Source organism: Lycium ferocissimum, chromosome 7 (assembly GCF_029784015.1).
Source record: "Lycium ferocissimum isolate CSIRO_LF1 chromosome 7, AGI_CSIRO_Lferr_CH_V1, whole genome shotgun sequence".
Lineage (NCBI taxonomy): Eukaryota > Viridiplantae > Streptophyta > Magnoliopsida > Solanales > Solanaceae > Lycium > Lycium ferocissimum.
In genome coordinates this window covers 37,450,739-37,522,349 of record NC_081348.1, presented here as the reverse complement: position 1 = coordinate 37,522,349, position 71,611 = coordinate 37,450,739, and the positions used below count along the sequence as shown (strand labels likewise).

Below are 71,611 nucleotides of genomic sequence, written 5' to 3'. Positions count from 1 at the left end.
CTAACAAAGATGTCTAACATGTAAGCATACCACGTTCCAATTCTTTGATCCGAGCACGCAAAGATGCATTATCGTTGTCCATGGCTGAAAAAATAAAGCAACTATTTATAATTCATACTCCTACTATAATAATTATGTTGTGATAAACAATTTTCTCATAAATTTTAAACAAAGGATAAAGAAAACTGGATTTTGATGAAGAAGAATGAATTAATTAACAACCCTAGAAAGCCAAGAACTGATGCTTCGCCTTTTTTGATTTCCCTCTTTTCTTGCAGGTTGGAGACAGGACATATATATAAACTTATGATTACTTCATTAAAATAATAGTAATACTCTTATCTTTCTGGTTTCTTTCCGTGGTTATTCTATCATTTATTTATTATTGAATTCTTTTTATTACATAAAGAACGTGCTACTGTGCTAGCATTATTTGGAAACAATCTGTCATTAACTTGTAGTTTTGCGGAAAATATGCTTGTACCAAAGTTTAAATATAGATGGCAAAACATAATTGAAATTCGTATGATAAAAAATTTACCGCTAGATTTGTGTATTCGTTTTTTTTCTTTTTTTTATGTGCATGACTTTTGGATCCACTTATTTATCCCCCATATTATACCATTACGAATTACTCCATTATATTGTCTTTATTGATAACTTAGAGCTTGCAAAGATTTAAATCTCTTAAAACATTTTTCATCATAATTTTCTAGTCGAAGTTATGCATGCTTATCGTTACGTTAAGATAAAAAATACTTTTGATTTAGATTTTGTCTTCCTTTTCTAACCTATACATATGAAAGATTTACTTCCCTTTATAATTTATTTCCAAAAACTCACTCCGTAATTATTACCCCCATAGAGTTAAGTCGTACACGTACACAAGCTGGTTCGAATACTATGTTATAACAAAAAAAATCCATGACGCGTACATGTAGTTACAGCATGTTCTGTCAAGCTTCTAAAATCAATTTATTTTAAAAAGTACCTTTTTCAGAAGTACTTTTGGCGAAAACTAATTTGTGTTTGGCCAATTAATTTAGAAACACTTTTAATCAGTAATTAATTTTAGCCAAACTTTTAAAAAATGCTTGTAAGTCTATTTTTCTCAAAAATACTTTTCAAAAAAGTGTTTTTAGACAAAAGCTATTATTTTTAATTTCTGGAAAACTACTTATGCTATTCCCCAAAAACACTTATTTTCTCCAAAAGCTTGATCAAACACCTCATTAGTCTATACTTCCTCTCTCCGCAAAACATTCTCCTCTTACGCGAACCTCCAAAACATAGTTATTTTGCTGAATCGTAATTTGCATATACACTTACCAAATACTGCTTCTGATTGGGATGCTGATTTAATTTTAAAACATGGTTAAAATCTAGCAAAATGATCCAAAACTAAACAGGCCAGCTCAATTGGGATCGTGGAAACTTATTTATTCAGAATTCAGCCTTCTTGACTCACTGGAATGGAAAGTCATATCGTCAATTCTTTGTTTCATCAGTTCAAATCTTGTGCAAGGACCTAAGACTAGAAATACAACTACTTAGGTGAATCCCTGTTTGCATTTACAAGTACATTTCACAAGTCTGGAACTCTCTATTCCCCCCTTGAAGGTGCCCATGTTCGGCTGGTGAAGAGGGACATGAATATGAAACTTTTTGAAAGGCTTTACCATCACAAACACTGCATTATACATTTCCATTACTTTTTACCATATTTACAAGCCAACAAGTGAGTTGGCTAAAGATTTGGATATAAACAAACTGGAAGAAAATCCAGCAAAGCTCTAAGTGGCATATTTAGGGATGGCAGTGGTGCGGTGCGGTGCGGGTGCGGTGCGGGTTCTGTCTAAACCCACAAAATTATAACCCGCCCCGCCCCGCCCCGCATTGCCTCTAAACCCACGAAAACCCGCCCCGCACCCACACCCACATAAAACCGCCCCGCCCCGCCCCGCGTTCTTGTTTAAATTTTTTTTTTTTTTTTTTTTTTTGAAAATTACAACCGGTAAAATTTGAAAGATACCAGGAGACAAATTTACAATTCCACATATACTCTTCTGAAATATTCTTTGATAGCATAAGCCGAATGGTGATTTAAAAGCAAGTGAAACTTTTAGATCCCTTATATAGCTCATTAAACCATAGAACTATGGAATGATAGCTTTTTATCCATATCAATCATATCATTTCTTCAATTTGAAACTCAAAAGCAGAGGACAAAATTAATTTTTAAAAATTAAAAAGAGTTGTTTAATAGTTACAACGAAAAAAGAGTCAAAAGATTCTTAATTAGAAATTTCAATCAAATGGATCGATCGAGTTGTCAATTCGTTCACCTAAAAGCTCTAGGAAGTAACTTTAATTTTATTTGATAGAACTAAATATCGAGTAGCTCAACTTTTGGTATATGTGGTTTATTAATAATTAATTATGTCGACAAGCTAGAACTTATTCTGATCAATGGACTAATATATTTAATTTCAATTATTACATATCACGTTTCTTCCGAATCTACAGCTTTCCTCAAAAGCAGTTGAGGACAAAATTATATTTGTTTAAAGTTTCTCTACTTTAAAAAATTTTAGTCCCTAACCCACACCCGCACCCGCCCCGCACAAAATTAATTTTTAAAAATTTAGACCCGCACCGCCCCGCACTCCCGCGCATACCCGCACCCGCGCATACCCACAGTTGCCTAAACCCGCCCCGCCCCGCACCCGCACCGCCCCATTGCCATCCCTAGGCATATTGAGCCTCAACTCTGGAAAGTTCCATCTGCGCATTTACAGAGAAAGTAACAGTAAGAAAAGGAATAGGGAATCAGCTTTGCCCTAACTTATTAGAAAGAATATAACATTTACTGCACTGGTTATGTTGTTGTATAACATTTACTGCACAGCGACAAACTGCAAACTAGATAGGTAGTACCTAGCTGCCTAATCAGCCAAAAAGACTCGTGATATCAAATTTCCATTCACAAGAACATGCATTGCAGAGGAACGACATAAACATACATAAAGATGCTTGTGAGTCTGTTTATTGTTGAAATGGGGAGAACTTTGAACCATCAACCGATATGTTATTAAGTCATTCCAGCTCTCCAATTAATAAACCTATAACAGAAATGGATCAACAAAAATTTTAATAGAGAGAATTCGGTAGCAACATCTATCCAAAATTAGAGAAATGTCATCTGAAGTAAATCTGAAGAGAAACCAAGAATACAAAAAGGTAAAACAAGTCCATTGAGGGGTCTTGAGTCCTAGGACATTGACTAAAAAACACCAAAGGATAAAGGAAAAGTTGTCTCACTTACAAGGAAAAGAAAGAAAAGAGAAGGGGACTGGGGGAATGGTACAATCAAGAAAAACCAAGTAACTGATCTGATATTATACAAATATCTTACCGTCCTTGGGGTGCTTCTCCCTCGTAGTGCCTTCATTGCAGCTTCTGCAAAGGCTTGTGCAGCTTCGGCTTCAGCCTCAGCAACATCAGCCACTCTAGAAGCATCCTCAGCTTCTGCTATGGCTACTTCTGCTTCTGCAACAGCTTGTGCAGCAGCAGCTGCTGCCTCTTGAGGTATCATACTCATCTTAGTTAATTCCAAATCTACTTGAGCCTTAGTGAGCATGTTTATATCATCCTCATCAACCCTAGAGGAGATCCTCTGCCTGCTTTCCAAGAGAGGAACGGAAGGGATTCTTCTTCTGTCAGACAATACTGGCATTGGTGCTATTCTATACTTTCGCTTCATCTACAAAAGAAAAAGACATCCTTAATATTATAATCAGCATGAATCTAACTACTGACCATCATTCATGAATTTGAATCTGCCAGTTCATATTGGCTTCACACTCTAAGTTAAGGGCAAGATAAGCAACACATGAAGTATGAATTGCAAAACTGAATATCACCTTAATAAGTCTCCCAGTTGCAGTTAAATACTTAAGTTTCGCTGAAAGTAGCCTTTTAAAGTTTGGAGGTGCCCAGTATTGATCCTACAAGAAATAAAAAGTATTGAATATAATAGACTGACAGATGTAGCCATAATTTACAACTTTTTCTAGGGATTAAATTTTTATGAATGTTGACCTTTATGCATTATCAAAAGTTATGACATGGTGCCTCACTTTTGAGGCCATCTCTTAATGTTACAATCATAGAAGGTAACATTCAGTTCACACTGAACAGGATGCTAAACCAGGACCCATCTATACTTAAAAAGTATTTGACAAAATTAGACTTGTACAATTCTAGATACAGTTGATCTACTGCTGTGCACACCAATAGTCAGATGCTTAAAGAACTTGTGTCTCTAGGCACATAAAGATAAATGACTGCACACGCAAAGAACTAAACAACAACAACACCAAGCCCAAAGATAATCCCACTATGTGGGGTCTGGGGACACAAAGAACTAAAGCTATATGTAATAAATGAGTTTCAGAAAAGCTCATACTTGAATTAGCAAGAAGCACCAATACCAAACACCATTCAGAATGTTATTGATGGCACGACAAGCAAGACTTAAAATTCCAAAACATGTGAGAGGCCCTAAGAAAGAATATTGTGCAATATAACTAAGCAATACTGCTCTAAATTGTCCTACTTTTCGCACATTAAGCTCAACAAGAAGATGAGTACCTCTATGTATGTAGCTATAGTAGTCTTGTTGGAACCACCCAGCTCCTTCAAGTTGCTTATAGCCTCCATTATAAGATTATCCAATCTATAATAGTAGCAAAGCAGCACCACTTAGAGATAGTCGTCCTTCCAGCAAGAAAAGTAAGACCAAGAAATGGAACTTAACAAACTGATGATGAGGCTAGGACAACTTTTAGCCATCTACCACCGTCAGAATGCTAAACACTAAACAAGAATTATTACTTGGACATAACATGCGTAGAATGTGAAAATAATTAATACAACAAAAGTCTGAAATCATGCAGAAGCCAGCATTTAACTAAATCCGTGAGCACAAGCAAATGTAGAAGGCTACAACTTGAGTCATTCTGTAACATGTAATGAGCAAGGTTTGACCTTATGATAGATCTTTTTGACCCACCAATCTGTGGAGTACCACTAGAAGTAGTAGCTAGTCTTGCTTCAGCAATTTCCTCATCACTATGAGCCTCAGTGGTAACAGCTAAAGAACTCTCCTCCTGTTTATGGGCTTGATTCATTCTTTTGAGAGCCAACCTTGCTTTCTCTCTAGAACCCCAGCCATTTGCCATCACGCTCATGTTCCTCCACTTGTCCTGAACATCAACTAAGACAAATTAACATAGCATGCATAGATGCATAGCTGAAGAGAAAAAAATAAGCTATGTAACCTTCATTGACTCAAATGACACCAAAGCATCCTCTCAGCAAAAGAGAATTTTATCCTAAAAGAAAAGGGAAATTCTACCTTCAGATCTACATTTGAACGCGAGTTCAACACTCCACTAAATTCTGGGTCCTTGAGGATTGTCCGCCATTTGCCTGGTCCATGCTTACGCACCCCAGCTTTAAGAGCAGCTTCTTCGTCTGGAGTCCACTTCTGTTTAGGTGCACCCATCCAAGTATTAAAAAATTAGCCTTCGAACAACCTAATCAGAAAACCATAAAAATGTGTCAACAACACCGAAGAAGATGTTTGGAAACAAATAAGATGCAGACTAAGAATTATGAATCTGGACGAGTAACATAACCTCACATAATCAACACAAACCTATTCATTCGAATGACAGTGGATAGTACAACATATGGAAACTGCCCCAAAAGCAATATGTAATTCATGCTTCTTATAACATCTTTGCACTCGACTCACCCAACACCATGCACAGAGCTATTGTTCAAGAGTCATGACCTCTACCAACAGACACGGGCAATAAACATTCAGTGAAGGTGTTAATACATAATAAAATTCCAATTCTGTTTCTCAATATCTGGAATTTGTTTTTTCAGTTTCAATAAAATATAATAAATAGAGAAGCAGAATTCAAGGAACAAATATCTTGTCTTCTAAAAGTCCTCCAAGTGCTTTGTCCACGTAAATCTTTCATCTTCTGTTTGTGCATTGCTCTCGATACCTCAAGCTAATTCCTTTTGCATAGGCTTAACAAATCCTAGAATAGCTTTAAAATAAAGGCAATCAATCAAACAAATAGACATTGCCTGTAAATTTAAGAACCATTCCAATAGAGATTTCTTTAGCTAAACTAAGCATCCTCTTAATCACACTGCAGTCCTCTATGCTTTCCTAACTTTCAACATACAAGCTTTAATCCTAAGGTCTTGATCACAAAAAACAAATTCAAACAAATTTCAACAAATCAAGTGATGCAGAAATAGGTGCCCCAGTGCGGAGGTTGGCTATGGACGGTTTTAGGAGAGGTAGAGGAAGGCCAAAGAAATATTGGGGAGAGGTGATTAGGCAGGACATGGCGCAGTTTCAGATTACCGAGGACATGACCTTAGATAGGAGGTTGTGGAGGGCTCAGATTAGGATAGAAGGCTAGTAGGTAGTCTCGCTTTTCTGTCGCACTAGTAGGCGTAGTTTTGCTCTACTTTTTATTGCCCTTTGTTTCCTGCTTTTATGTGTTGGGTCTTGTCTCTCCATCATGACTTCTTTGCCCTTGTTATTTCTCAGTTTCGCATTGCTTTGATTTGCTTGTCGGTATCTGACTTTTTTCCCCTTGTTTTCTTTTGAGCCGAGGGACTCTCGGAAACAGCCTCCCTACCTTCCAAAGTGAGGGTAAGGTCTGAGTACATTTAACCCTCCCCAGACCCCACACTGTGGGATTCAACTGGGTATGTTGTTGTTGTGTTGCAAGTGATGCAGAAATACAAAAGAACACTAGTAATCATAAAAAGATCATCTTTAAGCCAAATTATGGGAAATCACAAACATAGAAGTCGATCAATTTTCATAAATATATCATCTTTTAGTTGAATTATGGAAATCAAGGAGATGATAAATTTTCATAAACAAATTATGTGAAAGCTGAATAATGTAAAATATCACAAATCGAAACCCTAGTTTTATCCAATAAATTAAAGAATTGTTATAAAAAAAATTGCAATTCAATTAGAAAAAATGATGGAAAGAGAGGAAATGGAAGAAGAGAAGGAGATCGAGAATTACCAAAGAGATCTGCCGAAAGAACGATTAAAGCTTAAGAATTTGAATTCCCCTTTTTATATAGTTTCTGTCATAAATTTCTGGTACAAGGAATGCTTTTCTTTTTTTAAAGGTTGTAGCTTATTTGGTCACTCAGTGTTTAGTAAATTCTGATTTGACACTTCTGAATTTAGGGGTGTTGACACCCAATTTTATCCCTCGTTTATTCCGATTTAGTTTCATGGGCTTCTAATTTTATTGATGATCTAAATACTTTTTACTCATTATTATGTTATTACTATTGCTGCTATTATTTGCAGGTAACGCTACTTTATTATAATTAGTATTTTAATATTACCCTTACATTACTACTTATTTATCACTCGTTAATCATAAAGTTAAGCTAGATAATATTTCTTACGCTATTATTACATTATCTATATATTTATAGTTTGTTATTATTAATAAATTTGTAACATGGAATTATATCCTTAATACCATCAATTACTAATTATGTGATTATTACATATACTTCCAAGTCATAAGTTCCCATGAGGAAGCATGAGAATTGGAAAAAGACCAACAAAGCAGCCCAATTAATCTCCATCGCTCAGCCAAACAAATGGCCCAATTTTTCGGCCAAATTTAATCAGCCCAAACCAACAACCCAGTCCGAATTAAGACCAGCCCATTTGAACAAATCACCAACTTACCTAAACCTAATCCAATCATCCTCCATCAGCCGCACCATTCTCTTTGTTCCCATTTTTGACAAAGTCCAACTCTATCCCTTTTAGAAAATTGCTTCTCCATTTTGATGAAAAAAGCTTGAATTTTCTCTCCTTCCTCTTTAACTCTCTCACCAAAAGCCAAAACCATTAAAAGATATCTGTGCAAAATCACACGAAGACAAAAAAAAAAGTGAAACTTTCTTGTCCGTGACTTGCTGCTGTTTCAGCTGCTTTGCCCATCTCCCTCACGTGGGATTTGACTAAAATGAAAGAACCTTCCCCTTTCTATTTTTTTCCCATTTGTCTTTCCATCGTGGCAGCCTTGCTGCACCATTTTGATGAAAAAAACAGCTGCACCACAGCAAAAGCTGCCATGTCCCAGCCATCTTTTTGTTTTGCTCCAACCCGTGACTTTCTTTGGGGACGTTTTTTTTTTAATTTCAAAAAGGCGGATAGAGGTTAGGTGAGCTGGAAAAAAAAAAAAAGAGGAGACGTTAAGAGAGCTAAAAAAAAAAAAAAAAAAAAATCTAGAAATACCACCATTAAATACAATCTGCTCATTTTTTTTTCCTAGGGAAAAAAGAGTCTTTAATTCCTAGAGTTGCTCTTTCTACCTGGTTAAACTTTAGCTGTGATGGAGCTTTAGGATTCGTTTGCGTCGAGGTTTCGATTTGTTCATAACGAGAGAGTAGATTCGAGGCCATCGACACCCACGTTCACTGCACCCACAAGAGGTAACATCCGATGCTATTTTGATTCTTCTCTTTTGTTTTCAAAAGAGTTCCACGTTTACTTAGCGGAGTCATGACTTAGGTTCATTCTATGTTCGCACCGATACATTTATGTGATATTAAGAGTCATTTTTTTTATGTTCTGGTCATTTATTAAGCTGCAGTTAGAATGTACATCTGATCTTCTTTAAGTATATGACACTGTTTTAGTAAAGTTGTAGTTGGAATGTACATCTGATCTTCCTTAAGTACATGACACTGTTTTGGTAAAATAAATGACTCCATGACTAAGATTACTCTGCTCTAAAAATCACGTTTGTGATGTTTGTTATGTGCACACGACACACTACGTGTTTGCTGGTTTAGTTTTGCCTCATATGCTAAAAGTTGTTCAGCTCATTGTAGAAAATAAGTGTATATTACTGTTACTGTTATTGTTTGTATTTCTTATGTATGCCAAAATGCACTAATCTCATGAAGTCTTAGTCGACATTGTAGTTCCTTGAGGTTCAAACGTGTTCACTAATCCTATGGGTATTGGAAAGAGATTATTTGTGTAGAGGTACTTGAAGTCTACTATTGGTCTAAACAGCGTGTAACATTTATGTATATTCTGTCCATTTTATATTTGCATGATGCTTGTTGACACCCAATTTTGTCCCGTCTTCTCCAAAATATTTATTTACGCTTCTAATGTTTTCGGCAACTTAAAAAAAAAATTAAAAAAAATTGTATTTTACTATAATTATTAGCTTTATTAATAATTTGTTATCCCGTATGTAGTCACTTCATCGTTATTATCTTTTATTACCGTTATTATTATTATCATTAATTATTTATTTTTTATATATATTTTTTCTTATTACCAGTATTATCATAATTTGCATTATAATCGCTTCAGCATACGCATCGCATTTATTTTGCGCAGTTCAATAATAGCGTTTATTTATTTTTCAAAATATTATTGTACCCGCTATTACAACGTCATATAATTTTATTATCCGAACATTAATAAATACGTACTTTTACATTAGATAATATTTTGGCACACATTAGCATATAGTTAATCAAATGGTGTTATTTTAGTTCATCTACCCCAAACCCGAGCCCAACCAATTCCCAAATGTTTCGAACCGGTCCATTTAACAATTAGCCTATACCTATCAAAATTACACCCGACCCGCCCCAATTCTCTTATTTTCACTCCTAACCCCACGCCTCCGCGCCTCCTCCCCCTCCCCCCGCTCCTCTCTCTTCGCGTTCTCTCTCTCTCTTCTTCATCAACAAAACGGCGAATTCATTATTTTTGCAATCCAGCTATGTACATGGCCGATTCAAACAAATTAATGCCCGCACTCTCTCATCGCGTTTTCAACCGTTGACGAGTTGAGATTTCTTGTTGGTTCCTTTCTCCTCCGGCTCGATCCGAAAATGTTTTAATGATTTTTGTCGATTTGCGAGGTAAATTTTGTTTTCTTATCAACCTTTTCGTCTTCGAGTATCGATTTTTAATTGTTTTTGTCTCTTATTTAGGAGCCTCGGCCGAGGGCAGTAAAAGCCCCTAACGTTTGACTTGAAATCCCGCCTAATCTTTTCAAAAGAAAACCTAGATGTGTCCTATAAATAATCGCTTGTTGAATCTATTAAAGGGGTTTTTTTTTTTTCGGAAGTCACACACAGAAAGTCTCTCTAGAAAAACATAAGTTTTTTTTAGCTACCCCAAAATTTCCTCTAAAAGCATATTACTTTAGTAGTTACAATAGTGTTGAATATCGGGTTAAGAACATTAATCGTATTTTCTATTTTCGCTTACCCTGTTGCTACTGTGTATCCGAGCATCGCAAGCTCGAGTGCGATAGTGTTCTAGCGTAAATCGGAGACCCCCCGCACTCGTTCGTCGCACCCGGCTAATTTCATTCCCTCTTTTATTGCCGCTGCATTTTTCTGTTGCTCTGTGTTAGTTCAGTTTATTGTTCTGTGATTCAAGCATGTTAGATAAATTATTTTAGTTTGACAGATATGTCTGGACCGGTCTGTTTGTGTGATTAAGCGCGTTAGACAAACGTAGTTGGTTTGTTTAAGCATAGAGCTACTCTTTCCTTGGCCAGTTGATTTCAGTTTTAGCGGTTTAATGCGTGGACGTGTGTTTATAGGCTAAGTTCGATTCATGTTCAGGATGTGCGCTTATAACATCGTTATGTTGATTCATTTTATACAAGCTACGTTCGGGTGGTTCCACCGACCGCTTTTGGTATGTCGTTGTTTGATTTAAGTAGATTAACGTGTCTATGTGTGTTACATTAGTTCCGCCGTTGTAGGTATGTTTGGCTCGCTCGTTTATCCCAAAATGTAGAAATGCGCTAGTTTGGTCGGGTTGTTGCCATGACCGTATGGGGTAATGTTCTCTTTTTTTAAAAAAAAAAAAAAAAAAAACACAGATCATCCTGTACAATATGTGTTAAGTGCGTTAGATTTATCAGTTTCCATATACTGCCTTGGGTTATTTTAGTTAATTAATCATATCTCATCTTTTTTAGTTTAACTAGCCCAAATTAGCTTGCAATAATCTATACTCTGCCAAACATATGAAACCGAATACCATATTTTCCTATGTTGCCTATTCCGAATCATGTTTAGCTTCGTCAAAGCAACCCGTATCTCTAAATTGAGCATGATTACTTGCCTGGTTGTCTCAAATACCTGATGAAATTACTAAAGTCTAGCATCTTTTTTCTAAAAGTTGTTTAAAGCCTACCCAATACGGCATCCCGTTCCTTACTTGCATAAGTTCCTGATTGGTCAAAATAAGATCGCATGCTAGATGTTTGTCCGAGTTAGTTCCTTCATTGTTTTCTTCCCCAAATATAAGTCTTTCCTCAAACATGAAACAAGCACTCTTCTTCCCAAGATCGATTTGGATGTTGGTTTTCTTTTATTCTCTTAAGACTTTTCTAATCGAAATCAATTTGGAATAGTTGATATTTATTCTTAAGATAACCTGATACAACTGAAAAGAATAAATGAATTCAGATATTAGTTCAAAGCTGCAAATATAAGCTGGGAAGTCGATTGTTTTTTTTTAAGAAAAAAATATGTGTATAAGTTGATTGAATCTTGGCAAGTCTGTGCACTAAAATACTTCTGCCCTTCTTCTGTCGGTAGCTCATTATCTTGTGAGCTTTGGATGTTTCATGAATGAATGTCTCTTTGCATGAGTTGGCTATGGGAAAATAGTAATATGCTCAAGAGTCTTAATGTGATCCTGCTATTCTTCGTTTATTTAAATCGACTCAAGTCCATCTAGGGAATTTAAGGGCTGATAGGCCTAATGTATTACCTGACTGCTGTTGTATGCTCCTATGTGAAATTATACGATTCATGAGTTTGTTCACAATTTGTAAACCTTTATTCGCTACTGCTGTTGTGCATAATCTTTGCCTTAGCACATTTTTGTACTTGGTTTAAGGGATCGCCGTATGGTTGAATATAGTGAATATACTTAGTCCATACTACGTGCATCTTCGGGAATGAAACACGTGTTGATGATGTATCCTATGTACAGTACCATTGTCGCGTGGTGTTTAAATTTTTTGCGTTGTTGCAAACACACTTCATTCAAGTATGTATATAAGTATACTTAAATATACGTAGTATATACATAATCTACCGATTTGTTTTGAGTTTATATTTCGTATGTTTAGCATTATTCATTGATCGTATACTAATTTTCTTCTTTCATTTTATGCATGACCATCATATCCGAGTCCGAGGGACTCGTTCTTCTTCCATATTCTGTTAGGCTAAAAGCCCAATGCAATCTTCTGTCATCCCCCCATCGCCCCGTCCGCAAAGAAAGAAAAAAAAAATAAAAACAAAATTTTGGGCCGAAGCCCAATAGCAAAGAGATCAAAGAACTCTAAAATGCGCTGAGCCCATTTAATATCATTTGCTCTTTTATTTCATTTTATGCATTTGATTTGTATTTGTGCAACTAATACTTTACTTTGTTTATTTCCTTAGTTAGAATGAACCTTAGCGAATTAGTGGGGCTTAGTCTTAGTAATGGGTAGTAAACCAATAATTAATTTCATAGGTTTCATTCTTGTTTTTTATCTTACGTTAAAATTATTTATAATACTTATAATATTCACCTTCGTTAGAATAATTGATTTTCAAATTGCACATTTTGACCTACGGAATCATGATTTATCATTACTATCTTAGAAAATTAAAACGTCGCTATATTCGTATAATATAAGTTCACCCCAAGATTAAAATGGCTAGGCCTTCTCTTAAAAACTTCTATTTATATGAAAATCATTATATTTTGCAAGTCTCATTTTTAAATAATATTATTATTTAAAGCTTAACAACATTTATAAGTTTTAAGTGGACTATTATGTATTTCTACAAGGTAGATTAAATAGCATTATTATATTTTCCTTTAAAACCTTAATAACATTTGCAACTTATTTTCTTTAAGATTTGAGCATTATATTTAATCTAAATTAATTAACCTATGTCCGGTCGGTAAACCGTAGTTAACGGATCCTAAAGGATGCCTAACCCCTTCCCTTTAGGATAATTAGAACCCTTTGCCTAGAATTGAAAATTGCTGCATCATTACCGAGGTTTGTTAGCTTTACCTTAGTTAATAATTAAGTGCCCTAATTCACCTTAAAATCAATTAGGTGGCGACTTTCTAAAATAAAGCAAAAAATAAGAATCTCTAATATGTTGTACCCAATTTGGACCCGCTTAAAATGGGGTATAATACATTTTGCTGGGAAAATTAGGTTCTAAACCACAACAGACTTAGGTTAATTAATAATTTGTTTGATGTTTTGTTTGTTTTTCTTTATTTTGCCTTATATGCTTTTAAATGTTTTTATTACTGTTTTGTGCCTTATTTGTCTTTGCTATGTAATATGTATATTTTGCTTTTATTGGCATTCCGCTCATACTTCCTCCACTCTTGAAAAATTCACACAATTCACACACTTAAAGCGGTTTCGCGGTTCGCGGCCGTGCACTACTAAATTACCCCTTTAGTTGGATCGATCTTGTGGATTTAGTCGTTCGGCGGTGACAACCACGGACTTTCCACTCCCAAGTTGTCCACTTGGGGAGCCTTGCGTCATAGGGAAACCCGCTCCTAGTCGCCTTAAGATAGAGCTAAACCAAAACCCTCTTTAAGAGCATGCACGAATTTAGGAGGCTTAATACCCAAGGTGTATTAAGTCCATTAGTTAACCTCGCCCAAATGTCCGGGAGCGGGTCTATGACCCCGAGTGACGATCATCAAGTTACGTGCATTAGTCAAGGATAAACATGTGTGTTATGTGGGACCATGTGCTATTTAGGTAGAACTAATCGCTTGTATACGCAGTGCAACGAGTCGAAGATAATACGAGCAGTTAAGATTTAATTACGAGCAAAAGCATGCAAGAATTAGATACACTATTAATCGAGCAAGGAGACACTTACGCAAGGCATTAAACGGGACAGCTTCTCGCCATATCATGCATCGCCGAAAGATCGGGCATTCAATCCAAGCAAATAGGGCTTTCCTCATTTTAAATTAGCTTATGAGAGTCAAGTAGTAATTGTAATAATTACTTTTGTATTGGGATTTTTAAATTTCTAAACATTGTATATTTGGGGCTTTTCAATTAATAAAGACATCGATGACATATAATTGCATATTTTATCCTTCAAATCCGCGTTAGGCCTACCTCTGGCACAAAGGAGATCCCGTGCATAATAGGTCGCGTTGTGTTTGCTATATCTCCCTTTTACTATTTAATTTGTTGCCATGCAATATGTGTTTTGTTTGCTATGCAATATGTCTTTCACATTGTTTGCTCAATGTTCGCATTATTTTCAGCAGCAGTCATTCGCACTATACTAACGCAGTTTTCTTCATTTTTTTTAAAAGGTTTTTTTTATTTTGATTATTTTCCCAAACGGTTGATTCGTGTTGACTGCGAACTGGCGGATCACCCGTACTTTACAAGATCAAAGACGCGAGTATCCAGCGATATGAATGATCTGGGGGCATCCGAACAAGATCGGCTCGGGGACTTGTCACCCTTCCGAGAGACGAACCCGAAGCTTCGGGAGGAGGGAACGACGAACTCATAGCCCAACCGGGTGCAAAGAATAGCCAATATGCAACCGAGATCGAGCGATCGCGAAATCTTACCAATCTATCCATCACCCTTAATACCCCTCACCACGAACAAAGAACAAATGCGACAATTCCACCATCTTTTTCACCTCGTTGACTCGCCGCCCCGCCCTCCCCTCAAACCCTCCGCTTTACGCAAATAATCCAAACACTACCAATTCACAACAAACTAGCCAGCAACATACCATCTCACAACAATCAAATCCACAAAAAGCCATTCCACCACCAATCCGCCCGCAACAAACCATCCCGTCACAAACCCCCCCGCAACAAATCAACGTACAACAAACCATCCCGCAACCAAATAACCCGCAACAAGCCAACTCCCAGCAAATTAACTTCCAACAAACCAATCTCACCCTTCACCACTCCTACATTCCTCAACCCATGCTACCCAAAACTACCAAGCAACTCAACACATACCATCGGCACACACCGCTAGCCATAATACGCAAAAGATGTGCCACCGGTATATGTAGCAGAAGCTCAACCATTCACTACCTGGGCATAGGTCACAGAAGATCCGCAGCTTGACCCTTGTTAGAGGAGATACGGAAAGTGGTGCTGTGGCAAAGAGCGAAAAGTTAACGTTGCAAAGGAGATTCGTAGTCTCAAGGAGTATTTAGAAGATCCAAACCCACAAGGGATGTGAAGACCGGAATACGAGGATCTGTGTATTCATCCCGATATCGAGTTGCTCGCCGGATATAATGTGCCAAAATTTGATATGTTTGATGGAAAAGGAAATCCTCGTGCTCGTTTGAGATCGATCGCGACAAGCTCGCGGGAGTAGGGAAAGATCAAGCCATTAGGATGAAGCTGTTTATAAGGAGCCCGACGGGAGAGGACTTGATCGGGTACATTCCAAGATCCGCAAAATGGGGCGCTGGGGAGAGATGGCGCAGAATTCATGGATAGTTCAGGTTCAACACCGATAACGTCCCGTATAGATTTTATTTGATGAAGTTGGAAAGGAAGTCAACAGAAACTTTCAGAGAGTATGCTATGCGGTGGAGAGCAGAAGCCGCAAAGGTCCAGCCCCCGATGGCGGAAAGTGAGATGACGACGCTTTTTGTGCAATCTCTAAAAGACGCGACATACTATGAAAGGTTGATAAGTGTCATCGGGCAAAAGTTTTCTGAAGTTATCAGGATGGGAGATTTCATAGAAAAAGGTATCAAGACGGCAATCAGCTGCATTTAGCACTTTTGCAAGCAACAAGTAAGGCAATTCAATCGGGATGCAAAGAGGAAGAGGGACGGAGTGTCCGCGGTTATGACCATCCAAGAGCAAAGACTAAACAAAATGTTAACCTACCAATACCCTCCATCTCAATATTCATACTACAACCAACACGCCCAAACCCCTCAGCCTCATTATCAACCTCCACCTACTCCCCTTCCTGTTTACCATACCCAACCAAAGATATCATTCACCTCGAACACCCGCCCGTCAAAGCACATCACAATACCACCCAACCTACTCACCTCAACCCCAATATCAATCACCGAACCGTCCATAAAATACACCCGTACCTCGCCAAACTTTGAAAGAAACCAACTAAGACTTATACACCACTAGCCGAACCCTTAGCCCAATTATATGAAAGATTGAGAACCGCAAGAATACTCCAACCGATTCACAAGAGTTCTTAACCCCTTCCGATGGTATGACGGACTAAGCACCGCGCGTACCACTGCGAGTTGCCGAGCACGATACTGAAAATTGTCTTGCTCTTAAAGATAAAGTTGAGGCGTTGATTAAAGAAGGAATCATCCATCTAAAAGGGGCTCCCCCAAATATAAACGATAACCCTCTGCCCAATCATGGTGATGCAAATGTGAACATGATCGCCATTGATGAAGAATGTAACCTGGAAGGGACTATCGTACCAGTCAAAAAAGAAGAGAAAATTAAATCCTCAGCCTTCATTGCTCCCGTAATTACAATTCAAGTGAGCGCACCGATTGAAGTGGAGGTACTCACTCCTAGGCCTAAGATCACAGCCTTAGTTGCTCGTGCGCCTTCTTTCAATACCAAAGAAGCCTTTGAATTACTCGACCGATGAAAAGAACAAAAGAAAGGCAAAATTGGTGGTGTAAACTATTGGCCGCCGGATGACAAGATCCGCGCGTTATGCCCCGAAGAGGTAGTGCGAGGAGCACCAAGTAAAGAAAATGGCCAAAAGAAAGTCGGATCGAGGGCCGAGGTCAAGAATTTTGGAGGAAAATGCCAACCAAAGAATATTCTGTTGTAGAACAACTGAAGAAAACACCAGCCCAGATTTCTTTATTGGCACTATTGACGAGTTCTGAAGCTCATAGGAGCGCTTTAGCAAAAGTACTGAATGAAGCTTATGTTCCGCCTGAGACTTCCAGCGAGAAACTTTCAGCTATGGTGGGAGAAATCCTTGAAGCCCACAAAGTTTATTTTCATAAATTGCCACCTGAAGGTTCGGTACACAACAAAGCGTTGAACATCACCGTCGACGCAAGGAACAAATTCATTTTCAAGGTATTGATTGATGGAGGTTCACCGTGAATATATGTCCCGTCACTACTCTCCGAGCCAGTGGATTGATGTCGGGAAGCTTCGCGACAGTCAGGTGAGAGTCAAAGGTTTCGATGGAGCCCAGAGAGGTGTCGTGGGAGAGATTGACTTAGCCTTGAAAATCGGACCTGTGGAGTTCATGGTGAAATTCTGCAATTGATATATCTCTAGCTACAATTTATCGATAGGAAGGCCATGGATCCACATGGCTGGTGCAGTTCCCTCTACCTTGCATCAAAGTTTGAAGTTTGTCTGGAACCATCAAGAAATTGTGATCCACGGAGAAGGCAGCAATTCAATCTACCCTGAAAGCCTAATTCCGGTTATTGAAAGCGTTGAGAGGCTGGATGGATCTATCTTTCATGTCAAGGAAACTATGTGTGCAGCTCAAGCAAAGGGAAATTGCCACATGTACTTATGATGGTGGCATGGGAAATGTCAAGAATCGTTTCCAACCGGTCGAGGCCCAGGCTCAACTTGGATGGCATCGTGGAACCGATATAGTTACCCGGGCAGAAGGATACATTCGGTCTTAGATACAAGCCCACTACTGAGGAAATTGCGCTGGCCAGTCTCAAAAGAAGAAGTGACATCCCCTTGTCCAAGCCCTGTTCCCCTCCCGAACCGCTCATTTCTCAAAGCATCCGCCACCCGAGCATCGAAGAACCCGAAGACAAATTTCGTGGAAAGTTTTAAGAATTTATTCATCGCCGAGAGGGAGGTCGGAATGCAACGTGGTCTCGGATGAATGCCCTGAAACCCCGACTATCTGGAATGCTGAGCCTGGATGCACTTTGAACAATTGGACTTGTACCCCGCCCCCGGTTCTCCGGGAGTCTTGCAATCAAACTAGTAAATCTGCTAATACTGTGAATGTGACACATAATGAAACAAGCGAGCCCTTAGCAAATGCCGAGCAAGACTCTGAAGAATACGAAGAGGACATGCAGCCTGAAGAATTAACTAAAGAATTTGAACATTTCGAGAACGAGTCGAAACCAAATTTGGTTGAAACAGAAACTGTAAATTTGGGAGATTCGGTAATCGAGAGAAACAAGGATTAGCGTCTATTTGATTCCGTCACAAATGGAGGAATTGATCAACCTTTGAAACAATATATAGACGTGTTCGCATGGCATTACGATTATATGCCGTGTCCGAGCACAAAGAGTTGGTATCGGCTAGTAGCTTTTAACAAGAAAAAACGGATGGCAAAGTGTGGTCAAAAGCTATCAATGCAGATGCCGTCAAGAGATGCTACGTCTAGGAGATTTTCATTTATTTTATATGTAATGTCTTTCTATATAATGAAACTACATTTCCTCGGCGGGATATGTAGGAAACCCATATCGGGTTTGGCCTCTTTAAAATAGAAATTTCTAAATTCCATTTGCTTGTATTATGAACTACGCCTGACCTGATTCCCATGGCGGGATACGTAGGCGGCCTACACGGGCCTCGGTCACATTATTAGAAAATCTCAATTTTGTTTCGCTTGTATGTTATGAACTACGCTTGACCTGATTCCCGTGGTGGGATACGTAGGCGGCCTACATAGGCTTCGGTCACATTGTTAGAAAATTTCAATTTTACTTTCTTGTATGTTTGAACTACGCTTGACCTGATTCCCTTAGTGGGATACGTAGGCAGCCTATGTCAGGCTCGGTCTCATCATGCGAAAGCTCAGCATCCTCCCGCGCCTAAAACTGGGACAAATTTTAAGGGCATCATCGCAAAGCAATATCCTCCTATGCCAGAAACTGGGACAAATTTTAAGGGCATCATCGCAAAGCAATATCCTCCTATGCCAGAAACTGGGACAAATTTTAAGGGCATCATCGCAAAGCAGTGTCCTCCTATGTCAGAAACTGGGACATTTTTAAGGGCATCATCGCAAGTGACATCGAGAGACATGAAAGAGTATATGGTCAACAGAGTCATCAAAAGGAAGACTTTATAGAAATGACGCTCGCTTTGTTTCAATGTGTCACAAAAGCTAGCCAAGACTTAGAAATGGGCGGAGTTTACAAGTCCGTACGAAGTTGGAAGCATGAAGCGCCAAGAGCCGCATCGTCAAAGCCAACGCGAATCAACCCCCCCCCCCCAAAACTTACAAATTTCCTTTGGATGAAGATTTTCAAGTTGCGGAAGCCCATATATATAATGTTTGCAGCCCTGCAAGGATTGCACGTCGAACGGTTTGAGTTTTCTTATAACAATTATGCCTCTCGAGTATCATTAATTTTTGAGATTTACGATAAATTAATGCTTAAGTTTTGCAATGATTTTCAAACGTGTTGACGCACAAACATTTCCTATTGCTTTCTAATGCCTCGCATAAATGCTTTCAAATACACTATGCATGCAAATGCCCCCGCACTGCACATGCACTATTGCTTTCAAACAGACCTCACATACATTACATCATTGCTCGCAAACGCACCGCACGGGCATTGCATTCATGTGCCCTGCGAAGGCACCGCATCATTGCTCGCAAACGCACCGCACGCGCATTGCATTCAAGTGCCCTGCAAAGGCACTGCATCATTGCTCGCAAACGCACCGCACGTGCATTGCATTCAAGTGCCCTGCAAAGGCACTGCATCGTTGCTCGCAAACGCACCGCACCTGCATTGCATTATTACTTTCAAATGCCCTGTAAAGGCACTGCGAATGCTCGCATATGCATTATTACTTTGCGAATGCTCGCAAACGCACCGCACATGCCTTGCATTCAAATACTTTGCGAATGCTCGCAAACGCACCGCACATGCATTGCTTTATTGCTTACAAATGCATTGCGAATGCTCGCAAACGCACCGCACCTGCACTGTAATGTCTTGCGAATGCTCGCAAACACACCGCACCTGCATTACATATGTCTTGCGAATGCTCGCAAATGCACTGCACATCTATCGCATTATTACTTTCAAACGCCCTGCAAACACATCGCATCATACCGGCTTAGAAAGCCTCATTTATCATTCGGCTTAAATAACCCATCCGGTTTAAGGCCTCATTAATCATCGCCAAAAGGCATCATTCTCATGAATCATCGGCCTAGAACCTCATTTGCATCAGCCTCAGCAAGGCTATCATTTTAATCATTGCAGCTCTTTCGCGGGTTTATTTTACATCGCTTTACTTTGGACGTTTATTCTTACTGACTATTTTATCTAGTTTAAGTTTCGCAGGAGCTTTAGCGCAACGTGAAACTATTTCTTTGGCGGCGAACTGGGGCAATTTGTTGGGAAGGAAATCAGACTTAGCGACAAGGGTCAAAGATCTACCTCGAACACTCTCCCCCAACTCCAAATATCCCGCTTGCATTCCAAAGACACTTATTTTCAGAACTCTCAAATTCTATCATAACACCCAAAGGTCATCATAATTCGATACTGGGACAATATTTTGCAAAGATCCGCGTCAATCGGCATTCGCTATTCATAGGAGTCGTAGTTATCCCAGAACTACACGCGGCCTGATTCTCGTGCAACCCGAGATATGTAGGCAACTCGGAGACCGGAGTTCGGCCATAATCCTCTCAAATTTTCTTTACCCTTAGTCCTCCAAAATCCTTAATGGGACAAAATAGGCTACGAGTCAACGTCTTTGCCCGAAAATTCTTTCATCATTACCGGCAAAGAGGGACAAGTTGTTGACACCCAATTTTGTCCGGTCTTCCCCAAAATATTTATTTACGCTTCTAATGTTTTCGGCAACTTAAAAGAAAAAATAATAATAATAATTTGTATTTTACTATAATTATTAGCTTTATTAATACCGGCGTTTCGTTATCCTGTTGTAGTCACTACTGTTATTAGCTTTTATTACCGTTATTATTATTATCATTAATTATTTTTTTTTTATATATATTTTTTCTTATTACCAGTATTATCATAATTTGCATTATAATCGCTCAAAGATACGCATCGCATTTATTTTGCGCAGTTCAATAATAGCGTTTATTTATTTTTCAAAATATTATTGCACGGCTATTACAACGTCATATAATTTTATTATCTGAACATTAATAAATACGTACTTTTACATTAGATAATATTTTGGCACACATTAGCATATAGTTAATTGAAATAGGTGTTATTTTAGTTCATCTACCCCAAACCCGAGCCCAACCAATTCCCAAATGTTTCGAACCGGTCCATTTAACAATTAGCCTATACCTATCAAAATTACACCCGACCCGGCCCAATTCTCTTATTTTCATCAGCCTAACCCTAACAGATCCGCGCCTCCTCTCCCCCCCCCCCCCCTGCTCCTCTCTCTCTTCGCGTTCGTCTCTCTCTCTTTTTCATCAACAAAAACGGCGAATTCACAGAGTATTTTTGCAAATCCAGGCCATGCATGGCCGATTCGGGAAACAAATTAATGCCCTGCACTCTCTCACTAAAAGTTGTTTAAAGCCTACCCAATATGGCATCTGTTCCTACTTGCATAAGTTCCCGGATTGGTCAAAATAAGATCGCATGCTAGATGTTTGTCCGAGTTAGTTCCTTCATTGTTTTCTTCCCCAAATATAAGTCTTTCCTCAAACATGAAACAGTTCACTCTTCTTCCTAAGATCGGATTTGGATAAGTTGGTTTTCTTTTATTCTCTTAAGACTTTTCTAACTGAAATCTGAATTCTGGAATAGTTGATATTTATTCTTAAGATAACCTGATACAACTGAAAAGAATAAATGAATTCAGATGTTAGTTCAAAGCTGCAAATATAAGCTGGGAAGTCGATTGTTTTTTTTTTTTAAAAAATATGTGTATAAGTTGATTGAATCTTGGCAAGTCTGTGCACTAAAATACTTCTGCCCTTCTTCTGCCAGTAGCTCATTATCTTGTGAGCTTTGGATCTTTCATGAATGAATGTCTCTTTGCATGAGTTGGCTATGGGAAAATAGTAATATGCTCAAGAGCCTTAATGTGATCCTGCTATTCTTCGTTTATTTAAATCGACTCAAGTCCATCTGGGGAATTTAAGGGTCGATAGGCCTAATGTATTACCCCGATCCGTTGTATGCTCCTATGTGAAATTATACGATTCATGAGTTTGTTCACAATTTGTAAACCTTTATTCGCCATCGTTGTGCATAATCTTTGCCTTAGCACATTTTTGTACTTGGTTCATGATCGCCGTATGGTTGAATATAGTGAATATACTTAGTCCATACTATGTGCATCTTTGTGGGAATGAAACATGTGTTGAGAGATCCTATGTGGTACCATTGTCGGTGGTGTTTAAATTTTTTGCGTTGTTGCAAACACACTTCATTCGAAGTATGTATATAAGTATACTTAAATATACGTAGTATATACATAATCTACCGATTTGTTTTGAGTTTATATTTTATATGTTTAACATTATTCATTGATCGTATACTACTCTTTTTCCTTTCATTTTATGCATGACCATCACGTACGAGTCCGAGGGATTCATTCTTTTTCCGTATTCGGTGTTGGGCTAAAAGCCCAATGCAATCTTCTCGGGTCATCCCCCATCAGTCCTGTCCGCAGCAAAGAAAAAAAAATAGAAAACAAAATTTTGGGCCGAAGCCCAATAGCAGCAGATCAGCAACCCTAAAATGGGCTGAGCCCATTTAATATCATTTGCTCTTTTATTTCATTTTTTGCATTTGATTTGTATTTGTGCAACTAATACTTTACTTTGTTTATTTCCTTAGTTAGAATGAACCTTAGCGAATTAGGCGGGGCTTAGTCTTAGTAATGGGTAGTAAACCAATAATTAATTTCATAGGTTTCATTCTTGTTTTTATCTTACGTTAAAATTATTTATAATACTTTTAATATTCACCTTTCGATAGAATAATTGATTTTCGAAATAGCACATTTTGACCTACGGAATCATGATTTATCATTACTATCTTAGAAAATTAAAAGGTCACTATATTCGTATAATATAAGTTCACCCCAAGATTAAAATGGCTAGGCCTTCTCTTAAAAACTTCTATTTATATGCAAATCATTATATTTTGCAAGTCTCATTTTTAAATAATATTATTATTTAAAGCTTAACAACATTTATAAGTTTTAAGTGGACTATTATGTGTTTCTACAAGGTAGATTAAATAGCATTATTATATTTTCCTTTAAAACCTTAATAACATTTGCAACTTATTTTCTTAAGATTTGAGCATTATATTTAATCTAAATTAATTAACCTAAGTCTGGCCGGTAAACCGTAGTTAGCAGATCCTAGAGGATGCCTAACCCCTTCCCTTTAGGATAATTAGAACCCTTGCCTAGAATTGAAAATTAAGCAGACCATTAACAAAGGTTAGTTAGCTTTACCTTAGTTAATAATTAGGTGCCCTAATTCACCTTAAAATCAATTAGGTGGCGACTCCTAAAATAAAGCAAAAAAATAGGAATCTCCAATATGTTGTACTCCAATTTGGACCCGGTTTAAATGGGGTATAACAGTGCTTTTGAAATAATGATCTCACGGAATTAGTTCGGCTGCAAAAAAAAAAAAAAAAAAAAGTGTGTGTATTTGACGAATGTTATATTTGCTGTGTCTGGGAAAAACTATATGAAAATATCCTCAAATCTTAACTTTGCTGTGCAGTTAGCAAAATGGTATTACTTTTGTTTTCCATGTCTTCTTCTTTTCTTATTTGAAGTTAAAAGCAAAATTCCTTATGGTTAACTTCTATTCCCTTTGTTTATTTTGCATGAACACCGGAGCCGAAGAGTTTCACTCTGAGACTCAACGACGCCGCTTATGGAGTCCACGCATCAAAATGTCTATGCTCTTACTTTGCTTGAGAGGAAAATCACGAGATATCTCTACCCTTTGTGCAAGTCGAAAATGGCTTTTTCTTAGCATTTTATATCATTTTGCTTATTCATTAGTGTGTTTAAAATCCCATGTGTGGCTAATCTTTATTTGTATTTTTTGTGTGGCCAACCCCGTTATGACCATCTTTCGAGACCTAAGTTACAACAATTTACAGTCTATTTTCATTTAAGGTTTTGCTTTAGGTATCAAGAGATTATTTCCTACTTTACATAGAACATGATATTTAGATTAAAAAAAAAAAACAAAAAAAAAAAGAGGGGAAATTTAGCAGGCAATTAATCAACTACGTGTTCCGTAAATCTTATTCTTTGAGCTGAAGTTTGGTTAAATGTTTATGCCAAAAGAAAGTATTTTACAAATCAGATCAGCCTTTCTTCAAATATAAATGTTTTTTTTTTAGGGCAACCATTTGAGGCCACATTTGATTTAACATAGAGGAAGCTTTTGTGTTTATAAAATCATTTCAATACTATCTGGTTTTATTAAAATGGATTTTCACAATAAAAACATCAATTTGATATCTAACATCTATACATACTTATCTTATATTCAACACATAGTCTAATTAAATATAAGTTCGGTCGGTTAACCATTGTTGATGGATCTTAAAGGGTGCCTAATACCTTCCCTTTAAGTTAGTAGAACCCTTACCTAGAATTTTGGTTTCGTAGACTTTAAAATAAAATCAACTTTAGATGAATAACTTTAATTAACTTCAGGTGTCCTAATTCATCATAAATAATTAGGTGGTGATTCCCTTAACTTCAATTAACCCCGGAATTACCGGGATGTTATAAACCATTTTGACTCCAGTTAAAATGGGGTATAACAAGGGGTGTTCACGGAAAATTGAAAAGTCAAACCAAACAGAAAATTGAATCAAACCGAAGAGAAAAGAAAACCGACACTTTTTGTTTGATTTGATTTTGATTTTTTATTTTATAAACCGAAAAAATTTGATTTAGTTTTGATTTTAAGCAAAAAAATAATCGAACTAAATTGATAATATAAATATCTATCTAAAAGTTATAGATTATATATATACACACACACACAAACACTCTTTTATGGAAAAAGTTTGAAATTTTATGATATTAATCTTTTGCACTCTAATTCATAATTTCAAGTTTGCCTTTATAGTAATCCAATTTTTGTATTTACTTTCTAGTTTGATTTGTTATTGTTTTTTGATAATTCTAAGAATCTATTTCTTGTTCAAAATAACTTGTTTTTGAGTCCTTCAATTATTCATCAAGATATCTTGGTATATCACAACTAGATTTTTTAATTTACTGCACAAAAACAAATTCATTGTAAAAGCCTTTTTTTTATTTTATTTTTTTTTATTTTTTTTATCTTCCTTGAAAATGGCTAAATTCTTAGATGATGCATACCAATTGTTGGAGAAAGTACATATATAACTTGATTAGATTTATATTTCCTTCTTGTCTCAAATAGAAGTAATTGATTTGGTAGTGTTATGCTGGAAAATAGTCAATTTAATATGTGTTTGAACGTATATGGTCATATATTTAAACAAAAATCGCTAAAAAACCGATAAAAACCGAAGCAATGAAAACTCGATTTAATTGATTTGATTTGATTCTAACATTTGAAAAACCGACTAAGTTGATTTGGTTATCTTTTAGAGGATAACCGGCTCAAATCGAGCCATGAACACCCTACTTCTGATTAGGGATGTTCACGGTTTGGTTAAAAATCGATTCAAACAACAAATCGAATCAAACCGAATAAATAAACAGACGGTTGTTTGGGTTTGGTTTGATTTAATTTTGAATTTTGAAAAACGATGATACTTGGTTTGTTTTGGTTTTATTAAAAACAACAGAACCATACCGACTTAATAATATACACAATTTTTATAATTATATATATATACGTTATGATAATTAAAAAGAATTATATGTTTTGTTTACTTTTTCATCAAAATTTTCTTTATCTCTATTAGGCCAATGAACTTTACACCTTAAGCTCATTTCTTAAAGGAGATCCATGAATTCGAACTCATTTATTCAAAGAACACAACTATGATATTTACCTAAAAAAAAATGTTGTATTTCTTATAAACTTTATTCACTTGATTAAAGTTTATAGATCTTAAGATACTTTCTCCATAATCCACGAAATTTATAGCTCCTGCAATAAAAGGGTAATAACAGATTATAACTTGAAAAAGGATCGATGAAAAATTCTTTCCTAGTTAATCGTAGGAAAAATAATGAAAGAGAAAAGAACCATTAGGTTTCTTAAAAATCGAAAAACCGCACCAAACCGTCAATAACCAAACTGATGGATATGTACTACATTTAGTTTGGTTTGTTTTTAATAATTAAAAAACCGACTAAGTTGGTTTAGTTTTAATTTAACCAAAAACCGACCCATACCGACATATGAGCACCCTACTTCTGATATCGGATAGCATATTTAACCTTTAATTAATTGAGCTATGTATTTTTAGTCATTTCATGTAGGAATTATGTTACAACAACAAAATATCCAATGAAATTCCACAAAGTGAGTATGAGAAAGATAGAGTATACGCAGACCTTAACCCTACCTTGAGGGATAAAGAGTTTGTGGGGTCTAGGTAGGGTGAAGTGTACCTAGACGGTACCCCTACCTTGGGAGGTAAATAGGATAAGAATTGTGTTACTATTTTTTTTATTTTTCATGTTACTATATTTGATTTGTTTTTAGAACTGTATTACCTTCAAACATAAAGAATATTACAAACTTAATATAACACATGTGTAATTAAATAGCGAAACATGTAATAATTATGATAAAATTATGCAAAGGATCAGGAATGCATGTTTCAACAAATTGAAGATTAAATATATTAAGTCGAACAATATAAGAATCAAAATTGAAATTTACAAATAAAAAAGGGACCAATTTCTAACCCTTCTTTTCTATGTTACACTTACACACTTACACACTTCTTTCTTTTTTCAACTCAATTTCTTTTTTAGCAATTTCCAAATGTTGCATCGAATTTTCCCAACTTATTCGATGTTATATCGAGACGTGCAAATTTTTTTGTATTTTTCCTTTCTAGTCTTATTTGGTATTTTGGCTTTGGACTTGCTTATATTAGTGAATTTCTTTTCTTCTTTTGGTAGTAAAGATGTATACATTAAAAATTTATTAAATAGTATAAACGTTTAATTATAAACTCAGTAATTAAAATGAACTATGAATTTGTTGGCATGTTCAAATTATGACTTTGACTATATGAATGATCATGATCATTTACCTAAGAAGGTAACTTGATACAACTTTAATCTCTCGAAAGGGTCCATAAAACTTCCATGCTTAGTTAAATCCTAATTCTACTTTGTTAGCTTCCTTATGCAATATGCTTCACTTCCGTTCTTACTCTATCTCTTTAATTAAATGAGTTCAGCCCCATAAATTCGGTAGCTCTAGTTATGGCAAACTTTAATATAAGAGGGTCATATTTTCTGAAGACGTTATTTTACTAGATATGAAGGAGATATAATTATCGTAATATTGCAAAAGGAAAAAAAAATGACTACACGATAAAATGTTATCAATCAAGTCCTTGCCTCGTTGACAATTTTTTTTTAAAAAAAAATCACTACACGATAAAATGTTATCAATCAAGTCCTTGCCTCGTTGACAATTTTTTTTTTTTTTAAACCAACATAGTTTGATCAAAGGGTGTTACTCCATAACGAATTGTCATCATTTTGTACCATCAATATATGGAACATATGTCAACTGGATTATCCACGACGATAATAAGATGTCTCAACATGTACATAACCTTCAATTTAGTGAATAGATATACTTGAATGCCTTGAATTAATAAGCCATATAAAAGTCTTGTATTCCCAAATGGAGGTTCAATGCTTATAAAGGGGCAAGACATGACAAAAAGGAAAAAGATAGATCCTGTGATTTGCAGAAGATCATTAGTGGATGTCATTTTCCTTCCGAACGATTTCAGCTTATTATCAAAAGCATGCATCTAAAAGGCAGCAACAGCAAACCGCAGCCAGACTGCAAAAACATTAACAGAGCAAAAGATTAATTTAATTTTCTCTGTCATATCAAAATATAAGAGAGTTACTCTACGAGGGGAATGTGCAGACTATACAAGTCATATTAACATTACAATTAACCTATTGCAAGACTAAATGACCACTAACGGAGCTGGTTATAGACTTATAGGTACAAACATTGGAAAATTATATTGTATATATAGGATTAATCTTTTTTTTTTCTAATATATATATATTAGAAATTGAACTCCTTGGTAAATATCATGCCTTCGGTACCGACCATCTATATCACATAAGGAAAGGGAAAACTCTATTTTATTTGTTATGTCATAGTTGCTCAAGAAACTCAGTGCACAATCATACAGGGAACAAAAAAAGAAGCGGCAAAAATAAGAATTGTTTTCATCCCAGAGCTTTAATTAGAACATAGTCCTTTCAAAATATACACATACCAACATTTTTGTTTAGGACTCAATAATTAATCTACTCCTATTAGCTCATAAAATTACTGTCAGATATTGCTATTTTTAAACAACTGTGTTCTATGTTTGCATCAGCATAAGTAAACTGTAGATATCATCTGGAGAAATACAATTAATACAAAAGAAGTCACCTGAAAAGACAAAAATCTTTCAGAATAAAACCACCATGGGAACTTATAGTACTTTTTGTGTCCTACTTTTATTATAAGATTATAATTTTTCCAAGGGGCCTTAAATACATGTGGCTTCTGCCTTGATTTCATGTCAACCTCAATGTCTAGAGAAACCTCAAAATCTGAATATCCTTTTCAGAAAATTATATAGATCAAAATTTATTTCTCATACGAATCTTGTTCATGCAAGCAAGAGGAATTGCATTATGCATGCATGCATGCACAACACATGAATTAATCTTTAGACATGAGGGGTGAGGGGTAGGGCCGGGGTGGGGGTTGCGCATACCAGCCAGTCATGACGCCGCTGGTGGCAGATGAGTTCTTTTGAGGCGGTGGAGCAGCGTACTGAGGGGCGCCGTACGGCGGAGGAGGGTAGCCTTGCTGAGGATATCCTTGAGGAGGGTAACCTTGTGGAGCATATCCCTGAGGAGGGTACCCATATGCTTCCTTTGGTGGATATCCTAATTAGTTATTTTCCAATCCAATTAGAATCAAATTCAATCATCAAATCACTTCAACGTCATATTCCATTAGATCTAATTCCTAGCTGGAATATCATAAAGAACTCATGAAAAACAATAAAGAAATTGTTACCTTGAGGGGGAGGTACACCAACCGGAGGAGGTTGATTGTAATAACTCATAATTAATTAATTGTATATGTGTTCTTCGAATAATAAGATAGTTTCAAATTGAATGATTTTCTTTTATTTGAGACTTGAAAGGGATAGAATGCAGAACTATTTGCTTGATTATCTAGAATAATTCAACCAATCCCATTGAAAAATTTATGTTTTCATGTTTCTCTCGTATGGTTAATTTGTCAAATAGATAGAGAAAATTATCAATATGATTTTGTCAAATAGATAGAGAAAATTATTAATAGATTCTTTTTTTCCCGTCTAAAAACATATTACTCCTAGTATTAGTTCATTACTATTTTTTTTTTTTTTAGAAAATCAATTCCTTAATAAAATGAAAGATTTAAACACGTTCATTTTTTTTAGCGAACTACAAGCAAAACTAATTATTTTTCATTTAATTAAAAAATATAAAGTTCCCTATTCAAACGGAAGACCACAAGATTTTAGGATCCATCTCTTCCATGGTTCTAACATTTAAGATCACTTTTTACATTATTACTCCATTCAATTAACTTCACTTAGGAATAATTAAAGTATAGTTGGTTTCAAATTCAGATAAAACGAAAATAATGATAAGGTGTTTGTCATAAGTTCTTTTAGTCAGTAATAGAAAGTTACTAATATCATTTTTATGATCACATTATCAGTATCAATTAATATTTCTCACCAAATTTATGTTTATTTATCTTATATATGACCTTAGTGTATATTTGTTAGAGTTTAAGGGGCTAATCTGACCTTATATCTACAGGTTATTATTTATATTAGAAGGATTAAATCACGCTAATAAGATGTTAGTTATGTGTTTGCAACATAATTCATTGGATGTTGTTGTATAAACTATGTTCTTAGTTTAGTTCAAAATTCTAAAATATTTTTACTATATAAAAAATAATCAACTTTTTTTTTAATATTGTTTTTTACCTTTTCCTATAAATTAATATATTGTGAAAGCGAAAATAAAATCATAAATCCATTACTCATTAAAAAATGTGGGGCCTGAAATTTTTGGGTCCTGAAGCAAAAGAGTCTCTCTGACGGGTTCACATGAAACCAGTAACTTATGCTCAAACTATGTATTTTCAGTGGCGGAGTCAGGATTTTCACTAAGGGGGTTCAAAATATGAAGAAGTAGACATACGAAGAAGCCAAATGGGGTTTAACATCTACTATATATGCATAGAAAATAATTTTAAGCTTGTATAAACCGGGTAATTTCCGCCAAAAGAGGTTCGGATGAACCCCTTAGCCACCTGGCTCCGCCCCTGAGTATTTGTGTATTGTATATTTACTTGAGGTGGTTGTAGGAACACATAAACTATAAATGCTATATTGTCTAAGTGTAAATAGTATCATCACACCATTAGGTCATTAAAACGATATTTATAGTTAACTCTTCTTGAAATATAAAATTTAAAATCTTAAAAATAAGATAAGTTATATGCTATAACACGTAAAACTATTTTAAAAATATTGCCTGAACTCTATTTTATTTTCGCCTTCCAGTATATATATATTTATATATATATATATATATATATATATATATATATATATATATATATATATATATATATATAGGAGTAGGGTTCTTTCGTCTGGCTTTCTCTTGATAGAGTAAGGTCTCACGTTGTAGGATTTCACTGGGTGGTTGTTGTTGTTGTTGTTGTTGTTGTGTGTGTGTATATATATATATATTAAATCCATTTGTGGACGTGGAGTGTTAGTTAGGCTTACCCTCTAACCCTTACACAAAATTTCTTGGAGTAGCTAGCTCACTTTTCATAGGAAAAACAGATGAGGTCATACATCAATTTCTAAAAGATAGTAGTTGGCTCTTTAGTCTCAACGATCACTAACCAACCATATCTATCTTTTTTAATCTCGTCTTTTCCCCCTTTTTAAATTCTTCCCCGTTCATTACTTAACGTGGTTTTTTTTCTAACTTGTAAAAAAGCTAGTCTTCCCATGCAAATTAAACCCTCTTCTGCTCTCTTACCTCAAGTGTTACGGTTTCTCCTAACGTCAATAATTTAGTACTAGTATCAGTAAAATACATTGCTTTACTCTTTTGCATATTGGATATCTATATATATGTATGAAAAAAAGAGATTAAGAGTTTACTGAGACATATAAAAGTGGTACAAAAGAGATGACAGGACCGGCGAAAGATGAATTCGTGCCTCACCCGGTGAAAGACCAACTTCCCGGAGTCGATTACTGTATTAATAGCAATCCTTCTTGGGGTAAGTATATCTTAATTTACACACATATTTAGTGAATATTTTCTTGAAAAAAAAAACATAAATTGGATGAAATTAAAATGACAAAAGTTAGTTTAGTAAGTTTTGTAGAAAAATAACAAGTTGAATGATCTATTGAGAAATGAACTCACAAATCATTAGATCCTTTCTGACTTGGTGCTCAAGATGTCCTTGGTTCTAAAACTTAGAAATGATTGTTAAATTTGTAATTTGTTAAGTTGGGATTTTTTTTTATAATTTTCAATACTACTTCACCAAGTTTGATAGTTCCTACTCTGTTTGATGCTGAAGTTTATATTGCATAATTAACAAATGGTCTTCATAAAATGTATATATTGTCTACTTGGAGGGACCTGAAAATGGAAGCTAAATTCTGATTTCCTACTTTAAATTATGCAGCTGAGGCCGTTATACTGGGTTTTCAACACTACTTAGTAATGCTTGGCACTAGCGTCATCATCCCTACCATCATTGTCCCTCAAATGGGTGGTGGCAACGTAAGTACTTCTCTATTTTTATCTTCTTTATCAATTTCAGTTAGAGATTTATATGTCAGTAGAATTTATTTTTATGGTTTTTGTGTACAATATTGGCTTGAGAATTGAGCATATAACAAAAAAAGAAGAAGCAAGTCCTGGACATTCCCCAGGCTTTTAAGGTTCCAGCGAGATTTGAACTGGATTCAGAGTCCAATGTCCTGACCATGGAACCAATTATGTGGGGCTTTAGTATACTTACAACATTTATGTCTTCCAGGTGGAGAAAGCTCAAGTGATACAAACTTTGCTCTTTGTTTCTGGAGTGAATACGCTTTTACAATCTTGGTTTGGAACTCGGCTTCCAGTGGTGATAGGTGGATCATTCAGATTCATAGTTCCAGCTGTTTTTATCGCATTATCCAATAGATACAATACATACCTTGTTCCTCGTGAGGTTGGAACTATTGAATTTCTTGCTCCATTTTTCTGTTTTGTGCATTATTCTAGCCTTCAAAAATAAAATCTTCTGATTATGACAGCATTAGTGATTCTTTTTTAACTTTTGATCATTTTCTTTAGAGGTTTAAACAATCGATGAGAAGCATGCAGGGGGCTCTGATGATCGCATCCGTTCTTCCGATATTACTTGGCTTTCTTGGAATTTGGAGAATTGTTACAAGGTCGTGGCCATTTCGAAGAATTGTATTATTTTCAGCATTATATTAGTAGTTACCACGTTCATGTAGAAGAGAATGTTTGATTCGAGTTGTTTGATAATGTAGGTTCCTGTCTCCGCTTTCTAAGGCTCCACTGGTGTTGCTTGTTGGCATTGGGCTATATGAGCACGGTTTTCCACTTGTAAGAAGTTTGGCTAATGCTTAATACTTACTCGGTTGCATTTTACACGACTCTTTCCTTTTTCAGTTTGTTTCAGACAAAAATGACATTTTTTAAATTTGGAAATTATTTATGTTTAAACTCTCCATTTCACACTTAATAACATGCTTTTATAGTCATAGAAATGTTAAAACATGCTTAAAACCATAAGGATACTTTTGGTACTTTTTTCTTTCTTTAACTCCGTGTCCAATCAAACATAGCTATATAAATGAAACTGAAGGAGTATCTTCTATATAGGCAGCTACTATGAGAATTGTCTGATGCAGCTTCTATAGCATTTGAGAAAACATTCATCCTAACACTGAAAAATTTGAATTCATCACTTTACAGTACTTAAAGTAATTCACTTTGGTAGGGACGGATGTAGCATATCACATGGGGGTTCTCGGAACCCCCATGTATCTGTGCAGATCCTATGTTTGTATTCAAAAGTTCCGTACATATCTAAGAAACACGATTTGGGAATTTGTTAATAAAGTGTGTTATTGGTCTAGTGGCAAAGAAGGATCTCTTAAAGCTTTGTTTCTTTTGGTCAAAGGGTTCGAATCCTTGGTCACCTGTAGTTTTTATTTTGTCTCTTTATATTTTTTAATTTGAAATGGGTTGGAACCCATAAGCATCAAATCCTGCATCCGCTTCCGTAAATCCAGCTTATCACTTCTCCGAATTATCCAGATACAGAAGCCTAAAGTTGGCCTATTCATATCTTTAGTTCCATTAATCAGTATCATTTTTGTTTCCTTTCTTAAATGGGTTTACTGTGTTTTAATTTATTTCCGTTGACTGATGGCAGCTGGGAGAATGTGTTGAGATTGGACTTCAAGAGTTAATGCTACTTATATTGTTGTCACAAGTAAGCCTTATTAATAGTTATCTAACTCAGTCTTGAGATGCATGTATTATATGCACCTATTGTTCTATTAATGTTTGTAATCACTGAGACCTGATATAAATGTCTTTTACTTTATTGTATTCATTCGGGTTCACTACTATCTTTTAATGGGAAAAGTTGCATCATGATTTGGAGAATCAAATGCTGAATGGATAAAGAAAAGCAAATAGAAGTGCTAGTAGGATTGCTTGTGATTCTTTACTTAGTTCCACTACATAAAGATTAAGCAGTAGAGGAATGGATGCGGAGATCATTTGTGGTGATATTAGTTTTTTTGTTTTGTTTTTGGTCCCTTAATATGTATTAATTAATGTCTGTGCAGTTCATTCCCCATATGTGGAAATTAAAGCTACCCATATTTGAGCGATTCGCTGTCCTGTTATCCGTTGGAACAGTGTGGGCATTTGCAGCCCTTCTCACAGTAGCAGGTGCATACAAGAACAAACCCCTACAGACTCAGTTCAGTTGCCGAGTTGATCGCTCTGGGCTCGTTGGTGGATCTTCATGGTGTGTTTACACTAACATCTGCACTTCTATATAGTCCCTTCTCTTAATTATTCATTCATTAAACTTGTTAAAACATGGATAGTTTTGTACTTCAACCGAATTGTTTAGTGATTGTATTTTCTTTTGGAATATCTGCTTCAATTGAGTTTGACATTTGTATTGTTCCTTTAAATGATACATGTTTCAACACTCTTTTGGCCTTTAACTATTACAAAAAAGGTAAACCGACTGTAGACGTAAATAAAGTGACAAAGTCTGGATGTTAAAGAATATGTGGTCTTACAATTTCCAATGTTAGGTGGGTTCCTTTTTTCTGCTTCTGTTCTCAGGAACTCATTTTTGGAAATGCAGGATAAGATTTCCTTACCCATTGCAATGGGGTACTCCCAATGTTGATGTTGGACAAGTCTTTCTGATGACGGCTGCAGTTTTCGTTTCTCACGTTGAGGTTTATATCTTGATGCCAATGTTTAGTCTAATATTTAGTAAAACCTATCTTGAAAATTTAATATCTTAATTCCAAGACTGTTTTATGACTATACTGTAAGCTGTGAGATGCTAATCCATAATTACTGAAGCTTTAAGCGACTAACATTGTGTACTTTTTAGGTTGAACTTAATCATTCATGTTGATATTATCCTTCTGATGAACATTTTCCCAATCTGTTTTGACAGTCTACTGGAGGATTTATTGCAGCTGCGAGATATGGAAGTGCAACATTTTGCCCAGCTTCCATTCTGAGCCGTGGTGCTGGATGGCTGGTAAGTAAATTTACCTTATTGACATTCTCACTAACAACGGATTCTTTCTTTTGATCCATAATTCTCTGTGGAACTCAATTTTGTTTTTGTTGTTGTCCAGGGAATAGGTATGTTGCTCAATGGCCTATGGGGGACTCCTTGCGGATCTACTGTATCAGTGTAATACATCTATCCGCCTTAGGATGTTTATTCTGTTCTGTACTTCATACTAAATTCAAAATCAAGGACATGAGCAAGGTTAGGGAAAAAAACAAGGCTAAGTTGTGAAGTGTATTACGATAGTTTACATTTTCCAGTAATGATGTCATCTCTAGATATCTCCAAGCCATCTGCAGGTACCCCTTCACTGACCATGCGTTGCTAATGCTTTTCTCATTTGAACTATGAAGTGAAAATGTAGGTCTTTTAGCATTGACACGAGTTGGAAGCAGAAGAGTAATTCAAATCTCTGCAGTATTTATGCTTTTCTTTTCTGTGTTAGGTGAGACTCATAGTATTACAGAGCTGATCTTGGTAGTTGCTTGTCTGTTTATTGTTTTGAAACTAATGATTCTATTTCTTCTGCCAAGTCATTGCAGTCTGTTTATGAATTTTGAGACTGATGGCTTCCCTCTCTTTGATCACAAACAGGAAAAGTCGGAGCTATTCTTGCTTCAATACCTCTGCCTATAATTGGAGCTTTATATTGCGTCCTGTTTGGCCTCATGTGTAAGTGATTTCTCTTATGTTAAGAACATGCAATTTCTTCTTTCAATCTGCCAATAGTTTTGAGTCCAGTTTCCTTTACTGTAAAAAAAACTATTTCACTTATGTTGGTGTTTATTCGATGAGGCAGCTGCTGCTGGTTTTGATTTACTACAATTCTGCAACCTGAACAGCCATAGGACTAAGTTTATATTAGGTTTCTCAATCTACATGGGCCTTTCCGTGCCACAATACTTCAATGGTTCTGTCATAACCACTGGTCGCAGTCCTGTTCAATCTGGCTCAGCCACGGTTAGTACATAAACCAAAAGTCATAATTTACTCCCCTTTAACAGCATTTCCATTCGATACGACGACATTTCTTGCATCACAGGATTGAATAATAACTTATCTACCCTTTATTTTATGTGCAGATTGACCTGATTATGCAAGTGATCTTCACGTCCCCTGCCACAGTGGCAGGAATTATAGCTTACTTCTTAGACAACACTCTCGCGCGCGGGCATCCCTTAACCAGGATAGACAGTGGAAGGCATTGGTGGGCTAAGTTCAAGTACTTTCACCGAGATCCCCGAAGTGAAGAGTTTTACTCTCTCCCTTATGGCCTCTCCAAGTACTTTCCTTCAGTATGACACACTGATGTTAAGAATGAGAAATTTGTGGAAATATTCGGAACAAAAAAGAAATGAAAGAAGTATGGCATTTGATTTGTCTAATCCACTGATATTGTTGATAACTACTTATTGATATTATTTTAGTAAAAGGGTGAGTTGATTAGCTTGATGTATATTATATGGTGCTGTAATTAGATAATATGCTTCTATTTCAAGCAGAATACATATAATTTTGAACTGATTTAAAGACTGCAAGCCTGTATATAAATTATAATCATATGAATTGTTAATTTTGCTAATTTGATGGTTTCGGTTTGTTGTAATGCTTCCAACCATTGTCGTTGTTAGTTACAGTTCGAACTGTAGTGTCATGAGTTTTAAAAACATAAACGGCCTTCAGGGCTCCAATTCTATTGTGTATATTCTCTACTCCTTCAATTTGTGAAATGGATACACACATATATGCATATACATATTACATACATATACATACATTGAGAAATCAGAAATGACAAGACTTGTGCTGGAGCCTGGAAGTCCGGAACTGAACAATAGATAAAATTGGGCTTGATTAGAAGTGGTGGACTATTGGACTTGGAGCTGGGCCAGCCTTTACATACGAACAAGTGGGCTTCACATCCAAGTCCATTCTCTTGGGCAATTTGCGTCCTCATTGGCCTTCGAATCCTAACTGGGATGGGGTGGTCTTTCCTGATATTGAAATGAAGGTCAATTTAAACGCGGAAGGTCAAAAAAAAAAAAGCATTCTCTTTTGTCTTTTTTTTCAATTTGTTCTTAAAATGATTAACCTCAATATGGTGGACAATCCACACAAAAAAATGGGATAACTACATAAGATAACTAACATTAGTACATATTTATATTTAGTAGTTATAGTTTAAAATAAATACATTCCATACTAATAATTATATGATAAATACAACTTATAGATATATATATATATATAAAATAAAATACCCCATCATCACATTATTCACTTCCAACCAAATCCTCCCATCTCTCTCTCCCCTCTCTCCCCACCCATGCTCGCCGCGACCTTTTCCCAAGACTTAATGATCCGTGGCCGGATCAACAGATACGTCGAAATAGATTTCACCGATTGGCCTCTCGTCCTTCTCCTAACTTAATTTTTTTTTTCAAATAACATCAAAGACACATAAATTCAAATTGAGGAAGTTATTACTCTTCTTGTAGTTGATAATTCATAAACAAATTACTAAATTTCCCAACCGAGCATTACCGATACTATAAGGGTTGTTAGCGAAATTTCGAAAATGGAAATCGTGATGATCTGGAAAAAGTCAAAAAGTCAATTTACATCGTCGTTGAAAATTAAAGAAAAAAGCACCCCATAAATCTTCATGAAGGTCAATTTGCGGAAAAAAAAAAAAATCAAGTTTCTTTTTAGGTATTCTTTTTTTTTAGCATACAATTCATTGTATTCATTTTTTTTATTTGTCGTATATTTACAATTTGTTTTTCTTAAAATGATTAACCTCCGTTTCAAAAAAATACGATGTTTTTGTGTAATTATTGGTGTGTATGTATTGCGTTGTATTCCAAATAAAATAAGCAATCGGAATATGGCGAAAAAATTATTTTAGTCAATCCAAAGAAACAAAAAAGTAGCACCAAAAAAAATTTTTTAACCCTTAAATGTAGTCATTTATGAAATTTTCCCAAAAAAAATTAAAGAAAAAGAATATCAGATAGCACGTTTATAAGATTGCAAAGAGCCTGAGATTATCTCCAATTTATAATAGTAAATAATCTCACAATAAAAAAAGTGTTAAAAAAGTAGTGCCTCATCTGGCCCATTTGATGTGACACTTACTGTTGGGCTCTCAGACTGTTCCTTCTCTGAACTATAACTTTTTAAAAAAGTTTAGTTAAAAATTGTGATTATTATATTTTATGTTTAATCCAATTTCTTACTATGTAAAGTTTACATTAGGAAAAATAAGAAATAATTACCTAAATTGACACTAAAAATTACGTGTTGTAGCAGTCGTACTTCGAACTCCTCTCTTTAAAAACAAAACAAAAAAAAAAAAAAACGAAGAAAATAATTTGTCGATAACAGTATAGGAAAATAAGAATTTTTTAAATTTTGTAGTGATAGAATAAGTTAAAAAATTTGTGATTATTATGTTTTATCCAATTTCTTACCATGTAAATTTTGATCAGGAAAAATACGAAATGATCACCTCAATTCACATTTAAAATTACATGTTGTAACAGTTTGTACTTCGAACTCCACTCTTTTTCTTTTAAGAAAAAACAACGTAGAAAGTGTTTTGTCAATAACATCATAGGAAAAATAAGAATTTATCAATTTTTGTAATGATCGAATATGTTAGATTGTTAATTGTGGATAAGAAGATAAAAATATCAAGGCATTATTCAAAAAAGAAAAGCATTATTTCCTTAACAAAAATAAAAAGTAAAGAAAAAGGTAGGGTTGACAAAAAACGTGGGGTGGGCTTTGAGTGATTGCAAAAAATAAGTCTACCTATTTGCCCTTATTAATGGAATGAAAAGCCCAGAGCTGGGCTGTGATGATAATTGCACTAATTAAAAAAAAAAAAAAAAAAAAAATATATATATATATATATAAAAAAAAAAAAAAAGCCCAGAGCTGTGTCCGTACGGAGTACTCCCACTAAACGACAACTTGTTACATCAACACAGATCTTCTAAGATCACATTTTGCATTATGTTTTTGGATCCCACTTTTTCCCTCCACGTGGCGACAGGTAATCCTCCAATTTCTTTTCATTATTTTAATAATATTACTCTCTCATTTTAATGGTGTATAAAAGATTATGAACCAATTATTGAATAGCGGATAACCACATCTTTTTGTCAATTCTATAAATTTATTATATGTCAATAAGAAATTGAATTCGTCTTTTTTTTTTTTTCCCAAGCATAAGAAGAGTTTTGGCAACGGGTCATTAAAGATTCTTAAGCAAGGCAGTTTAGATTATTTATTCCAATATGATAATATAACTTTTTTCAATTCAAACAAGAGCAAATTTGACCTTTTTCGATCCACTACTTAACAAACTTTTCATACGTAACTCTTTTTAGCTCAATGTCATGTCGACAACTTAACATCAATTTTCATTTGTATCGACCCTCTCGCCTTTTAAACGAAATTAATTTTTGTTTTGAATTTTTTAAAAATATTTTGTGAATGATAGTCGATTTTTCTGTTCGTAATTGCTAGAATGATTTAAACATAGGCGTAAGGATCTAAACCCTAAAAAGACTTTTCAGACGATTAAAACAAAAAAAAGGACTAGAATACAAGTTTTTCTCTTTATAATTGCTAGACTAGAATGATTAACGACAAAGGTCAATGATCTTTTGATTTGACCTGCTCCCAACCCCACATATCAAACGATTGACGTAGTACTGTAAAACAAAATACATTTAATTAACATGGTAGATTGAGAAAGGGCTTAATTGAAAGAATGGCTGAAATGTATGGGATCCAAGTATAATAAAAACATGTCAAATGATAAATATTATAGCCCATATATGAGCTGGATTGGACACAGGGTATTGGCACCTTTCTAATGAATGCCCCTCTGCCCCCTGCCCTTTATTTCATCTTCAATGCGTTTTGGCTACTTGCACCTGCTACTTCTACTTGTGTAAATCACACCCTCTTTAGTTAAACACTTCTCTTTAATTTTTCTTCTTCTTTAATCTTAGACCCTTACACTTAAAAAAGATATCTTAATTTTTGAGTATTCATACTATCAATATAGTTTATATGTGGCATCATCTCAATTATGTACTATTTTTCACCAGGTTGCATTTTAAACTTGTGAGAGGCTGAGAGCTTGTTGATATTGTCGATTCCAAGTTCAGATAAAGAAGAAGAGATACAATAGGCTGACAACTAATGTAAAATCAATCAATTTCACTAAGCATCCTCCTGATACAAAATATTGTTGGGATGTGCTACACGCATGACCTAAGATGAATTTAAATAGAGAACCATGGTTAATAAGAATTCATACAGCCAGCCCGAACTTGTATGAGACTGAGGCGTGACAATTGTTATACCAGGTTACCATCATATCATCGTAGAAATTTACCTATAATAACCTAACAACTACTGACCTAATTCTTTAAAACATATTTTACAAAACCGGTACATAAAATTTAATTTCTTTTTTTTAATTTGTGCTCAAGGTTTAGTCTTAATGTTGACGAGTGATCCAAGAGGAAGAGCACATGATTTTGGGACAGTGTTGGTGTGAGAGTTTAATCTTTGACTAAGACCAAGAAACTGAATCTTCAAGCTAATAAGCAGAGGCCACCACATAAGCATAAGCAGCACCACTGTTGCTCACGTTAGTCAAGTACACTGCTCGCTACCTGCACTAAATATTATCAGTATTTCATGTGAGCATTCTAATTGTTCCGCTCATGTGCCTGCTACTTTGCATCATTCCCTATATATCTTTCATGTGTCTTCTTCTTCCTTTTAAGTTTTTTTCATTTCATTGATATTACAAAATGATCATAACCCTTCTTTCCTTTTTTTTTTTTTTTTTTTTTTTTTTTAACTAGTGAATTCTCTTGCACAAAGTATTCTCTACTAAAATGGAATGGAGAGAAAATAGGTGTGTGGCCTAAAAGATTGGTGGAGAAAAACCTAAAACCTTTTTGTTGGTTCATACCTTTTGTTAAAATAATAATTCCATTTTATAAATGAAGTGATTTTTTTCTCCAAAATTTGAAATAGAGGGACGAGAATAATTAGCAACAAGTGAACATTGGAATAAGTAACAGAGAGCACACTCAACTTAACAGTATATTTAAACAAGCCGAGATTAAAGATTGAAGTGTGTGCGCACGTTCATACATGTGTGTATATCTGTTGTAAGCTCCCAAATTGGTCATATGCACACGTGCATACATGTGTGTGTGAGTTCGTGTAAAAATAAAATTGAGATCATGTGAATTCTTTGATAATAACACAGTCAAAATGTCTAAAGAGAGCATGTGAAACTTTAACAAAATACGCAGTCGAATCACTGAGAGAGAAACTTATCCTTATATCAACACAACAAATGATTTCACTAAGAATTCACATACACTGTTATTACTAAACTAAATTTAATAAGCCAGGGCGAATCCAATGTTATGGTATCTAGTTTATCTGAAGTCAGTATTTCAATGTAAAGTGTAAATTTATATGCAAAATTTACTAAAATTGCAATGATGGTATAGACATTAACCCAAAACTTTTAAAAGATAAAAAAACTAATGATAAAATCTTAATATTTAAACCCCATAGAATTTGAATAATGATTCCGCGTCTGTGATTAAGTAAGTCCTTTGAACCATCTTCGGTCTTCAGTCTAAGAGTATAAATTAAATTTCAGTTAATACTATATAGTACTAAAGTGCAAACATAGAGTTGTCTTGGAGATAAAACCAAGTTAACAGACATAATCTGATGTCTCAAGCATTCCACGTCAGATTCTTGTCTGAGCATATGGCCATTTTAACACATTAATTTTTTTATAGTACTAAATACACACTAGATTCAAGTCCCACTTGCTATTTTAAAACTAAGTATTACAAATTTTATTACTTCTTCTGGCAAAAGAGCACGATACATTTTTGGAAAAACTAGTCAAATGTTGTGCCTTAATTTTGACTGGATTCGCTGACTAAACAGATTGCTAATTAAGTTTCTTGATCCTATCCTATTTTTCCTCTAATCTAACGCTCTTCTCCATTGGATCCAAATTCCTATAGATTCATCCTAAAGACCATTACAGATAAGTACAAGATATTTCTGACCTAACATATGGCATAATGGCCCAAGAAATATCTCTACTTATGGTTGTGCTAGTGCGTTTGGAAACACCATTTTTTGCAAGTAGGTACTACTTAATACAATCCAAAAAATTAGTACTACCTTTCTCAATCAATCTTATAGGTCTCAATAATTACTGATGTTATTCAACAATAATCTCTCCTTGGCCACACCTGGCCCAACAACTAGTTGCTGACAAAATTATCAACGATCGACATTATTTATTTTTATTAAGAATGTACGTTTCTTGATATTGAACTCTCACTCTATTCATATGTAAATTCAGTATTTTAAGTCAGTGGGCCCACTCATACATATATATCTATAGTGTGACTCTAAAACATTCAACACATTCATATTCGTTGCTTGAGTCGGAACACCCCAGACATCAATGGCAGAGCCAGGGGTTCAATTGAATCCCTTTCGTTGAAAATTTTTACTGACAAATGGGGTAAAAAAGTATTATTGAATCCTTTTGACTTAATTTAGGTTGCAATTTTGAAAGTTGTGAATTTCCGTATTACAACTTCTAGCTTCGCCACTGCCTGATATTTTTGCAAAATAATGACCCTTAATGCAGTACACACTTAGGATAAATGTTTCAAGAATACACTATCTAACCTTACAACTTCAACCAAACGTGTTTCAGAAGAAATGAGATATGTAGCCCAAAATGATTAATTAGCTTTCAATGATATTAGTATAGTGGAGTAACTGTTTACTCTATTTGCTTAGGAGTATAGTCCAAATACTGAGGAAGTGGAGAAAGATTGAAGAGTGTACGTACCCTCTTGTGTTAAGAACGTACTGCGTGCCTCGCTGTCCAGCATGTGATAACGTTGTGGCTCCGTTCCCATCCATTCCATCAATTTCTTCTTTTTCTCCCTTACAAATACACCCATATTTACTTAACCCCCACCCCCAACCCCCCACCCAAAACCCAAACAAACCTTCTATCCCTATAGAGACAGATGGATCAGTTGAACCCATCATTTTTTATACGGAGTGTGACGCCGGAAGCAAACTTCTGAAGATGAGTTGCATATAATACCTTGGGTGAATTCATATAAAATGAGATATAGAATCGAGATTTATAAGGGATAACTCAAGCTTCATACAGGTGATGTCAGCTTTTAAAGCCTGTTCATAACCGAAGGCAAACTTTACGTTTGTAGACTCAAAACAGACAATATGTGTCATGAGGTTTAGTGAACATAAATATATATGTGAAAAGAATCACTAAACATCAATTAATATCAAAAATCATAATCTTAAAAGTACAATGAATTTAGTGATACAAGAATCTTAAATATTGATTCCACTAAATTCTGAATCCGTCTAGACCTCTTTGTCAATGCCCAACTGTCATTTTGTGATTCATTCGTATAGATAGGAGAATGGAGTGCTTGAAGACAAAACAGGTCTAGGATTATTTCAGCCTTGATTCTCCTTTGGTCTTTTCCTAGCTCCACTCTTATTTTGGCCTTTTCCTCTTGAAAACCCCACACTTTTGTAAAGGACTAAATAGATAGAGCTAAGAGGGTACCGTGTCACATATTTCTTGGACTATTTAGCAACAAGAAGGGGTGTCACTACTCACTAACAATAGTTGTGTAGTGCTTCGCTCATCATTCCCAAAAAAAAAAAAAAAAGAGCTTCCCATTTGGTTTTCTTGAATTTTTAGACATACAAAAACCAAATGGATTATGGAATGTTGGGAGCTGATTCAGAATGCAGTAGTGGATGTGAGTCTGGTTGGACTTTATACTTAGAAAATTCTTACTTACCTTCTTGTAGTAAAGGCAACAACTTTGTCAATGGTGAAGATGAAAAAAGTTTAAAGCAAAAACTAGAAGAGGAGGATGAAGAAGAAGATTTGTCAATGGTTTCTGATGCATCTTCAGGACCTCCACATTTTCATCAAGAAGAAGAATATGGACACAACATTATTAATGGTTGCAATTATTATGCACACATTAGTAATCCAAAAAGCAATTCAAAGAGGCAGAAAGCTAAGGGAAAACAACAACAACAACAACAACTTTCTGTACTGGATGATACAGCTAGCTCACCTATCTTCGATTTCTCCAATGTAAGTTTCTTGGTTTTTTGGCCAAACACACATTTGTGTCTTCCATTAATTTAAGAATGTGACACTTTTTACCATTGCTTGTTACAGAACAATTTTAATATCACCAAGAACACAAAGTCAGTGGAAAATGTATTGGATTTTTCACAAGGTTACTCTACAACACACTTTCAGGTACTTAAAGCAATTTGTGCATGTATTTCTAATTGATATTTTGATTAACATTTTCTACTAAAATCTTCAAAAGAAATACTAATATTTCTTTTAATGCAGGGGAGATCTGCATACCAGGAACACTATGGTTATTTCCAGTCATCTCTGCTGCCTGGAAACAAATTGCAAGAAAACCAGTTAAGTTCTTTGTTACCTTTTTTTTTTTGGTGCTATCTTTTTCACTACCAATAAATTATTTTGATGATTCAACTAACATTTTTTTTTTCTTCTGTTGAACAGATGGTTTGAAGAGAAGAGGTGGGGATAACTACTACCAGTGTTTTTTTTTCTTAAAATGGTGATGCTATGTGCTGCCAAGTGAATGTTTAGAAAGTGGGAAGGAGTTAAATTTGTCCAAGCAAAAGGAATTGGATCTCGAAAGTGATTCTTGTTCTTTTACTTTTCCTGTTCTTTTTTCTGTTTTCTTTTAGCTGTTGTCATTGGGAAACAGCTTTAAGAGAAAAAATGGGAATTCATTTCCTCTAATTATCTTGCTGTCAATGAATAGTAGCTACGTTTTAGCATTTTTTAGTTTATGTTGAGCAGCTTGTGTGCAGTTTTTACTTTTCCAGTATAACTTTTGGTATATGAAAATTACTAACATAATTAATTCGAATTCACATCCGATAGGTGTTATTGAGAGAGTAAATAGTTTCCTACCTAAAAATCTCTTCATTGTGAAATCTTATTGCTCTGTTGACTGGCCATTTATGATGGATTATTAATTTGGACATGTCATCAATTCTCAATCAAATCAAGACTTCTGGAGAGATAATAGGGACAAATAATCATAGTCAATCAAGCCAAGCAAATTTAGTTCTAAATTATATCCCAAATTTTGTTTTCTATTGATTTGCTTGACTTTCAATGGAAAAAATAGGACAACTAAGTAGCTAGAAGATGTGATCATAAGAACTTTTTATACTAATAATAATAATAATAATAAAAAAATATCTGATTAGGTAAGATTTGTTGATATTCATATTGAAAAGCATTGTGTCCAGTACAAGCTGACCAAATCTTGGAAAAGGGTTGGCTTATAATGTAGACAAGACCTTATTTGTCTCTTAGTGTCCAGACAAGAGTACATTCTCATAATTCTTGAAATGTTCTCATAGTGAATCAAAGATTTATTATGTCCATATTAGGAAGAGATGAATAAACAAAAGTGAGAGGAAGTTGTACAAGATAACCACTCGTTACTATTTGAATAGTAAAAATGACCCTATAGAGATCTCATATATTTTGCATTATCGATCTCTTATGTTTTAACGTGAGAATTTCTGGTGAAATGAATTGCATAAGTAATGAACGTTTGTTACACGCCATATAACAATCGAGCATAGGTTGATCATGAAAATGTTATAAGGATGAAGGGTAGTAAGAGAAAAGGTACAGAGATGAGGAGGAAAATGCCAAAATTAATATTTGGAAATATTTCATATATGTAAGCTCATGATCGTTTATTCAAGTGCAGAGATCCTGCCTGAGATCTTCCTGACCCAGTGCTACATGCCATGTTTAATTTAATAGTGCCCTCTTTATCTAATTTGGAAGCATCTTCAATATTCAATTGATTTATTTTTTAAAAAAAAATTATGGACTTAGTATGTTTACTCCCTCAATTCTGTCTGCTGGGAAGTTGTCGTCGGACTAGATGTCATGCACAATTATATGCCTTTTCCTTCATTTCTTTATTCTTTGCGACTTTTCCAACTGAAATTCTATTTCTCAGAATAAAATGATCTTTCAAGTACAAGAAAGTAAAAAATTAAATAAAGGAGTAATGTTATATTCAATCAATCGAATATTGAACAATACGTAATCGATTAAACACCGTATGGAAACGGCTCTTCTAGTTTGAGACGAATTCTTTCAAATGTTCTAAAAATTCTTATCCCATTAGACCATTTGTTCATATTTGTATCAAGAACTCCATTTAGAACTTTAGAGGGATGGCAAAGTTATCTCCGTATGATTTATATGTCACGGGTTCAAGCAATGAAATCAACCACTAATGTTTGTGTTAGGGTAAGCTTCATACAACACAACCTTAAGATTGTGTCGCATCCTAGGATTATGTGTGCGTGAAAGCAATATGCTTCAGGCACCGAATGCAACGTATCAATAACCCAATGCATAGATCTCCCGGCTCGCGAAATCAAAATAAGAATATCGAACTTTGTTCTGATTTTCAAATCCGATAAATATTGGTTGATCGTATATTTCATTATAATTCTATGACTCCGACTCTCCGAGTATCCTTTCCTCTTTCAAGAAGTTGGGTATAAGAATACTTCAGTCCAACATCTGTTTTTTTGGTTTCTTTTCCAATTTCCGTACTCCTGTTATCAGCAAATGGTGAATGTAAACAGTAAGAAAATAATGAATTCACATTCTGCTCCATGGATAAAATGATTAATATTTGGCATAGACAAGATCAATGTTCGATTTCACTAATTGTATACTAAATATTCATTACAATTCCCCCCCCCCCCCCCCCCCAAAAAAAAAAAAAAAAAAAAAAGATAATGAATAGGAACTAAGGACAAAACAAACATGGATACAAAAAGGAGATGATTAGTTTTTTTGGTTCATTAAGTCGAATTATGGTAGATAGGAATCAAGAAAGCATGGTGCAAAACATTTCTGTCCTACCAACTACCACCAAAATAAAGCCTTAGAATTCAATTCTTCTAAAAAGCACACAAGTTCGTAATATTAAATTTTTTACGCATAAACTTGATGGTCCTGAATTTAATTTTCACCTTGGATTGTTCCCAATTCTCATGACAACACTCTTCAGTCTTCACCTCCCAAGAAAAACCGTAAATGGCATTTTAGGCCCCTTATCTTTCTGCCATTTTTCACTTTCGGTCAGGCCCACAGGCATGTGTTGTATATCAGTGAGAGTGAACATGCACAAAACTGTACTTTGGGATTCAGCCTTAGATTCACAACCCGTACCACTATACCATACACACAAAAATACAAAAGCTGGTAACTTAAGTTGGCTGTAACAGGGCATGGATCTATCTCCTGCAAAACTTTACTGTTTTCCCTCAAGTTGCCCATGAGTTTTCTACAGTTTGATCCAAAATGGAAGTTGAATTTTGTTTGTCCAATTCCAGCATTTTTAGAAGAAATGGCACGGTTTTCGGATGGTCTTTAATTTGTCATTCAAAATTAAACTTATGCCTAGCGGGGCATAAGTTCTTTAAGGGCGCTGGGCATAAGATATGAGATAAAACTTATGCCTCGCGAAAAAGTTTTTTGACTTGAGGGACCAAAAAATTAAAGACCAGCACAAAATAGGGCCAAACGTGCAAACGGCCCTTCTTTATTTCAGTAAATTTACAAAGAAGATTCATCATGAATTTGTTAATTTTATGCTGGCTTTCCTTCAGTGAGCCACCAATTCGACACAAAATACTATCATTACCGCCTAATTTAAATAGGTGTGAATGCATGTTTAATTAAACATGGTTGAGCCCCGAACCCACATAAGTATATAAATAGGTGTGAATGCATGTTTAATTAAACATGGTTGAGCGCCATAAGTATATATACAAACGCATGCCATGCATTTATTGGTTTGGTGTACGCACCGGGTACGGGTAAATTTTTACCCGCAATCCTCCTCCTTTATCAGAACTTGGGACCGGCAACTTTATTGGTTTGGTGTACGCACCAGGTACGGGTAAATTTTTACCCGCAATCCTCCTCCTTTATCAGAACTTGGGACCGGCAACGTGAGCACGATCGCTCACACAATAATTTCCAGCAGTGTGAGCAAACTCACACAGTAGTTTTTGTTATAGGAAAATTACAAAGAAGAGGAGAAGAGATGGTCCAAGTTTTTTTTTTACATTTTTGCATGTATTATTTGGACACAGACATCACGGAGTAGGAAGAATTATGTTGATGTACAATATATTTCTTAGATATACCAATTAGAAACAGCTGGCATTAGCATCATAAATTGGAAGGTTACGAGGTCATGACATCAGTTGAAAGAGGACCACCAGAAAAGAAAGATCAGATCGTTTCAGATTTCAGTAGAAGAAAAAAGGTGAAGTGAATCCAGCACATATCCAGTCTATAGTGGACTTGGCCTTTAATTAACTCTCACTGCCAACACTGCTATCTTTCATGTAAACAAGCAGCATTGGATTTCACCAAACAATTTATCTACAACTTCTTACCAGTTTTTCTTCACCAGTCAATATGTGATGATCATTATGAACTTTATAAGCTCAAGTTTCAGAGGTGTCTGGTGAAAAGAAAAGTGACCCCCATTCAAAAGAAAAGTAAAGAAAGGGACTTGGCCTCAGATATGGTGCTCATCTTTTTCCTTTCAGGCTGTCATAAATTTACAAAATGTTAGGTAAAGCTAATGAGTCTTGTCAAATTGGAACAATGTGCTTACCCATAAAACAATTCCACAAGCTATAGAAAATTTCATCATTTAAAACCATTCGTCGAATATGCTTGAGCTATATACATTTTCAAGTTGAATATTTATTTGCGGAGAACCAGTGATACTTGTAAAATATGGCACACTATAGGGTATGGTAAAATTCACTTTATTCATCCGTCAAATTTAACTCAATGTAAATATGTTCACAATTCTCTCTATTCACTCCAGCAATTGCTTGTGCTTACCCCAAGCAATTGCAATCACATATAAGAAGAGAGTGCCAGTGGCACCACCACCAATTGTCCATAGAAATTCCGGCATCCCAGCTTTTGTCTCGTCAAACAGCTCAATGTCAATATTCATACCGAAAATTCCAGCCACAACCACAAAGGCGCTTACCACAAGAGTTGCCGTTGTTAACATGACTCCCATTTGCAAAAGATGGTTCTGCTTGTCATCCAGCATGATGTTGATATAGTCTTCTGTGTCATCCACATACTCGCGTAGCTGAAGAAATTAAAACAGATTCAAAAGAGAGATATCACAACAATGTAACAAACTAAAGTCCAGCACAACAGTGTCACCTATGTAGCTACAAAGTAGTAGTTGACATTAAATCTGGATAATGCAAAGCCAGAGACATTATACAATAGTACATGTCCAAATACTTGTGTAGTCAAACTTCATCTCTGATAATGCTATTTCAAAATCAATGTAATTATTTGCAATTAAAATTATACCACATGCAATATTAATGGAGTTCTCGTCTAGAATCCGAACTTTGAAAAGTCGGAAAAATTACTGAGCAAGGGGTAAGCTTGTAGAGAATGTCAAATTAGGATACGGCACTATCAAGAGATGACAAATAGAAGAATGTTGGTGCATCATCTAGATTGTATAATACATATGTGAAGTGGTGATGCATAATTATTCTGCAATGGTGCGCCTGATGGTCTATATTTGTTTCTTTTTTTCTTTTTGTTGTTGGAAAAGGGTAACAACCTATATCTGTTTCTTCTTATTTTTCTTTAATCCTCTTTGAAGAATTATTACCCATCTCCTTGGACATCCTTCTCTATAAACCAATAGTTGATTTGCAGTAGACTCACATCCTTCTTTTTTATGATAAGGTTTAACTCGCATCCTTCTAAAGCTTGGTTAACAGCCTAACACCATCATTCTGTCTCTGTCATTCTTCCTCAATATTAATGTAGCATCATTCCTTATAAATGAATGTAGTTGGTTTGCACTGGACTCTCATCTTTCTAAATCTTGGTGGCCCCACTGTTTGTTCCAGTTATACTTTCCTCTCCATTCCTCAATATTACCATTGACTTTGGGAACTGAACCTTATTTTCTCTTTTACCATGCCCTAAACTAATTATTTTGGAGCTAATTACCAATAATCCAAGTTGAATATGAGATGATTGGTAAATACTCAAAAATAATATGAGATGATCGGCTGACATCATTAGTTTATTTATATGATCAGGAAATTCTTTTTGGATAACGCAGACATAAGCTTTGTATCTACACATTTGCATAGCTGTCTAGCCTTAGGTGGTTCTGTAGGAGGTTTCTTCAACTCCAAAGCCTTCTTATTATCTCCTCCCATCCTATCCTCCAAAATCCTTCACTTCTTTGTTCTCTGAAAAAATATCATTCTGGTGGCATGCCAATCAACTATTGCCATGAACATCCTAGGTTGGTTCTTTTTATTTAAAGTTGATTACACGAGTCTCCCTCTAATTACAAAAGCCTCCCAATTGCCAGGACCCAGAATTACATGAACCTCCCTACTTCTAACTTTTATGTGACAAAGCTAGCCTTTTTCGACGATTCCTATTTTCTGTTATGAGATCATAAGTACAGCAAATAGAACAGAAATAACAATTGTACCTTCAATTTTTCTCTACATCCTTATATCGTTAATCGTAATCATTAGAAAAAGGAGAAACAGGGCTTGGGGGAGTAGTCCCTTCAACACTCATTTGGACAATTTGAAGGGAAATGTAATCGAAGAGTCTCTCGATAGAAGGAGAACTCTTTTGTACAAATTTTAGGGAAGATTACTGCTTCTTTCTTTCTTTTTTCTTTTTTTTTTTTTTTTTATTTATTTATTTTTTTTTTTTTTTTTTTGGGTGAACTTTCGGTCAAAACCATGAGATTCCAGTTAGCATTGATGATTGCTGAGATTCATAAAGAATCATATATTTATCTAAATTCTCTACTTACTTCATTAAAAAAGTGAGTTTATAGAGAAAAATGGAATATAAAATAAGTGGAAACAAAGGTCACAACAGCTAAATAAAAGTTCCATACAATCAACAGATAGATTTTGATGAAAGTAGTCGGATTTACGTATATTTACATAATACTCGTACAAAGACACATCTAATAACATAGTAGTTGAGTTTTATGAAGTCTCAATGTGATAAATCAGATAGTCTCTAAGGGAGTCTTTACCTAAGTAAATCGGGTGCTTAATTGATGCAATGAGTTTCATGCACCTTTCTGAAAGAGCGACAAGCATCAAGATGAACATTTATTGCATCAATAAAGCATCCGGTTATCATTGTTAGCTAGAAACAACAAGGTAACATTTCCAAAATATGACATTAGATAATTTTTACAAGAGGTGGTCAAATTACTTGGTGTAAAGCATTAATTCATATAGAACAAAAAGTAAGGAATGTAAATGTCTTGAAGCCTATACTAATGATTTATATACTCATGAAAGTAATTCAAGCGTCTGGGAAGGTCACTCACAGTGTTCAGTTTATTCAATGTACCATCAATTTGAACAAAGTATGCTTCCAAGAGCATTTCAAGCTCCTCCACATCAAGATGCTTGCTTATGGCACTTCGAGTCGTACTAGTATGTGTCCCACGACTACCTCGGCTAAGAGCATTAGGACCACCAAACAAACGTTCCTGCTGATTGTCAATATGTGGAATGTCGGCATCGTAACTGGTGGAACCTGCATTTGCGTCCATCGAGATTTCCACAGGAACCCTGACATATCAAATAGATTGAAGTTTAGGAATAACATAGAAACACTGATTGACATCATAAACACCTCTCAGGGACGGGAAAGAGCTTTTTTTTAATGCTTTTAAATAACATTGATCAGAAGTTGTCTCAGTAATGGACCAGATTAGAGCAGAAATTTATCGTACTAGCATTGTTTTGACAGTCAAGAAAGTCATCCACACTAGTCCAATTTTTCCAGACTCTGGGACCCATTCGGTTTGATAGAAGGACTCTATAGAGAAGTATAAGGCAGTAGTATGCTGTAGGGATACTCATTCAGGGAGAAGACATGACACATTGCTTCACAAGCTCAATGTGGTCAAATATAGATGATGAAACAGCAGAAGAAAGAGAAATATAAGCACAGTATAGAACCAATAGTATCTCTTTTCATTTTTTAGAAAATAAAGGACCAATAGTATCTCATCAGGTGGAAGCACCATTAACACCATCATGTGTACATACTCTAATTTTTTTTGCTGGCACATCAGATCAACTATAAAGAGTAATGCAACTCAAGATTTTGTGAGGATCAAGGTATTGACTCTATTGGAGCTCAAAAGATTTTCTTATTTAGTTATTCATACAATTGCGCTAAAGCTCTAGAAGTAAAACGAAGCAGGGACAAGGACTGCAGACTGGAGATCCAGATTGTGGTGAATATTTGAGATTTCAGCTGCTCCGAAGATCTTTTATCATCTGTCAAGGTTACTTTTACTTATTCACTTTTTGAATGGCAGTGAAGATGTGGATAAAGTAGCACTCTTTGGATAATATTGTCATGAATGGACATCCTGGCCTCTCCCAAATGCATTTAGTTATCTACAAATGTGACTGCCGTTTTCCAAAAACAGTTTTGAAATTATACTGCTTAGGCTCAACATGTTGATGATAGACTACGGAAGATCTTTCTAATTAACCAATAAAGAGGAGATTCTGAAACAAAAAAGGAAAGGATAAGACATCAAAGTATCAGCAATATATAACATACCTATCATCCATGTTCGACTGAATAACTTCCTCATCGATGCCATCTTGGCCACTTATAGAGGAAACAGAAGAATTGTCAAGTTGTTCCATCAGCTTGTCAGTCAAATACATCTCGGCCATATCTTCATCATCATCTAGTAGATGCTCCAGTTCATCTCTGACCTACTCAGAGCAACCACTCAGAAAAAAGGAATACAGTAGTTCATTTTCTAACCCTTTGTCCACCAAAGTGCTCAACGATATTAAACGGGAAAAAAAAAAAACTACAGCGTTTCCTTAATATTGTGAAATCAGCAAATGAGAGAATTCTCTTAAGAGTGATGCTAGAGATCAATATTGAGGCTTTGATCTACAAGTAATTTGCAGACTATAACAGCAGTACCTCAAAACTGAACCATTCTAACAGATGGTAAGTGCTAACACTTGCTAGAATACTAGATTAATGCATGTTGACCTTCTAACAGGGAAAAAATATTTCCTGGGTATCAGCCTTCTTAAAGAAATATACACAGAGATAAATTTCAATTGAATGGCATTCCTTAAATGTCCATTTACCATGCAAATTTCCATGCCTTGAGGTTCTGGTGGAATTATAGAGGAATAAGACTGAATAGATCCTTGTGGGTATGTTGTTGTTGTTTTAAGACTGAATAGATCGTTTAAATGTCAAGAGCATAAAATATACAGACAAAGCTAGCATATCAAGTTTTTGACTCCACTGCCAGGTTTCTCGTGGATTATTCAGTAATAGTCAAGCAAGACTGCTTGTCTACCGAGAAATGCAGAAATTTTATCAACCACATACCTTCTGAACACGTCCTGTAATAGCAACCAAGCGACTTTTGATTTGACGAACTCGTTCCAAGTTGAGAGTACTAATCTTTGATGTCAGCTTATCTAAAGCAGGATGAGCTTCTTGCTCCAGTGTCCTTGCCTGCTTGAAATAGAACCACATAAACAAAGACCAGAAAGAAAGCAAAAAATGACCAATAATGACAGTGGAAAAGTAACCAACTCAAACAGAGCAATTAAGACATGTAATAGTGTTTAGCACATTTGAGTAAAGCAATAGAATTATTCTTCACCTCATTATCCAAGCAACTGCAAGCAGCCTCTAGGCATGCCTCCAAAGCAACAAACTCAAACGGGAGAAGCTTCGGCCCGTCTCGATTCTCACCAGTTTGCTGCTTCCCATCAGTCTTGTTCTCATTATTTGCTCGGAAGCTTGCAGAAAAGTTTGGAGGTGAAACTGCTCCAGATTGTGGCTCTTCCATATCATACAGATTTGTCCAATCTGCATTATCGCAACCCCCTCCAGCTTCCTAATACACAATTATCACATTTTATCAGATCAGTAAAAATTACACTGCCTAGTCCCCCCTCACGGATCAAAGCAGATATAAGCACAAAGTTATAGTTTGAGCACAATAATTTATTCGAACTGAGATAGGTCATAAAATCTAAAATTTTAAGCATTAAACCTGAAGTTATAAAAAGAAGTCTATTATGAAACAAAATGAGAAGGCAAAAGGGTTACCCTTGAAGTTTCTATTTAGATGGTCTTAATACAGATGGTTCCTAAGGGGATGATTAAGTAGTTGAAGGCTTGAGGCAATAAGTGTAACAACCTAGAGATCCCAAGAATCCCACTCAGGTTTACCCAGCATATGTGCTTGTAAGCTATGTTGCTCGGACATTTCTAAAATGCCGCGGGGTGTGTGTCGGATCCGACAAGGGTGCGGCAACCTTTTTCGAGATTCCGAGCAACATAGCTTGTAAGCGGTAATAGACTGTCAGTAGATTAGTTAAGGTGCGTGTAAGCAGTCCCAAACACTACATCATGAAAAAGAGGTATACATACATTCCATAGAATGGAGTATAATGCAACTTCTTCACAACACTACAATAGTCAGTTACAATCATGAAACTAGAAAACCAGAAATTCTGAATAGAGATCCAAGAAACCTGCAACAGTAGCACTAGCAATGTACAGACTACTAGTAGTATAAAAGCTAAGATTCTACATATTACAGTATCATCAAGTAAAGACAAAGAAGAGTAACAAATATTATAGATTAAACACCCCCAAGAATCAAAATGGAAAAGAAATCATTCTAAGGGTGTGTTCAGTATGGAGGAAAACATTTTCCAATTTTCGCATGTTCCGTTGGTCAAAATGCTTTGGAAAATATTTTTGTAGGAAAACAATGTCCTTAAAAATGAGTGAAATGACTTCCCTCATATAAGTAGGAAAAACAAATTCCATAAGTAACATTCCAGGTTCATTATCTCTTCTCCGCCCACCCAACCCCCACCCCACGCCATCCCACCCCCATAGTGTTTTTCTAGATTACATATACTTATCGAACACTAGAAACTAAATAAACAAGCAACTTGTTTTGCAAGAGAACATTTTCTAGGAAAACATTTTCCTTCGTACCGAACACACCCTAAGTTGGATTAGTTACCTGAATCTTCAATATCCACTCCCTCTGTTAGGTACAAAAGCATTAGAATCCCAAATTTTCAGATAACCACTATCCATACAATTTATTAGGGTTGATTATATGATTCTTCCGCTTTACTCAGGTACTAAAGCATAAAAGATTGATCATTTCTCAGAATATATAATATGCAAGAAACCTACAGCAGTAACACTAGTAATGTACAAACTACTACTGTAGTACAAAAGCTAAGATTAGACATATTACAATATCATCAACTAGAGACTAAGAAGTGTAAGTATTATTGATTAAACACCCCCAAGCATCAAAAAAAAAAAAAACATTCTAATTTGGATTGGTTATATGAATCTTCTATATCCAATCCCTCTGTTGAGTACAAAACCATTAGAATCAAAATTTTCAGATAAAAACTATCGATACTTTTGTTTTTTGGTAACACTGTAAACATTAACGCTGTTTGTATTCTTAGGCCTCAAACAGAAGAAAAACTAGTTACATTTGTATTCTTTGCATAATCCCTCTACATGTATGTACTTTCTTGTACAAGTAAAGTAAAGTTAACCTATCAACTAACTCTTTCTTGATTTGAGCCACCACCATCTCAGTATGTACAGTTAATCCTTTAAACAATTTCCAATCGCGAGCCCTCAAAGTATGATAGACCATAGCCCCAAACAAAATGGCAGCAAAAATCTCCCTCTAAATTACTATCCATACATTCTACTGTGGTTGGTTATATGATTCTTATATATCCTTTTCCCCTTACTCAGGTACTAAAGCATACAAAAATTACTCACTCTATTCCAATTTACGTGGCACACTTTCCCTTTTAGAGGCTGTTTGGATTGGCTTATAAGTTGGTCAAACCAACTTATAAGCCATTTTTAACTTATTTGAGTGTTTGGCAAAAATGAAAAACAGCTTAAATTAAATTAAAAAGTGCTTAAAATAAGCCAAAACCAAGAAGTTGCTCAACCCAAACTTATTTTTTTGGCTTAAAAGCCATTTTGGTTTGACCAATAATTTTACCCTTTTATCCCTTATATTTTCTGTTAATTCCAATACTACCCTTACTTCTAAAAATCCTTTAATCCAAACACGTAACTGCTTATTTATAAAATAATTTTCAACACTTAAAAGGACTTTAAACACTTATGCTTAAAAATCACTTTTTTTCAGCTAATCCAAACGGGCTCTTAATCTATCCCCAAAAAAATGTAGCCTTTTATATTTAATTTACAGTCACACAAATATCTAACACTTATTCTGGACCACAAGTTTCAAAAGCTTTCTATCTCTTCCTTAAACTCCGTGCCTAATCAAATGATGCCACGTCTTCCTTAAACTCCGTACCTAATCAAATGATGCAACGTAGATTGGGACAGAATGAGTATCATTTTCTTTATAAGCTAAGCATAAAAAAATTGATAAAATAACCTGAGACTTAGTAGCTTGATGATGACGCAAAATTCTCCTTTGAAGCTCTTCAACAAAAGGAGCAACAGAAGGATCTCTAGCATTAAGCAAAAGTACCTCTTGAGCAGTAATAATAGCCTTAATATGTTCCAAATTAATAACAATAGCCTTTTCACGGCCCAATACAGTAGATGGATAAGACAAAAGCGGGTCCAATATACGAAGATCACGGGCCGGAAGCCCAGTTCGTCTCATAATTGCATGTTTACCAGCTTCAACAACTTGGGTTTGTCCACTTGAATCTAACAATAGCCATGACCGTACACCTGTCGCTTTCTTACGTAACCCTACTACGCCGCCAGGGATGGCGGCGGTGTTAGGGCGGAGTAGATCCGCCACGTCATCGTCCGGTGATGGAACGGTGAATTTTGGCGGTGGTGGTGTTAGGCCTCTCATAATTTTCGTTTGAATTAATGGGAAAATGGTAAATTATTTGTGTATTTGATTGTGCTACCCTACGTCATCAAAATAACTAATTCTCCAGGAATTTGACTTGTTTTCTTTTGTCGTTTTATTTTTTTGACATTTTACTTCCAATATAGATGATGTACAGCATTGATAATGACAAGATTGATGTAATCTAATTATGATAACGAATAACAGCACTTTTCACCGCTTGATAATTCATAATTTTCAGTTTAATCTTTGTATTATTTCATAAAGCAGGAGTATTTACGTAGAATCTTTTATGTAAGAATAATATTATATTTCAATTATTTTTAGAACTATACTGCTGGTAAATATGAGATAATTGTACAACTTAACATGACACGTGAGTAATTAAATAGTGAACTAATTGGTAATAATAGTAAATTTGTGAATATTCAACCGCAAATAGATCAAAAGCGTTCAATTAATCGAAAGTCAAATATACTTAATCAGATATAACAAGGACTACTATTAAAAATTATCAATAATTGAATTATGAAAAAAACTATTAACCCTACAATAATTATAAGTGAACAAACATGTATGACAAAATACCAAATCAATAGGCAGATCCCTTATTTATTTATTTTTTCATCGTAACTAACCATTTTGTATTACTGCATCAACAGATTACATAATTCAAACATAGCCTTAGCATCATGTACAATCCAACTTGGGAAAAACATATCCCAAGAGATCTCCTTCAGTGAAGAAATAGAAAAACTTACTAAATTATGAGCTATTTTGTTCCAACATCTTGGGATATATATAAAATCGATATGATCAAAGAAGCTTGATAGCTTCCAGTTGTCTTCACGCATCACTTCTTTCTCCCACGAGATAGCCACTCGTTTCTGGATCATATCAACGACATTTTTAGCATTAGACAAAATCTTGACCATTTCCATCCCTTACTGTTAGCATGTTCAAGAGCATTTCTAATTGCAATCGCTTCAGCGGTCATGGCTTTCCTCACATATTGGATTGGGGATCCATGGGCATGAAGTAGTTTCCTAAGGCTATTCAAAGCCGCAAAATCAATACTTGCCCTCCGATTATTGGTCTGCAATCCTGCATATGTAAACAATAAAACACCATCTTGAAGATTTGTTAGTTTAAGCACATGCTAATTTTCTATTAAGGAGCCAGAAGATAGACTTGTAGTTGCTAAATTTTTATATTCTTCATACTCAAAGAGAGACTTAGAAACAATATCTCTTGATTCTAACCTTTCCTGATTAAACACCCATGCATTCCTACCTTTCTAAATTTGCCACATAATATTAATGCTCAAATTTAACAATTCTATAGTTTCAGGAAAAGACTTAGTATTTAAGAGCAATTCATACTAGTAGACAGAAAAATCGATTATATTTTCAATACCAGACCAATTAATTGGACAATGCTTCCACACAAGTTGAGACCGAGGACATTTGAATAACATATGTTCTATATCTTCATGTCCAAGGCCACAAACTTTACATATACTATCCACATTCTTTAGTCTTTTTGCTAAATTACTATTGACGGGTAAAAAGTTAATCACACATTTTCTTAAAAAAGGTTTAAGCTTATTTTTAATTCCTAACTTCCACGGAGAATCCCAAAAAGCTTCTAGGAAAAGAGTGACAACTTGAGTTTCTGAATTTTTCATTGTCTTACCCACCAAATTCTTTGCTAAGTAGTAACCTGATTTAACTTCATAGTTTCCTGTTTTTGTATGGTGCCAAATTAATCTATCATTTGAACCTGTAGTAGATATTGGGATAGATAATATAGCTTCTACATCTTCAGCTTCAAAGGTCAAATTTAGCTCTTGTATTTTCCATGTGTGCTTATCTTCGTCAATTAAATCTGAAACCATTAAATCTAAGTTTCTATGCCCATGAATACTCTTTGGAGTAAAACCTTTATTATTTGGTATTCATGGATCAATTCAAGCATTGATATTCTTCCCACCAGAAATTCTCCACCTTAATCCTTTATTCAAAATATCTCTTCCCCACAAAATGCTCTTCCACACCCATGATCCAGTAGATGATGTAGAGGCTTTAAGAGAAGTAGAGTTTGGAAAATATTTGCTTTTAAGAACTCTCGCTAGTAAAGAATCGGGTTGCGATAAAATTCGCCAAGCTTGTTTAGCCAATATAGCCATATTCAAAGCTTTTAGATCTCTAAATCCTAACCCTCCTCTTGATTTAGAATCACATAACATTTCCCATTTCTCAAAATGCATCTTTTTTTGTCCCCATCAAAAATTATCAGAGAGTTGGTAACAAGATAATGCATACGTAGGGATCGCTGCTAGTACAGACTTCAAAGATAACCTCTTTTCCTGCAGTACTTAAGAACTTACCCTTCCATCCTTTTATTTTTGTCTTGACTCTCTCCTTAATAAACTCTAGCATCTTTTTCTTGGAGCGCCCCAAAACAGCAGGCAGTCCTAAATATATACCCATCTCATTCATTTGTCGTTGTCCCAAAGAACGATAGTATCTTATTTTTCTCCTCCTCCCTCACATTTTTACTAAAACATATAGCAGATTTGTCAAGATTAACCATTTGGCCAGAACTTCGTTCATTTTTTCTTAGAATATCAGCTACACATACTGCATTTTGATGGTTAACTGAACAAAAGATAAATGAGTCATCGGCAAAAAACAGATGACTGACGCTCGGGGGTCTTTTTTTTTTTTTTTTTTTTTTTTTTAAACGATTCATTCTTTCACACCTAAAAATTACTTTTAAGTCGGGCCAACAAAGAATAAATGCTCAAATTGGAATAAATCGGACTTGATTGGGGTTGTTCGTAATTCAATTTGGTCCCATTTATATTTAGAAATGAATAAAAATAAACTAAATCAATCTAATTTTCGAAATAGTGAAACCAAATTAAATTGATAATACAAATTTTTTGATATAGAAACCTTGTCAATTTTTTCAGCTTTTCCAAAATTTTCGTTTATATATAATTTCTTATGTCTATTCCCCCCCTTTTTTTTTTCTTTTTTCATATGTCTAGTCCTTGCTCACACAGTTTTTTTATTTTTTTATTTTTTTTATTTTATGCAAATAAACATTTCTTAAGAATGGATGAAATCATGAAAGCAACATCTCCTAAATCCTAATAAATATTTTTCTATAGTAATATACAAAGGTCTTAAGCGATATTATTATTATTATTATTATTTAAATGAAGCAACATACACGTATATTCCAAGGTCAATTTTAAGCCTTTTTGCAGTGCCAGTTATAGCGTAACACAATGATTTCCTTCTTGTCACCAACTAACTCATTAAAGAAAAATTAACAGAAAATAAAATAAAGAACGACTTTGAGGCATTCAACTGTCCTTAAAGAGTTATCGCTCGTATTCAGATTTTGAAAAAATACAAACGATTCTCTTCAGGATACAACAAAACTAAAATATACTTGCAGATTTTTCTATACTATTTCGTTGAGAATTCTTGTTTATATAGGCAATCATCATACCCTTTCAGAAAAGACACATTATTTCACGAACATACACATATGTTCATTCGAATTTTTAATTAAAATTAAAAATTAGTTTAAATTAAAATCCAAATAAACTAATTTTTTGTTACAGAAATAAAAATAAAATATCTAATTTAGAATCCAATCCGGTCCACGCCCAAGTCTAAGTCTTTTATATATAATATATAATATTACTCACACACACTTAGGAGTATGTACTTTAGGAAGGTACACAAAATGACAAGGACTTTTAAGGCCAACGAAAGACTCTTTCACCACAGATATGGGAGAGTACTTGAATTCCCAGTTTGACATAGCAAACTATCTTAACAAACTCATAGTCTTCAAACTATATTTTCTAACATTATTTATACTCATAAGTCCTAGCCGTAGAATCAATTTATAGAATCTGCCGTAGCAAGGATACCGTAACTTTTTATTTTCTTTTGGAATCAGAACACCTAGTGTATTTGCCGATTTGTATAAACTGAAAACAAAAGCTTCCAGACATATTCAATTGACCCGTTTTAACTAATTTATTGTGAATTAGATAATTAAACACAAAGAAAAATAACAGAAAACAAATTCACTGAGCGACTGCTTTAACTACTTTGTACTGTTGCAACAACGACATTATTCTGGTGATCACATCAACATACTCATGCCTGTGATACAAATACAACCTGTTGTCTTGAATCTTCCGTATACATAATTTCTACGCCTGATGATATATAGCACAACAAATTAAACTCCTTACAAGAAATTAAAACTTAAAATCTGTTATCAACTTAAGATTCACAAAACATCGCTAAGTCAATATCGGATGTTATATATTATCACTATATATATATATATATATATATATATATATATAAGTTTGTCATATACTTTGCAAATCATCATGTTGGCCGTCATAACCAAAAAAAATGAAATGAACATAGGAAAAAGAACTTATTCGTTAATCTACTCATCAGGACAAAGTCTTGCTCTTGACAATTCTAAATCTTGGACAGACCACAAGGCTTTTCTTCCTAGCAAAGTATTATTTGGAAGATCAACCTCAAAATTCTTGCATGAAATAATTAACTGCAGGTCAAATGCAACGCCTCGAATAATCTTCACCACTGGGCAGGGCACTGGTGCTGATCAATTTCCTTGGCAGCTGAGGGAATTGATGAGGAATTGTAAAGCTGACAATGCTGCTAGCACTATCAAGCATGTTGTTCGTATAGAATTCTTTGGCGGCTTCGCCAAAAAATTTAAAGGATGCATTAATAAATAGGACCACCTTGTTCTGCTTATTCTTGGATTTGGTTCTCATTTTTTTAGGCTGAGGAGTGAATCGAAATGATCAGAAGCTTCGGGATATATATACTGTATGTAGAATTTATATGCTGCTGGTATAGCTGAAGATGGATGCATGCTTGAGCTTTAGATATACTATATAAGATGGCCCTATCTTAAATCATTGTTCTCATTTATTGCACCGTTTTGAAAAAACTAAGTAAAAAAAGTTACGACGTACTTTACTAGAACCAGGTTGTGATACGAAGGCATAGCCGGACAATATTCTATTTCAGTACTAGTTGAAGCCTCAAGGAATACAAAAATGACAAATCCCCTACTTGTTTTGATTAGAATTTAGAACAACGAAACTAAAAAAGAAAAAAAGGGAAGTTTTTGCAAGGATTTTCCTCCAAACGCACTGGTCTTTAATTTTTATCCCTCATAACTGTGGCCTTTAATTCTTACCTCTGCTACTCATTTTAATAAAATATCTGGTCATAGCTTTCATAATTTTGTCTCATAAACATAAGTTCTATAATTTTGTCTTCATAAACTGAACTTTTGGAGTTTTATCGCTCCTAAGATAGTCGACATAATCTAAATTCTAAAATTGAATTAAGTTCGCTCGGCATAAAGTCTACCTGAATTTGTAGAGACCCAGAAAAAGGAGGATTTTAAAGTTTATCACACTGTCACCAATTGTCTGTTACACAAAAGGGCAAAAAATAACCCATTGACCACTTTTTTAATCCCATCTTCGAGAAATAGTTATATAATCTAAATTATCTGATATTTTTTGCTCCCCTCGAATAATCTAAAATTATACAATGCCACGTCAATCCATGCGTGAAAAATCCTCTAATTTTTATTTATTTTATTTATTCTTTCACAATTTTACTTTTATTTACTTTGAAAGGATAAAAATTATAGTCTACCCCAAAATAGCAACCTTTGTGCGATGACCCAGAAAAAGGAGGATAGGGTTTAGCTCAGCCCATTACACACTGTCACCAATTGGGCCCATTACTGTTACACAAAAGGGCCCAAAAAATAGCACCCATTGACCACTTTTTAATCCCATCTTCGAGAAATAGTTATTATTATGAAGTTTTAAATTCCCCATGTGAAACTTCATGACCGTGATAATGTCTTTAATTTCATGTATAAAATTTAAAAATCCATAATAGTTATTTTTTTCAATTTTAAAGACAAAATTGCTATTTTTTGTAAATTTTACCTGTCTGTATCAGTAATCCAAGATGGGATAGTGGTGCATCATATTGGGTTAGTCCAATTTACTATGGCTAGTGAGTATTATATATCAGTGGAGGTAACAACATAATTACAATTCATTATTGATCAGAAAGTAAAACTTTGATATTTAACAGCTATACTGATGAACAAATCAAATTTAGTATGCATTTACCGTCGAGCTTACCATTTGATTTACTACAAGATGTAAATATATTTTCACCAAAAGGGCTAAAACCAATCTAACCTCCACTATTTCTCTAGACTCGCCACTACGGCCTAAAAAGTATAAGGTGGTGGAGATGTTAAATAAGTATGTTGGATCAAATTTGAACATGTTAGAATGGATTGACTCAATCAAAGTTCATATGAATCAAGATGGACTTAGAAATGAATTATGACTCAACTAGTTCAACTCAAAACCTTTTTTTTGTTCGTAAACTCAAGGTTACGTTGTATGATTGAATTACTAAAATTGATGAATTACACATCAAATTGATAGTTTCCAACCTTTAAAAACTTGTTTGTCTTTTATTTTATTTTTGACAAGAGTCTTTGATGGATTGATTTAGGTGACTGATGCAGCTAGTGCAAAGCTAATTCAACTTATAAATTTGGGTTACACATATATTTGCTTGATAGTAAGTACATGATCACTTACTCAACTCGTCCAAGTTTAACATGGTTAACAAATTATTTTATGAGTTCAAGTTCTATGCACTAATGGTATAATAAATATTTATATATTTAGGTCATTTATAAGAAAATCAGGGCGTATCTATAGGTAGGAGCCAGTGGCGGATTCAGGATTTTAAGGTCGTGGGTGCTGACGTTCCTTTAACGTGAAGTTGCTACCAATCATAAAATATAAGTGCAAAATTTTTCGAACACAAAAACAATACAGGATAAAATAGTTAAAAACTAAATGAAAAAGCGAACAAAGAAAGTAAAAAATAAAATAAAAAGAAGAAGACAAGGGAGAAAATGAAGGAAAACTGGAAAAGTCAAAAGAAAGAAAAGAAGACAGGAGTTCTTAAAAAATTGTGTTAACAGGAATCGAACCTATGCGTTTTGCCAACTAAGCACCTTAAACTCAGACTCTAAACCAAAGCACGTACCACAGTTTTTGTATACTAGGTGCTATTCAGCCAATATATTCAAATTTTAAGAAATTTCTATATAAATATATAGTTCGAGTCCGGGTTAATAGGAGCTCGAGCACTCGAAGCACTATACGTGAGTCTGCCCCTGATTGGAGAATGGGTTCACGTGAACTCAGCGCACCTAAGCTCAAAGAGTCATATGGTACAAGGAATTTCAAATCTCAAGTCTATCTGGTTTTTTCCTTTTTTTTTATATATTTTTTTTATTTTTCTTCTTCTTCTTCTTCTAGAATTGAGCTTCGAAGAAGTCCGGCTTCTTGTTTTTTACTTTCCTTTTTCTAGAATTGGGTTCATCCACGAGGGAATGGGCATGTCTAATGTCCCCTCTGGATTTTTAATTAAGTAGTACCTTTCTTTCTTTCAAAATTTCAAGTTTGAGCCATTGAAATCACGAATCTTCTTTTGTCGTCGTCATTAAATTTTGTATCAATTGTCTAATAAAATTAGCAGCAGTGGGAAATGTAACATATAATCAATGGATTCAATTGATCCCAATTTTTTTTTTATTCGGAGTATACATACATACGAAAAATTACTAAAAGTACAAAAAAAAAAAAAATTGAACATATAATTTCAAAATTGTGATGAGATCCCCGAACCTTGCACATGGCAGGAGCTTTTTTGAAAACCTGACTGTCTTTTTTTTCTTTTTTCTTTTTCAATTCTAATGATGATACACATCAATAGATAATTAACTTGCTAGTAACTTAAATCCATTACTACATATTAATGGCTCAAAATTGTTACTCCCTCGTGATCAAAAAGAGTGCACACTTAGTTTTTTTTTTTCTTGGGTCAAAAAGAGTGTTCCTTAGTTTTTTCTTTTCTTGAGTCAAAAAGAGTGTCCACTTATCAAATTAAAAAAAATTAACCTTATTTTTCTAGATTTGCTTTTATTAAGTGTTATGTGATTAAATCTCAATACATATTTAATTAGCAATAGTTTAGTCAAATTACCTATTTTTATCTAGGAATTAATATTTTCTTAAGGAGTGTGTAAATACCTAAGTGGACATTTTTTAATCCGGAGGGTACCTACGTTAGCAAGTGCATGGCTAGTGAGAAGTCTAGAAATGTACTATTCCCTCCGTCTCAATTTATGTGATATAGTTTGACTCAGCACGAACTTTAAGAAAGAAATAAAGATTTTTAAAACTTGTGGTCTAAGACAAGTCATATATATTTGTGTGACTCAGAAAGCATTTTATTAAGGGTAAAAAGAAAGTTTCAAGTTAAATAACTTTTAAATATAGAAATGTATCTTTTTTGTTTTTTGTTTTTCTGGACAGACTAAAAAGAAAAGTGTATCATATAAATTGAGACGCATTGAGTAAAAGGTAACTCCATATACTGACCCAATCAACGCCCTATTAAATCAAGCATTATGGATGGGTACATTGATTCATTTGGATTCTTGACGACTCAATCGATTAGCTGGTATCACAATTAATTGAACGTGGAAGTCAGAATTAGAACCATCCAGAAATTAATGCCGCTCTGAAATTTGTAGTTGATGGTTACCTATTGATGACATTGCCCACTCGTATCTTTGTTTTCTTTCAGGTTTTAATGTTGTTAAATTCTGAGAAGGGCTGTTTTTTATAAATGCCTGTAGTGTAGCAGTCAATTTTGATACTCCTTCCATTTCATTTTTATGCGGATTAATTTAATTGTGCACAAAATTATATAAAATTAGGTAAGTTGCCCGTGCTTCGCGCGGTCATAAATGATTTCATTAAGATAACGAACTATCCTTCCCTAATATCCAAATAATAAAAATAACGAAAAGATAGATTCTTGTTAAAACTTGAGGCAATTAGAACTTTTTCAACATAAAAGTAGTAGAAGATTTAGTATTGCAACACAGATATATCAAGAAACTGAATAACCTAGATTTTTTCCTCTTGCATCAAGATTAAGTCTTTTGATCCTTCTCAAGCCTATTCCCGTCATGTTGTCTTCTACATATTTTTCGGTGGTAACATTTGTTCCTCGACTTTCTCTATTTTGTGTACACAAAAAGTATAAAATACTCAATTTGAGGCGTACACTTTACTTGTTTTCAAGCCCTTAGAAGCAACTTTTCCTTACTGTTTATGACATTATGACATTGTCCATAAACATTCGTAGATGTACTATATCTTTTGATGGTGGCAGTAAATTTTATATTTGGATGTTCATAATCTAATCATGGCAAAGATAAATTAGTCCCTCATAAAGGAACAGAGTCAGTGTAATAGGAGAAGGGTAATTACTTATCCTCACGGAGTGTTTACCCCAAACCAATACAACTTACCATAGTTAAGTGGTTCGATGAACTAAACTATATATTAATTAACCACGACCAAGGGCGGAGCCACCTTTGCTCGAGGGGTGTCAAGCGACACCCCTTCGCCGGAAAATTACATTGTATAGGTAGGTGAAATTTTGATTTTATTGGTATGTATACCAGTGTTGACTCCCCTTGACACAAGTTGAAGGTTTAGCGCAGTGGTTAAGAGATTGCGAAAAGTCCCTAAGGTCACGGGGTTGAACCTAAGTCACGATATATCTACATTTTTTGACACCCCTTAATATGAATCTTGGTTCCGCCACTGATACCATTGATTAACATATGCATCCATTAATTGGTATAAACACCTAGTGCATGTAATTTTTTACTCACAATGTCCTCTTTGAAGAGTTGACCTAGAAAACATGTAGCTACTTAACAATGGGAGATCATGAAATATATAACTAAAATCAAATGAACTTGGGCCCTTCAAATTGAAATGACGATTATCAAAATCCAAAGTCCAGGTTGATTTTCTGATTAAATTGAAAATGCAAAGTCCAACTTTATAACCGATCTTCTTGTGGAGCATTTCCTTGTTAGAAACCTTGTGATAGTACAAGCAGACATTCGGTGTTAACAATGACGTGTAAAATTACATGGCATATGAATTCACTTATCCGTAATAAAATAATGTAAAAGTAGTAAATGCAATAGCATAATGTATGTACCGGTTGCATTGAGATGGCCTTAATGGAGAGAAAGTCTGCGTCCAGTGATTAAGAAACAAGGCGAATAGTTTTGGGTTTCTGCTATGTATAAAGTTAGTAAACGCCATTGTGGGTACAGGTTTTTTCTTTTGGAAGATATTTTTGGAATCTTCAATAAGTTTCTTGTTTTGATCATGTTGCCGAACAGGCGCTTCTTCTATGAAGTGTACGTTTATGTTGCCGAACGGGCGCTTATTCTATGAGGTGCACGTTTACGTTTTCTGCCGAAACTTTTAGGCTTTTTAAGAGAATGCAAAATAATACGGAAATAATTCAAAAAAAGGAGAAAATAGATAAATATGATTCCTAATTTTTTAGAGTGCCACGTTACCGAGCCTTTGTCCTGCAATTATATATATATATATATATATAAGAAGGATTTTGAATTTGTAATTTTAAAAAAATGCATCTAATCTACTAAAATACCTTTTGAGTATCTTGTAGACTTGTAGCCTTAAACATAACATGTTAGAGTATTAAATATCAAAATTAATTATTTTTTAAAAACATATTAAAAATAAAATTAATGAACATAAATTAAAACGGAGGATATAATGTAGAGAGGGTAACATTTGCTTCATCCGGTCGCGAAAAGATAATTAACACATTAATAAGTATAACATCTAATAGGTCAGAGGTCTCGGATTCGAGTTCTAGGTAGGGCTGTTCACAGTTTTGGTTAAAACCAAAACCAAACCGAAAATTTAACCAAACCGAATAAAAAAAACCGACATTTGGTTTGGTTTGGTTTTGGTTTTAAATTTGAAAAACCGATAATATTTGGTTTGGTTATGGTTATAGTAAAAAATAACCGAATAAATAACCGAACCAAACCGATAATTATATACATAAAATTTATAATTATTTATATGTATAATATTAACTTTTCATAAATAATTAAAGATATTTTATACCTTTTAATTATTAATTTAATTTTGGTCTACTTATTTTTAAGGCCCACATCTTAAAAGAATACGTCCAAGTCAACAATCCAAGTTCCAACTCTAATAAGTCGTAAGCATAAGGGTAAAAAGTAAAAATCCTACTATCTCTTTTCATTTTACATTGTCACACATACGTTTTCCCTCAATATGCAAGAAAGTTCGCCTCTGTAGGCCGTGAGGAAAAAGAGAACTTCATAAGAAATTTGAAGAATGTAACGAGAGAGAATATTTGAATTGTCACGCTAGTCATAAATTGAAAAACCGAACCAAACCGAACCAAACCGACAATAACCAAACCGGTGGTTATTATTTTACTTGGTTTGGTTATGGTTTTAGACATTTAAAAACCGACTAAATTGGTTTGGTTATGGTTTTAACCAATAACCGACCCAAACCGAACCATGAACACCCCTAGTTCTAGGTATGAAAAAATCCTTAGTAGGAAGCGTTTCTCCCGAATGGGACCCTATGCGACACGAATCCGGATATAGTCGGACTCTAATGTGAGTATGGACCGTGGGAAACCAAAAAAAAAAAATCTAGTAGGTACAAATTTCAGTTAAGGTTCTCAATGACAAATTGTTGTAAAATTTAAAGTGCCACGTATTCCACCAAAAAACTAAATTTAGATTGTACCTTGCTAAAGTTCATATGCGTGTGATTTTTATTACTCCTTGTTGCTAATTTATTCTCTAGTCCTACATCAGTATATTTTAGACGTTTTCCACTTCCTTTACTCCAAAAAGGTGGCAACGAAGTTACGTAAAAATCTAATCCTAACTGAATTAAGAGGTATAAAAAGACCCCAAGTTTTCCTTCTTTAGCCATTTGAAGTAATTCATTCATGTACAAGCACATGGACTTCAAGTGGCTTAATTAATTTCGTCAAAACCAAAGATTGGAAAAGACTTCCTCCATTCATTTTTATTTGTCCGTTATATATATCAAAAGGGTGTAGTTTGAAAATGAAGAGATAATGTAGTTTGACCTCTACTCTGACAACGCCGTCTTCAAAAGTCGTAACTTCACGTTTATAGAAAAAATTGCACAAACAAAAGCTTTCATAAATTCAGTTGTAATTTGTCAAACTACAACTACGCAAGTTAAAACCAATTGTATATCTATTCAAAGTATTGACGGATACCCTTACACATGGCTTACGTTATACAAAGACCTACCATTTGCTGAACATATCACATACTTATTGTGATGCTTTCTTAACTACTCTGATCCAAGAACGAACCAACACTATTGGTCATGCAATAATGAACTCCATTTGAGACCGTAAACACCTGAGACGAATTTTTTGGGGTCACTATGTCGCAGAAATGCAGCTTATTACACTATAACATTTTCCTATCCTATACTCCGTCCGGACAAAAAAAGTGTTCACTTAGTCATTTTTACACCCTAGACAAAAATAGGTAATTTGACTAAATTGCCTTTAATAAAATAGGTGTTCAGATTTTATCACATAACACTTAATAGGGGCAAATCTGAAAAAATAAAATTAATTCTTTCTTGATTTGATAAGTGGGCACTCTTTTGACCAAAAAAAAAAAACCAAGTGAACACTCTTTTTAATTCAGAGGCAGTATGAAATACACCCAACACATAGGCGGACCCAGATTGTTGACTATGGGTTTACGTGAACCAATAATTTTTGTCCAGAGTCCATATATATTACAAATTTCACTAAATATTTATAAATATTTGATTATGTAAATCCAATTACAGTTATATATATTAACTTGAAAATCACTATAGCAATCATAAACTTCAAATCGTAAATCCCCCTATATCTAACAAGTGTACCTTAATACTCCCTCTGTCCCAATTTATGTAATGCAATTCGAATTTTAACAGTCAAACTTTTTTATTTTAACCGTGAATTCGAACATACAATCTTTAAGTTTTTTTTTTTTTAAATAATTTATATATTTAGAAACTAAATGAAAAATATTATAAGTTTCAATAATTAACAATTTAAAATATTTAAAGGACATATGAATAAATCACGATAATTTGTTTTCTTCTTTGAGTGTAACACATAAATTGAAACAAAGGTCACAAAGGCACTAGTTAATAAAGTGAAATAAAAATCATAAGAGGTCAGGATTCAAATTAAATCATAGTTGTCAAAGTTATACCGGCGAAATATTCGAACTATTCATATTACAAAGATTAAAAGATAGAGATGAAGGAATAATGAAGTAGTAAAATATATCAAGAGATAAGTGATCGGTTTCTGATCCCTTTCTTATTCCCCAGCTGAGTCACACTCCTATTAGTACACTTTAGTAAGCACTCGAATTACTGATCAGATTAACGGTACGAAATCGAAAAAATTGTCTAAAATACATCTCAATCTTTGCTCGAATTTGGCGTAACACGCCTAACCTTTACGGGATCTTATTAACCCGAATGTATCTTTAAGGAATTTCTTTGACATTTATCGAGTGAGCTAGATAACAATTTAAACACGTGTTGAACAAAATGCCAAAAAAGAAAGGAGTACAGTCAATTTCAAGTCATTTCACTCTCCGAACAAAATAAAAAATTAAAATTCTCTCTTACAGTCTTAATTTTTTCATGGAGAAAGCAATTGATTCTCTTAGAATTTGATCTTGTGAATCACTATTTTCTTTCATAATCGAGTCCTGACTTGTGTCGCATTAGATTTTGGTTTGATTTTTCCAAATAAATGCCAAAAAAATACTTTAAAAATATATTCAGGGGTAATAGGACCATCATAAAGTATAGGTGTGTTACAGCAAATCCAGACAAAAGTTTGGGTGTATTTTAGACATTTTCCCTTAGAAA

At 34.7% G+C, this 71,611-nt stretch overlaps 6 protein-coding genes across 17 annotated transcripts in view; 2 read left to right on the top strand and 4 right to left on the bottom strand.

Moving 5' to 3' along the window:
* Window positions 1–345, bottom strand: part of LOC132064803 (uncharacterized) — an 8,285-nt gene extending 7,940 nt beyond the window's left edge. Inside the window, exons 1-2 of one of the 8 annotated variants that reach the window (XM_059457914.1) lie at window positions 223–345; window positions 19–84 (exon numbers count right to left, since the gene is read on the bottom strand). In XM_059457914.1, coding sequence (XP_059313897.1) covers window positions 19–84; window positions 223–294 — 138 coding nt within the window. In that variant the 5' untranslated portion in view covers window positions 295–345. Of the gene's footprint in view, window positions 1–18; window positions 194–222 lie in introns of those variants that run through there. The other 7 variants (XM_059457918.1, XM_059457913.1, XM_059457915.1 and 4 more) reach the window with 7 other exon arrangements.
* Window positions 346–2,751: 2,406 nt separating this feature from the next.
* Window positions 2,752–7,296, bottom strand: LOC132064802 (telomere repeat-binding factor 1-like). 5 transcript variants are annotated; one of them, XR_009416642.1, is made up of 8 exons: window positions 7,139–7,296; window positions 5,420–5,600; window positions 5,050–5,267; window positions 4,654–4,738; window positions 3,924–4,007; window positions 3,416–3,763; window positions 3,024–3,122; window positions 2,752–2,784 (listed from the first exon to the last, which is right to left on the bottom strand). XR_009416642.1 is itself a non-coding variant. In XM_059457911.1 (7 exons), exons 2-7 carry the CDS (start codon window positions 5,567–5,569, stop codon window positions 3,114–3,116), a joined length of 894 nt encoding a protein of 297 aa, XP_059313894.1. In that variant the 5' UTR covers window positions 5,570–5,600; window positions 7,139–7,296; the 3' UTR covers window positions 2,814–3,113. The 5 variants fall into 5 exon arrangements, 4 of the variants coding, with proteins under 4 accessions (XP_059313894.1, XP_059313891.1, XP_059313892.1 ...); XM_059457911.1 differs by lacking the exon at window positions 2,752–2,784 and having other exon boundaries at window positions 2,814–3,122; XM_059457908.1 differs by lacking the exons at window positions 2,752–2,784; window positions 3,024–3,122 and having other exon boundaries at window positions 3,188–3,763.
* Window positions 7,297–27,916: 20,620 nt separating this feature from the next.
* On the bottom strand, window positions 27,917–29,782 carry LOC132062808 (cysteine-rich and transmembrane domain-containing protein WIH2-like). Its single transcript, XM_059455299.1, has 4 exons — window positions 29,600–29,782; window positions 29,450–29,529; window positions 29,142–29,316; window positions 27,917–28,195 (listed from the first exon to the last, which is right to left on the bottom strand). Exons 2-4 carry the CDS (start codon window positions 29,496–29,498, stop codon window positions 28,150–28,152), a joined length of 270 nt encoding a protein of 89 aa, XP_059311282.1. The 5' UTR covers window positions 29,499–29,529; window positions 29,600–29,782; the 3' UTR covers window positions 27,917–28,149.
* A 1,649-nt stretch (window positions 29,783–31,431) lies between these two features.
* On the top strand, window positions 31,432–36,868 carry LOC132064800 (nucleobase-ascorbate transporter 4). The gene is made up of 14 exons (XM_059457907.1): window positions 31,432–31,744; window positions 32,162–32,259; window positions 32,519–32,695; window positions 32,821–32,921; window positions 33,024–33,099; window positions 33,935–33,994; window positions 34,356–34,540; window positions 34,892–34,988; window positions 35,216–35,302; window positions 35,403–35,461; window positions 35,692–35,783; window positions 35,933–36,010; window positions 36,138–36,298; window positions 36,421–36,868. Exons 1-14 carry the CDS (start codon window positions 31,651–31,653, stop codon window positions 36,637–36,639), a joined length of 1,584 nt encoding a protein of 527 aa, XP_059313890.1. The 5' UTR covers window positions 31,432–31,650; the 3' UTR covers window positions 36,640–36,868.
* Window positions 36,869–43,945: 7,077 nt separating this feature from the next.
* Window positions 43,946–45,334, top strand: LOC132062807 (protein SOB FIVE-LIKE 5-like). The gene is made up of 4 exons (XM_059455298.1): window positions 43,946–44,582; window positions 44,670–44,753; window positions 44,853–44,929; window positions 45,033–45,334. Exons 1-4 carry the CDS (start codon window positions 44,190–44,192, stop codon window positions 45,058–45,060), a joined length of 582 nt encoding a protein of 193 aa, XP_059311281.1. The 5' UTR covers window positions 43,946–44,189; the 3' UTR covers window positions 45,061–45,334.
* A 3,908-nt stretch (window positions 45,335–49,242) lies between these two features.
* Window positions 49,243–57,691, bottom strand: LOC132064799 (magnesium transporter MRS2-3). The gene is made up of 6 exons (XM_059457906.1): window positions 57,139–57,691; window positions 54,322–54,558; window positions 54,042–54,170; window positions 53,238–53,398; window positions 51,982–52,228; window positions 49,243–49,719 (listed from the first exon to the last, which is right to left on the bottom strand). The coding sequence occupies exons 1-6, from the start codon at window positions 57,571–57,573 to the stop codon at window positions 49,432–49,434; spliced, it is 1,497 nt and encodes a 498-aa protein (XP_059313889.1). The 5' UTR covers window positions 57,574–57,691; the 3' UTR covers window positions 49,243–49,431.
* Between the last annotated feature and the right edge of the window lie 13,920 nt (window positions 57,692–71,611).

Coding starts and splice junctions, on each gene's coding strand:
- LOC132064802 (XM_059457908.1), bottom strand. CDS start 5,569: ATGGGTGCACCTAAACAGAAGTGGACTCCAGACGAAGAAGCTGCTCTT. Junction 4,008..4,653: donor CTATAGCTACATACATAGAG/GTACTCATCTTC, acceptor TATTTCTTGTAG/GATCAATACTGGGCACCTCC. Junction 3,764..3,923: donor CAACTGGGAGACTTATTAAG/GTGATATTCAGT, acceptor TTTCTTTTGTAG/ATGAAGCGAAAGTATAGAAT.
- LOC132062808 (XM_059455299.1), bottom strand. CDS start 29,498: ATGAGTTATTACAATCAACCTCCTCCGGTTGGTGTACCTCCCCCTCAA. Junction 29,317..29,449: donor TGGTGTACCTCCCCCTCAAG/GTAACAATTTCT, acceptor ATAACTAATTAG/GATATCCACCAAAGGAAGCA. Junction 28,196..29,141: donor AGCGGCGTCATGACTGGCTG/GTATGCGCAACC, acceptor ATGTTTTTGCAG/TCTGGCTGCGGTTTGCTGTT.
- LOC132064800 (XM_059457907.1), top strand. CDS start 31,651: ATGACAGGACCGGCGAAAGATGAATTCGTGCCTCACCCGGTGAAAGAC. Junction 32,260..32,518: donor CTCAAATGGGTGGTGGCAAC/GTAAGTACTTCT, acceptor TATGTCTTCCAG/GTGGAGAAAGCTCAAGTGAT. Junction 34,541..34,891: donor CTCGTTGGTGGATCTTCATG/GTGTGTTTACAC, acceptor TTGGAAATGCAG/GATAAGATTTCCTTACCCAT.
- LOC132062807 (XM_059455298.1), top strand. CDS start 44,190: ATGGATTATGGAATGTTGGGAGCTGATTCAGAATGCAGTAGTGGATGT. Junction 44,583..44,669: donor CTATCTTCGATTTCTCCAAT/GTAAGTTTCTTG, acceptor TGCTTGTTACAG/AACAATTTTAATATCACCAA. Junction 44,754..44,852: donor ACTCTACAACACACTTTCAG/GTACTTAAAGCA, acceptor CTTTTAATGCAG/GGGAGATCTGCATACCAGGA.
- LOC132064799 (XM_059457906.1), bottom strand. CDS start 57,573: ATGAGAGGCCTAACACCACCACCGCCAAAATTCACCGTTCCATCACCG. Junction 52,229..53,237: donor CAGTCGAACATGGATGATAG/GTATGTTATATA, acceptor TTGATATGTCAG/GGTTCCTGTGGAAATCTCGA. Junction 49,720..51,981: donor CATTGAATAAACTGAACACT/GTGAGTGACCTT, acceptor TAATTTCTTCAG/CTACGCGAGTATGTGGATGA.